The sequence below is a fragment of the Benincasa hispida genome, chromosome 11, assembly GCF_009727055.1.
Source record: "Benincasa hispida cultivar B227 chromosome 11, ASM972705v1, whole genome shotgun sequence".
NCBI lineage: Eukaryota > Viridiplantae > Streptophyta > Magnoliopsida > Cucurbitales > Cucurbitaceae > Benincasa > Benincasa hispida.
In genome coordinates this window covers 73866100-73938188 of record NC_052359.1, presented here as the reverse complement: position 1 = coordinate 73938188, position 72089 = coordinate 73866100, and the positions used below count along the sequence as shown (strand labels likewise).

The 72089-nt window shown below is 34.7% G+C and overlaps 3 protein-coding genes across 7 annotated transcripts in view; 1 reads left to right on the top strand and 2 right to left on the bottom strand.

Moving 5' to 3' along the window:
* Nucleotides 1-906, top strand: part of LOC120090943 (protein SEMI-ROLLED LEAF 2) — a 12811-nt gene extending 11905 nt beyond the window's left edge. For all 5 annotated transcript variants that reach the window (XM_039048643.1, XM_039048647.1, XM_039048646.1 and 2 more), the window contains one exon: nucleotides 282-906. In XM_039048643.1, the coding sequence (XP_038904571.1) occupies nucleotides 282-443 (162 nt within the window). In that variant the 3' untranslated portion in view covers nucleotides 444-906. The remainder of the gene's footprint in view (nucleotides 1-281) is intronic.
* Nucleotides 907-48114: 47208 nt separating this feature from the next.
* Nucleotides 48115-51897, bottom strand: LOC120091026 (probable glycosyltransferase STELLO2). Its single transcript, XM_039048813.1, has 3 exons — nucleotides 49842-51897; nucleotides 49120-49246; nucleotides 48115-48858 (listed from the first exon to the last, which is right to left on the bottom strand). Exons 1-3 carry the CDS (start codon nucleotides 51527-51529, stop codon nucleotides 48391-48393), a joined length of 2283 nt encoding a protein of 760 aa, XP_038904741.1. The 5' UTR covers nucleotides 51530-51897; the 3' UTR covers nucleotides 48115-48390.
* Nucleotides 51898-58745: 6848 nt separating this feature from the next.
* LOC120092183 (40S ribosomal protein S2-4-like) lies at nucleotides 58746-61153 on the bottom strand. The gene is made up of 2 exons (XM_039050416.1): nucleotides 60377-61153; nucleotides 58746-59132 (listed from the first exon to the last, which is right to left on the bottom strand). The coding sequence occupies exons 1-2, from the start codon at nucleotides 61022-61024 to the stop codon at nucleotides 58971-58973; spliced, it is 810 nt and encodes a 269-aa protein (XP_038906344.1). The 5' UTR covers nucleotides 61025-61153; the 3' UTR covers nucleotides 58746-58970.
* Nucleotides 61154-72089: the final 10936 nt, after the last annotated feature.

Below are 72089 nucleotides of genomic sequence, written 5' to 3'. Positions count from 1 at the left end.
TGAGGATATGGAAGCAAATACCAAATTGTAATATATCAAAACCATCTGTATGACAAAATGGAAATTTGTATGAAAGTCAAACTTAGTTATCCAGAATTTCTATAACTTGTTTATGTTGTTAGATCGTTGATATGATATTAAATTTACCGGCACACATCAGCTTAAGATTCTGGGTCAAAAACGGTAGATTTAACATTTTTAGTGGCAAATATACATAGTTTTCTTACTTTATATTTTCAGGATGCAACTTACAAACTTCTAGCATATTCCTGAAATTGCAGGTTGGCAATCCAATCATTGAACACTTCACAGCTAACCCATATCGACCTCCCTTTGGACCGATTGTGACGCCGTGCATGGCTGAATATCAGTGTCATACAAACTCATTCAGATTACCAGCTTCTAGTCCATATGACAACTTTCTCAAAGCTGCAGGTTGTTGATTCCATTCCCGTGTAAAGTATCCCATGTTCTTTCCAGATGAAACAGAAGTATTAGGTACTCGAGCCATCAATTTCGACAAGCGAGATGACTCGGCAACTGGAGTACATTTTGTAAGTAGTTACTACAGGAGGAAAAAAAAAGGATAAGCTTCACTACTTGTTTTCAGTTAAGTTTGAAGGTCTAAAATCTTCAATTCGTTCATTCATTTTTTCCCCTTCAAGTTTTCTATTCATATTTCTGTACTCCTGCTAAGACATGTTATTTTTGCTCCCTTCTCTAGATGATTAAATGTCTTTTGTTTTTTTGGAGGGCTTCCTTAATTTAATTGATTGTATATTTTGTTTTTCTATTGTTGTATTCAAACTCTAAACTAGTGTTAAAGTTATGCAATGGAACGGCATATCCTTGCATTACAGAAAAATGCTAGGTAATTAAAATTCAGTGAAGCCAGTTTTTCACCAAGACAGTTTCATATGATTTTTCATGACATTAATTTCTTTTTTCAATCTCAATAATGTATTTTTTAGACATGGACTTGTGGAAACTGTTATGATAGAGTGTATGGTTACCTGAAGTATCATTTAAGATATTTGAAGTAATGATATTGATCAAGATTAGAGTATTTGGGGGTGATGAGTTGAGTTAGTATGGGAAGTTAACTAGTCTGTGAAGTTAAATAATTTGTATTTGGGGTGTAGAGTTTAAACTGTGTTTGGGATGTAGAGTTTGTTTAACACGAAGTTCTTAAGCTTGTCTTTTTTTTTTTTGGTTAATTTTTTATGTTCTATATTTTAACCAAAATTTTCAACCCTAACCAAATTTATTTAAATTTTGTCTGCATTATTTGTTGTACCTTTTTATTTTAAACTTCAATCAAATTTGATTTGGAATGGAATATGAATAATAAATTTATTAACTTGAGATCAACTCAAGTCATTTAGATTTTAATTTTTTGAAAATTTTTGGGATAAAATTTAGAATGTCTTACTTTAATTCCAGGTAAATGATAGGACAATTGTTTTAAATGAAAAAATGGTTGGAAATATTATTAGTGATAGATAGTAATAGATATCTACCATTGTCAGTGATAAATACTGACAGATGTCTATCAATGTCTATTATTAATAGATAATGACATTTTGTTTGGTTCATTTTTCTATATTTGAAATCAGTCTTAAATGTTATATATATATATATATATATATATGTTAGCATATGTATGTATGATTTGGAATACTTGGCAAGATCTGTTTTGTACATTTTATTCTAGCTGAAAACCCTGGATTTAGATAAATATATTTTACATATGTTATATAAAAGTATGTTTTCCACCAGAATGTATATAAATTGTTTTAATATGTTTTTTTTGTGGAAAAGGAAATGTTTAAATATCTGGTTTTGAGAAAATCATACTTTACTGTGATTTGAGGGATTGGATTTCAAATCACTAAGAGTTGATTGTTGTACTCTGAGGAACTACATGAGATGATAAAAAAGATCTGTGGATCTAGATTCTAAGCCTATAGTGGAGTATCGCACTAGATAGTCAGAAGACCGCGAGATCTAATGTTTGAGACATTGGAAGGAATCCTCATATAGGACGGTCAGATGGGACTATAGGCCCAATTCTGAGCCTATAACAAGATTCAAGGCTGACATCTTCACATGGTTAGGTGATAATGAGATCAGGGTTTGATTTTCAAAACTTGGTTGTGATTTATTTGGATCTGGTTTNGTGTAGTTATCGAAACATATCGGGAGGAAGAATGAAGATGAAGTTTGTCAATAAATACACAGACTTAAATAGTAAACACCGTTAAAGTTGAAAGAGTTGAATTATTTCTCATATATTGTAAAGTATGTGGATCAAATAAGAAGTTGATAGCAATACATGATACCTTAATAAAGGTCTTATATTTTAATTATGTTGACCTTTTCTATTATTTACGCAAATGTCTAAGTGGGTTGGTTAATTATACCAAAATTATGATCCAATTACCTTTTAGTCCCCAAGCTACAATTAGTGGTTGGAGAGAGAAATTGCATTTATGATATAGTTTTTCATATTTACGAATCATCTTCAATGTTAGAGAGAGAAAATGCATTTATTATGTTCTATTAATTATTTGAGATTTCTTCTCATTTTCAATTAGAGAGAAAATGTATTTAATATAATTTTATTTTTCATTTAACACATTTAGACGTATCAATTTCTAGTTATTTTAAATATATTTTAAAAAAATATTGTTTTAGATGTTTGTAAAATGTTTTAACCAATATATGAAATATATCATAGTATGTAAATCAGAAATTGCCTCAATGTTCAACATAAATCTGAGTATATATCATAAATTTCTTTTATTATATTCTGGGATTTTGTTGAACATTGAGTCAATATCTGATTTATATATTGTGGTATATTTCATATATTGGTTAGAACATTTGCAAACATCTAAAACAATATTCTAAGATATATTTAAAATAACAATGAATTCATCAGAAAAATTAGTTGCTCGATACGTCTAATGTGATAAATAAAAAATAGAATAATATTAAATACATTTTCTCTCCAATTGAAAATGGGGAGATCTCAAATAATTAATAAAATATAATAAATGCATTTTCTTTCTCCAATATTAAAAATGCTTCGAAATATGAAAAAATATATAATAAATGCACTTTCTTTCTCCAATTTTGTCTCTCCAACTGCACACCACAAGGGATATTTTTATCCAAAAATAGTATTAAGTCCCTTATATAAAAATATCCAAATATTTAGACATTTATGAAAATAAGTTTTCAAAAGGGATTAAATCAATAATAATCCCATCATTTTAATCAACTTCATCCAACTCAATCGATGGGCCAAACACTCCTTGGATGTCTATGCACCTTCATGTCTAATAGATCCTTGAAGTTAGAATTTTTATATGAAAAGTCTTCAGGCTATATATTTCACTGAATGTCCTTTCATTTGTATTTTCATTAGACTTTCAGTTATAATTTTGGACCATTTTAACCTTTTTAACAATTAATTTAATTTTTTGAAATTATATTTTGTTTCTTTATTGAGTGAAATTGAAATTTGTTATAAATATTATAAAAAATAGATACCCATTAGATGTTCATGCTTAGTATTCATTGACCATGTGTCATGCCCCCATTTTTCAAAGTATTATCCATGTGTCTTGTAAATACCCATTCTCAATGTACATGTAATCCATCTCCTATTTGCCAAATTGCCTATAAATAGTAACCTCTCGTAGGTTTTGAAAGACAGGCAAATTCCATACAAATTGAGGAAAGTGGAGAAATTTGAGAATTTTATCATTTCTCATTTTTTAATTTATTTTATTTTATTTATTATTATATTTATTTATTTATTATTATATCATATTTTATTACCATCCGTGTTCCCGTTGTACTCCTTAAATTCACAACACGTTATCAGCACGAGCTCATGCCATTTTTCCCGCTAAAGATAGGTCCTAAAAGTATGTCGGGTTTTCCATCTTCGTTATAATTAATAAATTTAATGTTATTTTGCATATTCAATATCTGTTAGTTTTCTAACAATAAGTACAATATTTTATGATAGTGTTGCCATGGAAAATCTCACAAAACTAGAATTTTCCGTTCTTGATATTAACGACAATAATTATTTGTCATGGGTACTTGATACTAAAATCCACCTGGATGCTATGAATCTTGAGGAGACTATTAAAGAAGGAAATACAACATTTAGTCAAGACAAAACAAAAACTATAATTTTCCTTCATCATCATCTCTATGAGGGATTGTAAATGAAGTATCTTACAATAAAATATCCCTGTATCTTGTGGAAAAATTTGAAAGAGAGGTATGATAATCAAAAAACAGTTATTCTTCCTAAAATTCGTTATGAGTGGATATACTTGAGGCTACAAGATTTCAAATCAGTAAGTGATTACAACTCCGCATTATTTAAAATAAGTTAGAAATTGTTGTTATGCGGAGAGAAAATTACTGATGTTGATATGTTAGAGGAGATATTCTCTACATTTCATGTCTTGAATATTCTTCTGCAGCAACAATATTGAGAGAAAGGTTTTAAACAGTATTCTGAGTTAATTTCATGTCTTCTTGTGGTCGAACAAAATAACGAGTTATTGATGAAAAATCATGAATCTCGACCAACCGAAACAACACCATTCCCTGAAGTGAATACTGTGAATGTTAATTATCGTAGTCGAGGTCGTGGTTGAGGTGATGATCGTGGTAGAGGAAGAAATAATTATTATTTTTGTGTTGGTCGTTCTAATCATTCAAATTTCAAAAGAACCATGCAAAATGATGTTCACTAAGGAAAAGTTCCACAAAATAAGATTTCAAAGAGTGTTGATAATAAATGCTTCCAAGGCGGAATGATTGGGCATTGATCATGTGCCTATGGTACATCAAAACACTCAGTTGGCCTCTATAATGTTGGAAAGGTACCAACACGCAGCAGAAGTGACGAAGATCGATAAGCACTCTAATTGATTAATTTTGGCAAAAACGAAAGCATGCTCAAATAGAATTTAATGGGTTTCAAGATATACCTTTGAAGAACCGTTGAAATCTTGATTTCCTGCTGCTAATTCCTCCAAGTTTTTGTGCAGACCACCACAAGATCTTCCCTACTATTCTCTTGGTGCTTTATATTGAGTTGTGGGACTCAAAATAAGCTAGAATCAAAGGGAATTTGGAGAATGCTTACTACAACAACCTAAAGAAGAACACCTTCTTCTACTCGAATTTTCAGAAAAATTCAATCGGTTGCAATCACTTCAACTTCACTCCAACCTCTTCAATATATTGTAGATTATCATGCAAAGAGATTTGCTGTATGGGATGCAGCTCATGCTTGGAGTTATTGAAGGTTGAAGATAATGGGTTCTTTGTGAGCAACTTTGAAGATGAAGTTGAAAAAAATCAAATTTTCATTTTTGTGTTTTTTATTTCCAAAATCTAATTTTGATTTAAAATCACTTTTGATTTCTAAAATCCAAATTTATTAATTTTACAAATTAATTTTCTAAAAAAAATAATAAATAATTATTTAAACAATTTAAATAAGTCTAATTAATTTAATATCCAATATTAAATTAATTTTACACAAATCCATCTTTATATATTTAAATCATATTTAAATATATATTCTCCAATTCCGTTTGATTCTAATTTGAATGTTTCAAATTAACTTATCACGCTACTCTAGAGTTTATCCATTTTCGAGCTAGTAGGGAGATCTCGTGGACCTACAGATCATGGACTCCAGCGATCCGAGATTAATCAACTAAATTCATTAGACCGATTTAACCCCCATTTGTTAACTAATGGGTAACTCCACTAAAGCCCATAGTTGAACTCCCCTCATTGTAGACATATTATGTCCACTCGATATAATCATGATTAGTAAGCTAACCCTTCACAGGTTGTTCGTAATAACGGCTGGGTTGAATCTTTGTTTTACCCCCAAAATTACCTCTTGTTCCTTTATTCCCCACTGATCCCCTAATAAACAATTATTTTGTGATCCAATCAACAAAACCGAGTCCCTCTCAGGCCAGTGAGAGGGCGGGGCCCCTTATTCAAGATCCAGAATCAGCATTTAAGGGAACAACCTCTCTACTATCTCTAAAAGTGGGTAGGAGTGAATTTCGTCTTGCACCCTATGTCCCCAGCTATTTATCCAGTCTTACCCCTAAAATGAGAGGTTTATTGAGCCGGTGCTATTGAGCCAACCCTCACCTATGCAAATCAAAGGATAATTCCAAATAAACAGGAGTTCATAGTTAGCTCAGGATTAAGGTCAAGTTACCTAGGTCATCGCTTTGAAATAGTCAGTCTTAAACAATAAACAACGTTATAAAGTAAGAGTGACTAATTTCGTGATTTGATCTTGTACAAATCCTTTTGCACAAGGACATCCTCACTCCTCATGTCCCAACATGAACGAATTAGGATAACTTCGTTTGTAGTACTTTACAACTCCTTGTAACAACTACAGAGCAAGCCGCATCCAATAGTGTTACCAGAATAAGGTACCCAACTTTATTCATATACTATAGATCATTTTGATTATTTACTTGAACCTGATCTACCTTTATGTCTCTACATAAAGTTCAAATACTCATTCAATAATCAAAGGACTTTTAGTTTATTGGATTTCTTATAAGCAATACATCTATTCAATAACACCTTATTGAACTTTCATAATAAGTTCCATTGTTTACATACCACGAGTTTTAGAACATAAAACCCAACTTATCAAGCCTCCTTAAAGGAAAAAGGAAAAATTGTGGAAACAAATTTTGCATACTAGGATAATAATATATTTGACGCATCTCATACGACAAACTTGGATGTGGAAGACTTCTTTGAATCTTCTGAAGAGAAGATTGGCGTAGTTGATGGAACATCAAGTATTTCTTTTGATTTTGAGAATAATGTTCTTGTTTATTTATTTATTTTTTAAATTTTAAATCTACCTTCATGTTTTTTAGTAACTTTTGTATATTATAAGTGTTGTTTTTTTTTTTTTAAAAAAAAATTGTAATTATATTCTTTTAATGAAGATACCTGGATCATTTTCATATGTTGAGTGACTAAAAAAAAAAATGAGTAAAGAAGATCTATGTCTGGCAGACAGTGTAACTATTGGGAATATCCTAAAACTCGCAATTCGTAAATATTGGAAACATATTTTATTTATCAATAAAAGTATTATTGAGTTGTTCATTCAATAAAATGTTATTGATATTGCATTCTATTGTAAAATCCAATAAACGAATCCATGACTATAGTATGAATACTTTAACTTTATGTAGAGACATAAATGTGGATCAAGTTTTAGTTTATAGACAAAATGGTCTACAAGTATATGGATGAGATTGGGTAGCTCATCCTGGGGACACTATTGGATGCAACATACTTTGTATAATTGATACAAATGATGTGATCTCGAAATCGTTCGTGTAGAGATATGTGAGTGAGGGCACCCTATGCAAAGGATATTTGTATAAGACCGGACCATGAAATAGTCACTTTTCTTTATAACGATCATTTACGGTTAAAGCTGACTATTTCAAATTCGATGACCTAGGGTAACTCGATTTTAATCCTGAGCTAACTATGAACTCCTATTTATTCGAGATTATCCTTTGATCTGCATAGGTGAGAGTAGTTCAACAACACTGCTCAATAAGCCTCACATTTTGGGGATAAGACCGGATAGATAGTTGGGGACATAATCTTGCCAGATGGAATTCCCTCCTACTTGATTTAGAGTTAGCAGATAGGTTGTTCCCTTAAGTACTATTTTCTGGTTTTGAACAATGGGGTCCCACCCTTTCATGGTCGAGAGGGATATGGTTTATTAGTTGGACCATAAACCAATTATTCAAATAGAGGATCAGTGGGAGCTTAAGGAGCAAGATATATTTATAGGGGTAAAACGATAATTTTTACCTAGCTGTAAATACGAACAACCTGTGAAGGATCAACTTACTGATTATGGTTAAAGTAGATAGAAATATATCTATAGTGAGGAGAGTGCAACTATCGAGCTATAATGGTGTGTGTCGGTAGTTAACGAATATTGATTAATTCGATCTAAAGAGTTTAGCCAATTAATCTCAAATCATTGGAGCTCACGATCTGTAGGTCCATAAGATCCCTCCATTAGCTCGTAAAATTATGTCTTGGATTAGTGAATTGAGCGGTTTTAAAATGTTCAAAATCGAAATTAGGGTTTTGAATTTGAAGTGTTCAAATTTAATCTAGGGTTTGATTAATTGTATTTGATACAATTAAAATGTTTAATTCTGTTGAAATTGAACATAATTGGAGAGATTAAAATATTCAAATATTGGTTTCAATATTGTTTTACATGAATAAGATTCATATATAAATTAGGTGTTTGATTAATTTAATATGTGATATTAAAGTATTAAATAAATAAATAATTAAAATTATTTAATTAATTATTTAAATAAATAAATCATTTTTTTTTCAATTTCAATTTAAAATTCAGATTTTGAATGNTTTTTTTCAATTTCAATTTAAAATTCAGATTTTGAATGTTGAACTAATACTAATTTTAGTGAAAATTAGATTAAATTGAAAATGAAATTGGAAAACTATTAGTTTGTTGGATTAACCCATTGATCAACACCAATCCTGCTAACTTGGTGCTAATTAAAGTGTTAATCAACATTACCAAGTAGTGGTTGCATGCTTATTATTCATAAATATGTTGAATTTCAGCACTGAAGAATGGATGGATTGAGATTTTCTGAAATTCTCCACTCTTTCTCAAACCCTCTTCTCCCTTTCATCCAATTGATTTCAATCTAGTGTTTCCACCACACAATACAAGTTAAAAAATAGTAGAGAAGATCATTGTAGTGTTCTATTAATGTTTTGGAGACCCAATTCGTGGAGACGAGATGAAATTGAAGAGTTTCATCAAAGGTATTATTCATCTTGAAACCCTTTTATGAAAACAATTTTATACATGTATTTAAACTCAAATTAAGTGTAATTAGAGTGCTTATTGATTCTAATTTCTTCAGTTGCATGCTTATTTATTCCATCAACAACTACACATACAATACTTACAAGTAAAAAATATTTTTCCAAATTGACAATACTGGAAGAAAAAGTCAATACGATACTAGGTTCTGCAGACCTGATCGAAGGTTTTGGAAAGCAAATATTATTTTACCTAGAGGAACAAAATTTACAATTGACAATACATTGTTCTTTAGTCAATCGAAGAGAAATCTTCTAAGTTCTAAAGATCTACATTGCATTGATTATCATATTGAGATTGATAATAAGAATAATGTGGAATATCTATATATCATATCCACTGTCTCAACTGAAAAACATATATTCGAAACGTTGTATGCTTTATCTTCTAGATTATATTATACTCATATACGAGTAATTGAAACATATGCAACAATGAACCTAAAGTTCATGAATCCATACATATTTACAATTTAGCATGACCGATTGGGTCATCCATGATCTATAATGATGAGAAGAATTATTGAGAATTAAAATGGACATCCATTGAAGAGCCAGAAGATTCTTCAATCTAATGAATTATCATGTGATGCTTGCTCTCAAAGAAAATTGATAATTAGACCATCACTAGCTAAAGTGGGGACTGAATCACCTGCATTTTTAGAACGAATTCATGGTGATATATGTGGACCTATTAACCCACAAAGTGGATCATTTAGATATTTTATAATATTAATAGATGCATCCAGTATATGGTCACACGTGTGCTTATTATCAAGTCGAAATCTTGCATTTGCAAGATAACTTGCTCAAATAATTAAGTTAAGAGCACAATTTTCTGATTATACAATTAAGACCATTTGTCATGATAATGTTAGTGAATTTATATCCTAAGCTTTTGATAATTATTGTATGTCAATTGAGATAAATGTTGAACATCTTGTAGCTCATGTTTATACACAAAATGGTTTAGTTCCATATAAAATTGATATCTCAACACAATAAGTTGTCACTAATGAGTCTGGAACATGCCAGAAGAGTGGTAGACCAGTGGGTTCTAAAGATAAAAATCCTCGAAAATGAAAAATAATTAATAATGAAAAAAACTTGGTTGAGAATGTAAATACCCATGAAGAAATCCTCGACATGACTAGTGAGGAAGGTGAAATATCTAAAAATAGTAATGAGATTTCAATTGTTGGGAATGTCCTAAAACTCGCAGTTCGTAATCATGGGAACATATTCTATTTATCAATAAAAGTATTGTTGAAGCATTTATTCAATAAAAGTATTACTGAAATTGTATTATGTAATAAACATCCAATAAATGAATCAATAGCTATAGTATGAATAATGTAACTTAGACATAAAAGTATTGGGGTTGATGCCCTAAATCTCGTAGGGTCATATAGTTTGTAAACCTTGTATGAACAAACATTTCTGTGATTATTAATATTTGATATTTTATTCACCCTATCTATAAAATATATGATATTTTAGTTGCATTAACCGCAAACTAATAAACATGTATGTGGATACATACAAATGTATCATGTTTAAGTGATAACCTAAATGATTGATTTCGGGTCTTGAACAATGTGATGCCACACTCTCTCTTGGCCAGAGAAAGGTTTAGTCATAGTGGGACTATGATCTATTATTCATTAGAGGGATCAGTGGTACTTAAGGAGTCAGATGTAACTACAGGGACAAAATGGTAATTTGGCCCAGCTGTACTTACGAGCAATTTTTGAAGGGCCATCGTACTATTGATTGGTTATATCCAATGAATACAGAAATACATATGTAGTACGAAGAGTGCAGCTATCGGTCTTTAGTGAAGTGCTCGATAGTGAACGGATGGTGGATAATGTGATTAAAGAGTTTAATCAATTGTACCGTTGGAGCTTCAAGCTACAGGTCCATAAGGTCCCCTTGGTAGCTCAATGGATTTAAGTTGAGAATCAGTTTTTGGGTTAATTTGAAATGTTCAAATTAANAGTTTTTGGGTTAATTTGAAATGTTCAAATTAACAAGAGGGAATTTAATTATATATGATATAATTAAATTAATTAAATTATATATGATATAATTGACATAATGTAGATGATACATTATAGTTTGTTTGGAGGAATAAATATTTGAATATGATTTAAATATATTTTCTATGAATAAGATTCATAGTTGTTAAATTTAATATAAATATGAGTTATATTAAATGCCATAAAATAGAGAAAAAGAACTATGATTTATATATTTCATATGATGCAATATTAAAACTATATGTTATAAATATAATATGATAAGTTGGTTATCATATTTATTTATAATTATTAATTATTTGATAATTAAACCCTTTTTTCTCTCTAACCACCCTTAGTGGGAAGTTATTAGTTTTTGTAGCAAAATGGTATATATGAAATATGATTTGATTATTCCAGAGGATCTAAGTTACTTGATAGACATCTTCTAGACGATTGACTTTAAGAGACTATACGATAGCCTCATCGCCTAAACGATTGTGACCGTCTTGCTATGCGATAGCTTTGTTCATTCCTCGATCGTCTTCCTTATCCAATTCCAAACTCCCCTCTAACCAAAATTGGCCAAAGTCTATCACTCCTAGATTCTCACACCAAGAATACCAAGGTCACTAAGTGGTAGTATCCTCTTTTGGTTTGAGTTTGCTTTGTTGATTTCCGTTGTTCGTTTGGAGTGTTCGTGACTTATTCGACGCGTTCATGAACAAGTTAGTTCGAGGGATAAACTTGAAGAAAAGTTCTTCAAAGTTATAATCTCTAAACTTTTGTTTATTTATTCAAAAGCATGCTGTAATTTATATCTTATGCATAATTTGTCTTTTTACTGTAAATGTATGCGTTCAATCGAAATGAGATTTGGACAATCCGCTTCTGCTCAAAGGTTCTTGGTCAAAAGAGTTCATTCAATTCGTATTAGAGCCAAGTTGTGTTTTGATTTCCAAATTCCATTTTTGTATTGAATTCGTTTACAGTTTGGTGGGTTTTACTTCTGCATTGTGTTTAACTGTTAAATATATATGGATGTTGTTGATGGATTTTTCGGGATAATTGTCTCTGTTTATGCTTTCAGTTTACATTTACAAAAGTTTATTGTAAGGGCCCCTGCATTTTTGGGCATAGTTTCTTACAATCTAGTATGTATTAATTTAAGTTTTTGAGTCATTCATGAAGAAGCTTTAGATGCAAGAGTTGCAATTCATTTTGATGGAGAAGACGAAACGGTGGTCACATCATGTAGCTTAAGCTAGACAATCATTTAGATTTTGCTATGCGTTCTTGTAGAATTGTTCTGCGTGATTGTGTAACATCTGCTAAACGATCGCATGGCTAATGCTACGCGATCATGTAAAGTGTTTACTCGATCCTGTTGCGTTAGCTACATGATTGCGTAGGCGATCAAAGAGTTAGCGATCGAGGGGTAAACGATTGCACAGTATTTGATACTCGACGCAAGGTATGCATACTAACTGATTGTGTAGGCTATCATGCTCATCGCATAATCATTAGCTACACGATCGTATAGTATACAATACTCGACACTTGCTACTTGATCATGTAGACTATCATGCTCATTGCATGGTTGTTAACTACACGATCGCATGGCATGTGTTACTCGAAGCGCGCTGCATAATCACATGGACTTTCATGCTCATCGCATAGTCCCAAGCTACGTGATTGTTGCTACATGATCGTTTACGCTCGATGCTCGTTGCTCGATGATCAAAAGGTTACTACATGATCAAGTGACGAGGCTTGAAGGCGGGCGGTTCAAGACCCGGTTCACCTATTCGAACCCGTTGACTCAAACTTTTGTAATAGATTACCTTTTCTTTTCCAATTTTTGAGATATATTATCCCGGTCCATCAACTTTTATTTAATATGCATGTGATGTATGTTTATCTTATATGTCATAATGTATGTCATATAGTTTTAAAACCCATCATAGGTTATGCATTTTTTCGTGCATCATTTTATATTATAAGAGTTATAATATATTAGCATGCATGATTAAATTACTTAAAGCATACTCATACATTATATAATATATGAGTTATAATATATGCATGCATTATCACATATCCATGCATCATTTATATTATAAATATTATAATATAAGGTTGAATGTTAGCATGGAATGTATGTTTAGTTCATTACTTTATTATATAAAAGCTATATATTAGTAATGAATGAACATTGCATGAAGCATGACACTTAGGTTTGTTTATAAATGTTATAAATAACTTATGTAAGTCTAGCTAGCAATGTAGAATGATTTTAATTGTTTCATTTTTTTTTTATAAATGTTATAATTAATGAAATTAGAATTAAAATCAATAATAAAGAGTTGCATGCATACCTTAGGCTTTAATCATGTTTCAAAAGTGTTTTAAAATTTGGTTGAGATAGACCTAAGATCACATTTCTAATGAGATTAGAAATCTAAGTTTAATCTTTTAATTCGGTCTAATAGGATTAAATTGACTAATAAAAGATTAAATATGTAACAAATGTATCTATAAGGGACCTTTTGGCTAAGGCTGGTTCTGACTAGGCTGGGGTACTTAAGTCGATGGAAACGTCGCACTCCTATTTGAGAACCTACCTAGAAAGGTGAATTAGATAGATTTGTTACATGCATGCAAATTTGATGCAATGTTGTTTTTTAGCAAGTGTTGTTTTTTAGCAATTTAAGCAAACAACACTTGAATAAAACTTGTTTAATCATCAAAAGCAAGTGTTGTTTTTTAGAAAATTAAGCAAACCACTTAGTTAAAATTAGTAGTCAGATTTTTTAAGTTAATGAACCCTAGGTAGAACATTCAGCGGGAGGTAAATGGGTATATGATACTTCACTTTACTTTTACACGTTTCTCCCTAAAAGTTCACACCGTGAGATTTATCCTCGGCCTCGAGGCACCTCTGGAGTATCCCCCTACGGGTGATATTTAGGTAGGTCAATATCAAGGTGAATGGAGAGAATGTTCATAGTAAGTAGGAGCGGGACGTGTGACAACATATCCCTCGGCCTCTCTCATTAGGTTGGATAAAGTTTTGTGCATCGCCTCGTGGCACTCTGGAAGTGTCCCCTAAAGGATGGCAGTTTTGCACAACTCTTTATTTGATCTCCAAAAATGGATAGGATTGCTTTAGTCTCTTGTCCTAATGGGTTTTTCCGTAAGGTTGGCTCATTAGGGTGGGACTTTAAGGCCTAAAATTAGGGGTTATACTTACACATGATTGTTAAAGTTGTTAACAAATTCTAGACCAAACAATGGTGACTATTAGATGCAGTTACAAGGAGTTGTTTTTGTTTAATGGTTGAGATTGTCTCATTCTAGTGAAGGGGCACTTGATCACCCTACAGTGACTTTTGTCCTGTCTCACTGGAGCATCATTGCAAAATAGATGTCATTTAGGGTACACTAGAACTATTTTACTAAAACTTAATTGATTTCTAAAAGTGTTTTAATGCAAGTAGACTTATTAACTTTGTTCTTTTTTCAGCATTTTTAAATATGGCTACCGCTACACTTTCATTACTTGCCGCTAATAGACTGACTGGCAAAAATTATGCTAGTTGGAAAAATATTATTAACATGATATTGATCATCGATGATCTTAGGTTCGTCCTTACAGAGGAGTGTCTAACTATTCCATCTTCTACTGTTGCTCGAAACATTCGAGACACGTATGAGAGTTGGACACGGACGAATGAAAAGGAACGAGCGTATATCTTGGCCAGCTTTAATGATGTTTTGGCCAAGAAGCATGAGCCTATGATCACTGCACGCGAGATCGTGGAGTCCTTAAAGGGAATGTTCGAACAACCATCCGCACAACTCAGGCATGAATGACGCTTTGAAGTACATCTTCAATTTGTGTATGAAGGGGGGAACATGTTCTCAACATGATAGTCCACATCAACGTGGCATAGATGAAGGGGTCGAGCATCGATGAGGCCAGCCAGGTTAGCATTATTCTGGATTCGTTACCAGAAAGCTTCCCTCACTTTGTAAGCAACGTTGTTCTGAACAGGTATGATTACAACCTTACAACTCTACTCAATGAGTTGCAGACATTCCAATCTTTACTGAAAAGCAAGGAGAAGAAGGTTGGTGAGGCAAATGTTGCCTCATCTTCCAAAAAGTTCCACAAAGGTTCGATCTGGAACTAAATCTACACCTTCTTCTTCCGTCACCAGAAAGTGGAAGAAGAAGAAGGGTGGTAAGGGGAAGGTGCCTGCTAACCCACAATCACTGCTCAAAGGGGTAGGCAACCATTGAGGGTTGATAAAGGAAAGTGTTTCCATTACAACCAGGACGAGCACTGGAAGTGGAACTACCCAAGATATTTGGCTGAGAAGAAGAAGGGCAAACAAAGTAAAGGAGATTTACTAGTTTTGGAAACTTGTTTAGTATAGAATGATGATTCTGCCTAGATTATTGACTCTGGAGCCAGTAACCATGTTTGTTCTTCATTTTAGGGAATTAGTTCTTGGCGGCAGCTTGGTATTGATCAGATGATGATGCGAGTTGGAACCAGGCACATCGTCTCAGCTGTGGCAGTGGGAGGTACCTGGTTGACTTTACATAATAGATTTATCATTCTGAATGATGTATATGTAGTTCCCGAGTTAAAGAGGAACTTAACTTCTGTAAAGTTTTTGCTTGAATGTAATTATCAAATACATTTTTCTGTTAATAAAGTGTTTATTTCAAAAAATGGTGTTGATATATGTTCAGCTCAACTGGAAAATAATTTGTATGTGCTAAGGCCGTTAGCAACAAATGCCCTCCATAACATAGAGATGTTTAAAACTATCGTAACTCCAAATAAGCGACTTAAAATTTCTCTTAAAGAAAATGCCCAACTTTGGCATCTATGATTAGGGCATATTAATCTCAATAAGATTGTGAGGTTGGTGAAAAATGGACTTCAAAGTGAGTTTGAAGAAAATTCTTTACCTGTGTGCGAGTCATGCCTTGAAGGCAAAATGACTAAAAGGCCTTTTACTGGAAAAGGTTATAGGGCCAAAGAGCTTTTAGAGCTAGTGCATTCAGACATTTGTGGTTCGATGAATGTTGAGCCAGAGGAGGTTATGAATACTACATCACTTTTACTGATGATTATTCAAGGTATGGGTACGTTTATTTAATGCAACATAAGTCTGAGTCCTTTGAAAAGTTCAAGGAGTTCAAGGCCAAAGTTGAAAACGAATTAAATAAAATGATTAAAACACTTCGATCTGATCGAGGTGCAGAGTTTTTGGATTATGATTTCCAGAACTATATGATAGAACATGGAATAGTTTCCCAACTCTCAGCACCTGGTACACCTCAGCAGAATGGTGTATCAGAAAGGAGAAATCAAACACTGTTGGACATGGTTTGGTCGATGATGAGTTACAGTTCCTTATTTGACTCGTTCTGGGGTTTTGCAGTAGAGACTGCAGCTTATATCCTAAACTATGTTCCCTCCAAGAGTGTTGTCAGAACACCTTTGAAGTTATGGAATGGTCGTAAAGCTAGTTTATGTCATTTCCGTATCTGGGGTTGCCCAGCACATGTGTTTGAGGATAATCCTAAGAAATTAGAACCATGTTCAAGGTTATGTCTATTTGTAAGCTACCCCAAGGGAACGAGAGAAGGTTATTTTTATGATCCTAAAGAAAACAAAGTGTTTGTATCGACAAATGCTACTTTTCTTGAGGAGGATCATTTAAGGGAGCATAGACCTAGAAGCAAAATCATGTTGAATGAGCTTTCCAAAGAAACTACTAAATCTTCAACAAGATTTGTTGACGTAGGTTCCTCTTGTAGGTAAAATCCACCTCAAGTGTTGAGGGAACCTTGACGTAGTGGGAGGGTTGCAAAACCACCTATTCGCTATATAGGTTTAACTGAAATCCTAGCTATGGTAGCTGATGGCGAGGTTGAGGATCCATTGTCTTACAAGAAAGCAATGAAGGATGTTGACAGAGATGAATGGATTAAAGCCATAGATATCGAAATGGAGTCTATATACTTCAATTCAGTTTGGGATCTTGTAGATCAACCTGATGGGGTTAAACCTATAGGTTGTAAATGGATCTACAAGAGGAAATGAGGTGCTAATGGGAAGGTGCAAACCTTCAAGGCTAGAGTAGTGGCAAAGGGTTATACCCAGGTAGAGGGAGTTGACCATGAGGAGGTTTTCTCGCCTGTTGCCATGATGAAGTCTATCCGGATCCTCCTATCCATTACCTCATATTATGACTATGAGATATGACAAATGGATGTCAAGACTGCTTTCTTGAATGAAAATCTTGAGGAGACCATTTATATGGTGCAACATAAGGCCTTCATAATCCAAGGTCAAGAGCAAAAGGTTTGCAAGCTGAATCGGTCCATTTAAGACTGAAACATGCATCTCGATCTTAGAATATAAGGTTTGATACTGCGATCAAATCTTATGGCTTTGATCAGAACGTTGATGAGCCTTGTGTTTATAAGAAGATCATCAACAGTTTAGTAGTTTTTCTAGTGTTGTATGTAGACTATATCCTACTAATTGGGAATGATGTAGGCTTACTGACTACAGTTAAGAACTGGCTAGCTACCCAATTCCAAATGATAGATTTGAAAAAGGCTTAGTTTGTTCTTGATATCCAGATCTTTCAGGATCGCAAGAAAAAAATGATAGCACTATCTCAAGCATCGTATATTGATAAGATGTTGATCAAATATTTGATGCAGAACTCCAAGAGGGGCCTATTGCCTTTCAGGCATGGAGTTACATTGTCTAAAGAACAGTGTTCTAAGACACCTCAAGAGGTTGAGAAAATGAGACGGGTCCCCTATTCATCTATCGTAGGCAATTTAATGTATGTGATCTTATGTACTAGACCTGACATCTGCTATGCAGTAGAGATAGTCAGTCGATATCAGTCTAATCCAGGATATGATCACTGGAAAACCGTCGAGAACATCCTCAAGTATCTTCAGAGAACGAGTGACTACATGCTTGTGTATGGTTTCAAGGATTTGATCCTTACAGGATACACTGACTCTGATTTTTAGACTGATAGGGATTCTCGAAAATTCACTTCAGGATCGGTGTTCACTCTTAACGGAGAAGCTGTAGTATGGCGAAGCACCAAACAAGGGTGCATCACAGACTCCACCATGGAGGCCGAGTATGTAGTGGCTTGTAAAGCTGCCAAGGAGGCCGACTGGCTCAGGAAATTCCTGACTGATCTGAAAGTTGTTCTAAACATGTCAAAGCCTATCACATTTTATTGTGATAATAGTGGTGCTGTGGCGAATTCCCGTGAGCCTAGAAATCATAAGCGCGACAAGCACATTGAGCGGAAATACCATCTCATCCGAGAGATTGTGCATCGAGGGGACGTGATTGTCACGAAGATAGCTTCGGAGCACAACATTGCTGATCCGTTTAGAAGGCTCTCATGGCTACAGTGTTTGAGGGTCACCTACAGAGTATGGGTCTATGGGACAGACCACGGCTGGAATAGGGCAAGTGGGAGATCTTGTACTGGGTGTATTGTTCCCTAGTTTATTGTTTTGTATACTTGTAATTTGTTATCTTGTACACCCCACTAGCTTTAGGACAAATGAAAGATTGTTAGGGTTAATACCCTAAATCTCGTAGGGTTCTATAGTTTGTAAACCTTGTATGAACAAATATTTATGTGATTATTCATATTTGATATTTTATTCACTCTGTTTATGAAATATACGATATTTTAGTTGCATTAACCATAAACCAATAAACTAACATTCAAGGTTATCGTTGTAACTTAAACATGTATGTGGATACATATAGGTGGATCATTTTAAGTGATAACCTAAATGGTCTGTAGTATATGGATAAGGCTGGATACCTTATCCTAGTGACACTACGATGGCCCCTTTGTAGGTGTTACAAATGTTGTAAAGTGCTACAAATGATCTGATCCTGATCATTCATATATTAGACATGCGAGCGAGGATATTCTATACAAAGGAGTTTGTATAAGATCGGACCAAAAAATGTTTAGTCTCGTTATATAAGCCGTTCATAATAGAGACTTTCATTGCACTAGGATGACCATAGGTAACATGACCTTAATCCTGAGTGAGTTGTGAACACTTGCATATGAGGGCGGTCTTTTGATTTGCATGGGTGAGAATGGCAAGATCACTTACTCAACAAGCCTACCATTTTGTAGATTCGTCTATTGGGGAGCTGGGAACTCAGCTACACAAGATGGAATTCACTCCTTCCTTGAAGTTGAAGGAACTCTTATACAAGAGTACCTAGGAGCGGAAGCGGATCTTTCCAATTCATTGTGATAGGATTTCCACACATACATATATGCATTTACAATGCTAAATTACTGGCATACTTAAAGGATAAATAAACAAGTGACCAAGAGAACATATCAGTTGAAGACTTTCTTCACAGCAAATCTCACTTTCGTTGGAGCGACAAGCTATCGTTTAGCAATACCCAATCATCTACCACGAACAGTCTCCATACGAACAGATGAAGAAAAGGGACAACACCACCACTTAGAACCCTCAGTATTCTCGGAGTAAGAATCCAATGAGTGGGCTCTATTCGGATTTGGTAGAGGAGAGGAGGAAAATAGATCGTATACAACGATCAAGCAAGTGGGAGAAAGACAGACTCGTCTATCGTATAGATAAAATGCTTGATCGTTTAGGTGAAGTGTACGATCGTGTAGGAAAAGCTAAGCTATCGTTTAGTAAAGCTCGGACACTCCACTAAAGATCGACAGCTGAACTCTTCTCATTACAGATATATTATGTGTCCATCTTAACCAATCAACAGTGTGACAACCCTTCACAGATCACTCGTAAGTACAGCTAGACCAATAACCGTTATGCCCCTGTAGTTACATCTAATTTCTTAAGTACCACTGATCCTTCTAATGAACATAAATCATAGTCCTACTATGACTGAGTCTTCTCTTCCAAAGAGAAGCTGTGGCCACTATGTTCAAGCCCCAGAATCAGCCCTTAAGGGAGCAATTTCTCTACTTATCCCTGCTTCGGGAAATGAGTGAATTCCATATTGTGGATTGAGTTCCTAGCTCCTAGATTAGACATGTCCCCAAAAAAATAAGCATGTTGAGTTGGCAATCTGGCCATTCTCACCCATACTAATCAAAGGATCGCCCTTAAAGGCAGGAGTTCCAAAACACTCAGGATTGAGGTTGTGTCACCTATGGTCGTTTAGGTGAGATGTAAGTCTCTATTATCAACGGCATTATATACAGAGTCTACTAATCTCGTGGTCTAAGTCTTATACAAACTCTTTGTATAGGACACCCCCGCTCGCAGTTTCTACATGAATGATTAGGATCTACCATCTATAGTACTTTACAACATTTGCAAACCTCTACAAAGCTAGTCGTATCCGTAGTGTAACAAGGATCAGGTATCCCACCTTAATCCTTATACTACAGACTTATTTAGGTTATCACTTAAGGCATAATCCACTTGTATATCACATATACATGCTTAAGTTCACATAAGATTGTTGGATCTACACCAGCAGGTAGCGGAAGAAATCAGGATCCATAAGCATTCTAATTCAATAATTTTGGTTGAAAAGAAACATGCTAAAAACAAAGTATAATGGGTTTCATGAACATACCTTGGCCGAACCAACGTCTCCATTTTCAGCTGCAAAATCCTCAAAATCCTTGTGTAGACCACCACTAGATCTTCCCAACTATCCTCTTGGTAATCTAGATTGAGTTGTGGGACTCAAAATAAGTTGGAATCAAAGGGAATATAGAGAAAGCTCACTGAATCAACCCACTGAAGAACACCTTCTTCATCCGAATTTTTCAGCAAAAATTAAGTTGGTTCATCATTCTTTCTTCACTTCAATCTCTTCAATATGTTGTAGATTATCATGCAAAGAGATGTGCTGCATGAGATGCAACTCATGCTTGGAGTAAACCAAAGGAGAAGGTGGTAGGTTCCTTGTGAACTAGTTGAAGATGAAAAACCCATTTTCAATTTTGTGTAATTTTTCAATTTTCAAAAACTATTTTGATTTTAAAATCATATTTTATTTCTAAAATCAAAATTCATTAATTTTACAAATTAATTTTCTAATAAAATTAATAAATAATTATTCAAATAATTTAAATAATTCCAATTAATTTCATATTCAATATTAAATTATTTTTTTACACAAATTCATCTTCATATATTTAAATCATATTTAAATATATTTTCTCCAATTCCGTTTGATTCTAATTTGAACGTTTTAAATTAACTTATCACGCTGCTCTAGAGCTAATCCATTTTCGAGCTAGTAGGGGAACCTCATGGACCTACAGATCATGGATTCCAACGATTCGAGATTAATCGGCTAAACTCATTAGACCGATCTAACCCCCATTCTTTAAATAATGGGTCACTCCATTAAAGTCCATAGTTGAACTCCCCTCACTGTAGATATATTATGTCCACTCGATATAACCAATTAGTAAGTTAACCCTTCACATGTTGTTCGTAATAACGGTTGGGTCAAATCTCTGTTTTACCTCCAAAATTACCTCTTGTTCCTTAAGTCTCCGCTGATCCCCTAATAAACAATTTTTTTGTGATCCAATCACAAAACCGAGTCATTCTCATGCCAAATGAGAAAGCGGGATCCCTTGTTCAAGCCCCAAAATCAACACTTAAGGGAACAACCTCTCTACTATCCCTAAAGCGGGTAGGAGTGAATTCCCTCTTGCACTCTATGTCCCCAGCTATCTATCCAGTCTTGCCTCTGAAATGGCAGTCATATTGAGCTGACACTGTTGAGTCAACCCTCACCTATGTAAATCTAAGGGCAATCTCAGATAAACAAGAGTTCATAGTTAGCTCAGGATTAAGGTCAATTTACCTTGGTCATCGCTTTGAAATAGTCAGCCTTAAACAGTAAACAACGTTATCAAGTAAGAGTGACTCATTTCGTGGTCCGATCTTGTACAAACTCTTTTGCACAAGGAAACCTCCGTTCCTCATGTCCAACATGAATGAATTAGGGTAACTTCATTTGTAGCACTTTACAACTCCTTGTAACAACTACAGAGCAGACCACATCCAATAGTGTTACCAGAATAAGGTACCCAACGTTATCCATGTACTATAGATCATTTTGACTATTTACTCGAACCTGATCCACCTTTATGTCTCCACATAAAGTTCAAGTACTCATCCACTAGTCAAGGGACTTTTAGGTTTATTGGATTTCTATTCGAGCAATAGATCTATTCAATAACACCTTTATTGAATTTTCAAAATAAGCTCCATTGTTTACATATCACGAGTTTTAGGACATAAAACCCAAAAAAGATAACCAAAAAGCTTTGTTTATTGGATATAAGTAAATGCCAGAATTAAATAACACTTATTTTATTCATCAAACAATGTGTATCTTTACAAAACAACGAGACTCTGGGAGAATTAGGATACCAATCCCAACAGGGGTAGCCTACAAAAAGACACAACCTCGATCATGGTTCTAACTTCTTAGGATTTGCCTCAAGCAGATGTGTCGGACAACCTCATATGCAAAAATGATGTAAACTAGCTTTACGCCTGTTCCACAACTTCATAGGTGTTCTCGCAACACTCTTGGATGAAACACAGTTGAGTTTGTATACCGCAATCTCCACTGCGAAACCCCAAAATGAGTCCGATAAGAAAGCGTAACTCATCATCGAGCGAACCATGTCCAACAAGCTTCTGTTTCTCCTCTCCGCTACACCATTCTACTGAGGTGTACATGGTGCTGAGAGTTAGGAAACAATTCCATGTACTAATAAATAGTCTTGGAATCATGAATCCAAAAACTCTTCACCTCGATGTGTTCGAAGTGTTTTAATTCGTCTATCCAAAGCATTCTAAACTTTAGCCTTGAATACTTTGAACTTTTCAAAAGATTCAGACTTTTGTTGCATTAGATAAGCATACCCATATCTAGAGTAATCATCAGTAAAATTGATAAGGTACTCATAGCCTCCTCAAGCTCGCACATTCATAGAACCGCAAAGGTCAGAATGTACTAATTTTAGAGGCTCTTTGGATCGATAACCTTTTCCAGTAAAAGATCTTTTAGTCATCTTACCCTCAAGGCAAGATTCACATACTAGTAAAGAATTTTCTTTTAACTCGTTTAAAAGGCCATTTTTCACCAATCTCTCAATCCTATTGAGATTGATGTGCCCTAATCAAAGGTGCCAAAGTTGGGCATTTTCTTTTGGAGAAAGTTATTGACGTTTAGATTGAGTTACGTCAGATTTAAACATCTCTATGTTATGGAGGGAACTTAAAGCTAACGGTCTTAGCACATACAAGCTATTTTCTAGTTTAGCTGTACAAATTTCAACATCATCCTCATGAATAAACACTTTATTCATATTAAAAGAAAGAGTGTATTGGCATTTCAATAGACACTTTACAGAAATAAGGTTCCTTTTTAGATCAGGAACTACAAAAACATCTTTTAATACAAGAAACCTATTCTATAAAGTTAATTGGATGTCTTCCACTGCCACAGTTGAGACGACGTGCCTGGTGCCTACTCGCAATGTGATCTCACCAGCCTCCAGCTGTCGCCAGGATTTAATCCCCTAAAAAGAAGAATAAACATGATTAGTGGCACCCGAATCAATTAACCAGGCTGAATCATCATTCTCACTAAACAAGTTTCTAACACAAGTAAATCATATTTACCTTTGTCTGCCTTGACCTTAGCCTTGGCTGCCTTCCTTTCCTTCAGATAGCAAGGACAATTCCTCTTTCAGCGTCTGTCCTGATTGCAGTGGAAACATGTTCCTTTTTCAACCGATAGTGGATGCTTTTTCTGGGCGACAGTGGCGGGTTAGCAGGCGCTTTCCTTTTCCCTTTACCACCTTTCTTCTTCTTCCCCTTTCCAGAGTTAGAAGTTGAAGGTGCAAACTTTGTCTTTATGGTCGAACCTCAATAGAACTTTTTAGAAGACGAGACAACATTTGCCTCACCTCTTCTCTTCTCCTTACTTTTCAGCAAGGATTGGTAAGTTTGCAACTCGTTGAGGAGAGTAGTAAGGGTATATTCCACTTTGTTAAGAATCGTATTGCTAACAAAGTGGAGGAAGCTCTCCGACAATGAATGCAGGATAATGCTAACCTGACTGCCCTCATCAATTTTAGACCCATTCATCTCTGCCACGTTAAAGTGGACCATCATATTAAGCACATGTTCACGAACAGATATGCCTTCCTCCATTTTGGAGCTGAAGATGTGTTTTAGAGCCTCGTGCTTGAGCTATCTAAATGGTTGTCCGAACATTCCCCGTAGAGACTCAATGATCTCATGTGTCGAGACCATGAACTCATGTTTCTTGGCCAACACGTTACTAAGACTGGCCAAGATATAGGCTCGGGCTTTCTCGTTTGTCCGTGTCCACCGCTCGTACGCTCCTCGAACATTTCGAGTAACATCCTGAGGTGGAATAAAAGGACAGTCCTCCGTAAGGACAAACTTCAGATCCTCGATGATGTGTATCATCATGATCATCTGTTTCCAACCCGAATAGTTGTGGCCATTCAGTTTTTTGGCGCTAAGTAAACTAATAGTGGCTATAGCCATTTTTAAAACCGTTGCTGAAAAATGAATAAACTTTTATAAGACTTTGCTAAACCACATTTTAACCAATCAGTTTTAGCAAAACAGTTTCCAAGTACCCTAAGTGTTTAAAATTTCTATTTTGCAATGAGGCCTCAGCGAGGTAGGACAAATGTCACCGGTCGGGTGATCAATGCCTCTTCATTGGGATGAGACATTCTCAACCATTAGGCAAAACCAACTCTTGGAACTGAACCTAACAACCACCATTTATTTGGTCCATAATGGCTAACCCTTAACAATTCTGCGTAAGTGTGACCCCTCGTTTTCGGCGCCAGAGTCCCCGCCCTAATGAGCCCACCGTAGGGAAGAAGCAGATTAGAACAAAAGACTAAGTAACCTTATCCTCTTTCAAGAGATCAAATAAAGAAACGTGCAAAACTGCCATCCTTTAGAGTGACTCACAGGGTGCCTCGAAGCGATGCGTATAAACTTTATTCAGTCCAACGAGGGAGACCATGGGATTCGCACTTTCCACTCCCACTTACTATGAACATTCTCTCCATCCACCTTGATTTGACCTACCCAAACACCATCCTTTAGGGGGACACTCCCAGGGTGCCACGAGGCCGAGGGTAGATCTCACGTTGTGGATATTAGGGAGAAACATGAAAGGTTTAAATGAAGCATCATATGCCCCAAGTACCTCCCACTGAATGTTCTACCTAGAGGTTCATTAACCTAGACAATCCAGCTACGAATTATAGTCTAAGTCATTTATTAAATCTATTCAAAAACAACTTTTGTCTTTGAAATAAAACAAGTTCAAGTAGTCACAGTTAAACTCTTTAATGGACTGTCCTTAACTTGCAAGCATGCATAAAACTATCTAATTCACCTTTTCAGGTAGGTTCCCAGGTAGGAGTATTCCATTCCCGTCACCTTAAATACCCCAGCCTAGACAGAACCCGCCTTAGATAAAAGGTCCCTTATAGATAGATTTGCTACACTTTAACCTTTTATTATTGATTTTAGTTCTAATTTCATTTTATAACCTTTATAAGAGAAACAACTAAAACATAAAATGCCACACAACGAGGTATTTATAACGTTTATAAATATAACGCTTAATAAATAATGCATGCATAAATATAACTCTTATATTAAATGATGCATAAGCATGCACTTACGTAATTTAAATCATGTTTCTCTAAATCATAACACTTATAATAAAGAGATGACGCATGACTAATGCATAACCTAAGATGAGATTTTTCTATATATGCATAGACGACAATGAGGCCACGAAGCCTGATCGTCTAGATGATCGCTTAACACGCGAAAGGTAAATGATTTACCACGCATGTACTCCACAGTCGTATAGTCAGTAACTAAGCTATGAGGCTTGCTAAGCTATACGATCGTTTAGTGTACGCGCACGTTAAACAACACTCGAGCATCCGATACTCGACGATCGTCTACCCCATTGTCTAAACGACCTAACCAACGCTTGATTGTTTTCTTCCTCGAAGAAACACAACCCTTGCTCTGAACTTCTTCACGAATGACTCAAGACACAAACTAACTTTGAAATTATAGACTCGATAGTAATTAATTGTGCCAAAAAATGTAGGGGCCTTTACAATTAACTGGAAATGTAAAAGAATTTAACAAATCGAGGTTTCATCCCAGAAAACTCCATTAATCCATACCTCCACACACGATTTAACAATTAAAACAGAGAGTAGACATGTTGCACCTGCCGAGAATGTAAATGCAATTCTTTTTAGCAATGAAATTGGAAGCGGATCTTTCCAATTCATTGTGAATTGAAGGAACTCTTATACAAGAGTACCTATGAGCGGAAGCGGATCTTTTCAATTCATTGTGATAGAATTTTCACACATACATTCACACATACAAATATGCATTAACAATGTTAAATTACTGGCATGCTTAAAGGATAAATAAACAAGAGACCGAGAGATCGTACCAGAAGACTTTCTTCACAGAAAATCTCGCTTTTGCTGGAACGACAAGCTATCGTTCAGCAACACCCAATCATCTACCACAAACAGTCTCCACACGAACAGATGAAGAAAAGGGACGACACCACCACTTAGAACACTCAGTATTCTCGGAATGAGAATCTAAAGAGTGGGTTTTGTTCAGATTTGGTAGAGGGGAGGAGGAAAAAAGATCGTATATAACGATCATGCAAGTGGGAGAAAGACAGACTCGTCTATCGTATAGACAAAATGCTTGATCGTTTAGGTGAAGTATACGATCGTGTAGGAAAAGTTAAGCAATCGTCTATATGATCGTTTAGTAAAGCTTGGGCACTAAACAATCGTTTAGTAAGTAAAGTGCGCAGGTGTAAACGATCGTTTAGTAAACAACGCTATCGTATAGGCTCTGATTTACTAAGCAATGACCATCTAGAATCGCAACATGTCGTGAACTATTTAAGCATCTCAAAACGATTCTTCATCTTACTCATCAGTAACGAAAATAGAAGGTACCGCCAATTATCCCATAACTATTCAATTAATAAATAATAAATATAATCACATTATATTCATAACCTATAGTTTAATATCATATATGAACTATAGTATTTTTCCTCCACTAGATATAAATCATATTTATATCCAATTTCCTCCAAATTAATGTATCTCATACATAAAGTCAATTATATCATATATAATTAAATAGTTCAATTATATCATATATAATCGAACTCCCTCTTGTCGATTTGAACATTTCAAAATGACCCAAAAACTAATTCTCAACTTGTATCCAAGCTACCAAGGAGACCTTATGGACCTATGGCTCAAAGCTCCAACGATACGTGAATAACTGACTAAGCTCTTTAACCACAATATCCACCATCCGTTAACTGCCAGACATTCCACTAAAGACCGACAGCTGAACTCTTCTTACCACAGATATATTTCTGAGTCCATCGAATATAATCAATCATCAGTACGATGACCCTTCACAAATGCTTGTAAGTACAGCTGGGCCAATTTACCGTTTTGCCTCTGTAGTTACATCTTACTCATTAAGTACCACTGATCCCTCTAATAAACAATACAACATAGTCCTACTATGTGTGAACACCTCTCGGGCCATGGCTTGAACGATGTGACGCCACACACCTATCGGGCCATGAGAAGGTGTGTGGCGTTACATCGTTCAAGCCACCGGGATCAACCCTTAAGGGAGCAATCTTTCTACTTACCCCTACTTCGGGGAAGGAGTGAACTCCATTTTGTGTAGCTAAGCTCCCAGCTCCCAAATCAGACGATTCCCCAAAGTGGTAGGTTTGAGTCAGCGCTCTGGCCACTCGCACCCAAACAAATCAAAGGACTACCCTCAATGGCAGGAGTTTCCAAATCACTCAGGATTAAGGTCATGTTACCTATGGTCATCCTAGTGAAGTGAAATCTCTGCATGAACGAGGTTATATGACAAAACGTCAACACTTCGTGGTCAGGTTTTATACAAACTCTTTGTATAGGACGCCCCTGCTCGCATGTCCATCACACGAATGATCAGGATCATACTATTTGTGATAGGTCACAACACTTGTAACCATTCCACAAAGCGGGCCACATTCGTAGTGTTACCAAGATAAGGTTTCCCTCCTATATCCATATAATACAGACCATTTTGGTTATCACTTAAGACATGATCCACTTGTATGTCACCACAGACATACTTAAAGACAACTAAGGATTTTAAGTTTATTGGTTTGTGGTAAAGCAAATAAAACATGCACATGTGCAAAGTCAAGAAGTGAAGTAAATATCATATATTATACATCACAAGCGTTCATACAAACTATTTACAAACTATAGAACACGAGCCTTTAGGGCATCAACCCCAACAGAAGTAGAGGTAAGTAGATAAATTGCTCTCTTAAGGGCTGATTCCGGGTCTTGAACAATGTGGCACCACACCCTCTCTTGGCCAAAGAGGGGTTTAATCATAGTGGGACTATGATCTATTGTTCATTAAAGGGATCAGTGGTACTTAAGAAGTCAGATATAACTACAGGGGCAAAATGGTAATTTGGCCCAGCTGTACTTACGAAATTTTTTTGAAGGGTCATCGTAATGTTGATTGGTTATATCTAATGGACATAGAAATACATCTGTAGTGAAAAAAGTGTAGTTGTGGGTCTTTAGTGGACTGCCCGACAGTTAATGGATGGTGGATAATGTGATTAAAGAGTTTAATCAATTGTTCACGTACCGTTAGAGCTTCAAGCTACAGGTCTATAAGGTCCCTTTGGTAGCTCAATGGATTTAAGTTGAGAATCAGTTTTTGGGTTAATTTGAAATGTTCAAATTAACAAAAGAGCATTTGATCATATATGATATAATTCAATTAATTCAATTGTATATGATATAATTGACATAATGTATATGATACATTATAGTTTGTTTGAAGGAATAAATGTTTGAATATGATTCAAATATATTTTTTATGAATAAGATTCATAGTTGTTAAATTTAATATAAATATGATTTATATTAAATGCCATAAAATAGAGAAAAAGAACTCTGGTTTATATATTGTATATGATGCAATATTAAAACTATAGGTTATAAATATAATATGATAAGTTGGTTATCATATTTATTTATAATTATTAATTATTTGATACTTAAACTCTTTTTCTCTCTAACCACCCTTAGTAGGAAGTTGATTAGTTTTTGTGGCAAGATGGGATATATGAAATATGATTTGATTATTCCAAAGGATCTAATTTACTCGATAAACATCTTCTAGACGATCGACTTTGAGAGACTATACGATAGCCTCATCGCCTAAACGATTGTGACTGTCTTACTATGCAATAGCTTTGTTCATTCCTCAATCGTCTTCCTCCTCTAATTCCAAACTCCCCTCTAACCAAAATTAGCCAGAGCTCACAACTTCTGGATTCTCACACCAAGAATACAAGATCACTAAGTGGTAGTGTCCCCTTTTGGTTTGAGTTTGCATTGTTGTTTGCCATTGTTCGTTTGGAGTGTTCGTGACTTATTCGACGCGTTCATGAACGAGTTAGTTCGAGGGATTAACTTGAAGAACAGTTCTTCAAAGGTATAATCTCTAAACTCTTGTTTATTTATTAAAAAAGCATGCTGTAATTTATATCTTATGCATAATTTGTCTTGTTATTGTAAATGTATGCATCCAATCGAAATGAGATTTGGACGATCTGCACCGCTCAAAGGTTCTTTATCGAAAGAGTTCCTTAAAAAAGATGATCAAGATATAGTATATACCCAAAAATATCTATAAGTATATGGATGAGGTTGGATACCTCGTCTTGGAGACACTATGGATGCGGCCTACTTTGTATAATGATACAAACGACGTGATCCCAAAATTGTTCATGTAGAGATATTCGAGTAGGGACATTCTATGCAAAAGATTTTTGCATAAAACTGGACCACATTTTTCTTTATAACAACTATTTACTATTAAAACTGACTATTTCAATTCGATGACTTAGGGTAACACGATCTTAATCCTGAGTTAACTATGAACTCTTGTTTATTCGGGATTATCCTTTGATCTGCATAGGTGAAATTAGTTCAACAACACTGCTCAATGAGCCTCCCATTTTAGGGATAAAACCAGGTAAATAGCTCGAGACATAGTTCTGCAAGATGGAATGCGCTCCTACCCATTTTAGGGTTAGCAGATAGGTTGTTTCCTTAAGTACTGATTCTTAACCTTGAACAAAGGGGTCCCGCCCTCTCATGGTCGAGAGGGACATGGTTTGTAAGTTAGACTATAAACCAACTATTCAATAGAGGATCAGTGGGAGCTTAAGGAACACGATGTATTTACATGTGTAAACTAGTAATTTTGACTCAACTGTAAATACGAATGACATGTGAAGGATCGACTTACCGATTATGGTTAAATCAAGTGGACAGAAATATATCGACAGTGATGAGAGCGCAACCATCGAGCTATAGTGGTATGTCTCAGTGGTTAACGAATATTGATTAACTCAGATTAAAGAGTTTAAAAACTGATTAATCTAAAATCGTTGGAGCCCATGATCTATAGGTCCATAAGGTCCCTCTACTAGCTCGTAATATATTACACCTTGGATGAGAAAATTGAGCAAATTTGAAGTGTTCAAATTCGAATTTAGGGTTTTGAATTGAAATGTTCAAATTCAATTTTAGGGTTTGAATAATTGTATTCGATAAAATTAATATTTAAATTTATTGAAATGAAACGTAACTTGGAAAGTTTAAAATATTTAAATATTTATTTAAATAGAATTTACTTGAATAGAGATTCATATTTAAATTAGGTATTTTATTAATTTAATATTTGATACTAAATTATTATTTAATTAATTAAATTAAAATTAATTTCTTTTTAAAAAATTCAATTCTAAAAATTGAATTTTAAATTATATTTAATTTAATTTTAAATTATATTTAATTTAATTTTAAATTAAATTAAATAAAATTGAAGAAATTGGTTTTGAGTGGAAAAATCCCACATTAAGGGTTTTAGTGGAGTTTTCCACATTTTGAAACCTTGCCCATTCACTTAGTGCTAATTGAAGTGTCAATTAGTTGGTTAAGTGAGTGCTTGCATGTATTAGCTTAAGAAAAGGCCTCAAACTTCTGTGAATTATAGAGGCATGCTAAAATTTGAGAAATTTCTACAGAAAACTCAAAAACTCTCAAACTCTCTCTAATCCCTTGTCCAATCTATTTCAATCTTGAGTTTCCACCACTCAATCCAAGGCTAAGGATAGTAGAGAAGACTCTCTTGGTTGTCTATTAGAGTTTTGGAGATCCAATTTGTGGAATTCAGCAAGGATTTGAAGTGATTCTACAAAGGAATAATTTCATGAAACCCTCTTTTTGTAAAACTTAACATGCTTTTGTGACTCAAATTAAGTGTAATTAGAGTGCTTAATGATTTTGTTTGCTTCCGCTTTATGCTCGTTTTTTCCTATCATCAATAAACTATGTCGTGACAGGAAAAAGATGGAGCCGAACTAATATAATTATTGACAAAATTTTTGCGTATAATGTTGCTCTTGATATTATATCTGAAAATGAGAATTCTGAACCAAAATCTTTTGAAGAATGTCGATAAAGAAAAGATGTTAAACTTGTAGTCCGAACACGTTTTTAAACCAGTAGTTCAAACACCAGAAGGTGTTAAACCTGTGGAATACAAATGGATATTTGTGAGGAAAAAAATGAAAATAATGAGGTCACAAGATATAAAGCAAGACTAGTTGCACAAGGTTTTTCACAAAGACCTGGTATTGATTTTGAAGAGACGTATTCTTTGATGGTGGATGCAATTACATTAAGATATTTAATTGGTTTAACTGCATATGAAAATCTGGATATGCATCTTATGGATGTAGTTACAACATATTTATATGGATCTCTTAATAATGATATTTATATGAGAATCCCAAAAGGATTTAAGGTATCTGAAACATATATATCAAATTCCCGAGAATGGTATTCAATAAAGTCACAGAGATCACTATATGGATTGAAACACTCATGACGGATGTGGTAATCGCCTGAGTGGATATTTATTGAAAGAAGGATATCAAAATAATTCAATATGTTTGTGTATTTTTATAAAGAAATCACAATCAGGATTTGCTATTATAACTGTATATGTTGATGACTTGAATATAATTGGAACTCCTAAAGAGCTTTCAGAGGAAATAGAATATCTTAAAGAATTTTAGATGAAAGATCTCGAAAAAACAAAATTTTGCCTTGGTTTGCAAATTGAGTATTTAGCATACAGAATATTTATTCATCAATCAACTTATACAGGAAAAATTTTGAAAAGATTTTATATAGACAAAGCACATCCATTAAATATTTCAATGGAAGTCCATTTATTGGATATAAAGAAAGATATATTTTGACCTCGAGAAGATAATGAAGAACTTCTTGGTCTTAAAGTGCCATATCTTAGTGCAGCTGGTGCACTTATATATCTTGCTAATAACACAAGACCAGATATTGCATTTTCAATAAATTTATTTACAAAATATAGTTTTTCTCCAACAAAAAGACATTGGAATGGAATTAAGCGTATACTTCGTTATCTCTGAGGAGCGATTGATATGGGTTTGTTTTATTCAAATAAATAAAATTTTGATTTAGTTGGTTATACAGATTCTGGATATTCATCTGATCCACACAAAGCTAGATCTCAAACAGGTTATCTATTCACATATGGAGGAACTGCTATATCATGACGATCGGTGAAACAAATCATAACGGCCACTTCCTCAAATCATGTTGAAATTCTTACAATTCACGAGGCTAGTCGAGAATGTGTATGGCTAAGGTCAATGACTTAGCACATTCGTGAAACGTGTGGCTTGTCTTCTAATAAAAATCTCCTGGCAATACAATACGAAGACAACACAACTTGTATAGAAAAGACAACTAACGGATTCTTTCCAATATTGATCTACATTAGATTTTAGTAATTACTCTTTTAAACAAATCTAATCAGGTTTAGCAAAATCTAAATGAACCCCATATCACATCTAGTTTTACAATGATGCTTCAGTGGTTTAGGACAAAAGCCTCCAAAGGGTAGTTAATTTATCCCTCCTCTGAATTGAGACACTCTCAACCAATCATTATACCAGAACAACTCTTGTTCCTATAACGACTAGCCATCATTGATTTGGTCAAGAAATCATTAACTTGCTTAACAATTTTCCATAAGTGTGATCCTTCATTTTAGATCCTAGAGTTCCGTCCTAAGCAGCCAATTCGAAAGGAAAAAACCGATTGGAGCAAAAATTAAAGCGACCCTATCCATTTCTGGAGTTCACCTTGATATTGACTAATTGCAGAAACCATTCGTAGGGAGATGCTCCCAGGGTGCCATGAGGTCGTGCAAGAAGGTTTCACGGTGCAAACCAATGAAGGAGACTGTAGGACATGTTGACACACATCCTTCTCCCACTTACTATAAATACTCTCTTTGTTCACCTTGATATTGACCCTGCAAAACCATCCGAAGGGGGACGCTCCCAGGGCGCCATGAGGCCAAGCATGAATCTAACAGCGTGAACATTAAGGGAGAAATGTGAGTGAAATTGACATATCATATATATCTTTTCCTCTCACTGAGTATTTTAACAACCTAGGGTTTAGTTTACTTAGAAAAAACACGGCTAATTATTTTTACTAAGTGACTATTTAGGTTTGCCTAAAAGTAACACTTACTTTGATAAGTTAAACAACTTTTGATCACTATTCATTAAACACTTTAACGAACTTTAATGAACTGTTGCATGCTTGTAGCAAATCTATCTAATTCACCTTTTCAGGTAGGTTCCCCGTTAGGGGTGTTCTGTTTTTGTCAGCTTAAATACCCAAGCCTAGCTAGAACCCGCCTTAGACAAAAGGTCCCTTATAGATAGACTTATTACAAATTTAATCTTTATTCAAATCAATTTAATCCTATTAAATCGATTTAAAAGATTGAACTTAGGTATTTAATCTCATTAGAACTGTGAACTTAGGTCTATCTCAATCAAATTTTAAAACATGATCTTACCTAAGTTTGGATGCAACTCTTTCTTATTGATTTTAATTCTAATTTCATTAATTATAACTCTTATAAAAAAACTGAAACAATCAAAATCAACAACAATGCGAAGCTAGACATCCACGAGGCATTTATAACTCTTATAAATAAACCTAAGTGTCATGCTTCATGCAATGTTCATTCATTACTACTTTATATAACTCTTACATAACTTGTAATGAACCAAGCATACATGCTTTCATACACCCTTATACTATAACACTTATAATATAAAGATAATGCATGGATATGCTAAAGGCATGCATATATTATAACTCTTATGTTATATGATGCATAATCATGCTTTAATGTAATTTAATCATGCAATCTACTATATTATAACACTTATAATATAAAGATGATGCATGAATCAAATGCATAGCCTATGATGGGTTTTAAAACTATGTGTCATACGTTATGGCATATAAACAAACATACATCTTATGTATATTAAATAAAATTGATGGACCGGGATAATTAGCCTCAAAACCTGAAAATAAAAGCTATCTATTACAAAGAGTATCGAATCCACTAGTTCAAACACGCGAATCGGATCTTGAACTGATCGGGTGAAGCCTCGTCTCTTTGATCATGTAACAGCTCCTTGTGATCATCGAGTAACGCTGATAGAGTATAAACGATTGTGTAGCATGGATCGAGTGCCTTTTAACTATGCGATGAAGCATGAAGGCCACACGATCGTGCAGTGCACATCGAGTAATGCATGCCTAAACGATCGAGTAGACGACGACTATGCGATGAAGCATGATCATCTAAACAATCGAGGAGTAAGCGTCAAGTATCTCATACTGAGTGATAGAGCAGCCAGTGACTATGCGATGAGCATGCTAGACTACACGATTTTTTAGTGCGCGTACATGCTATGCGCTGAGTATCACATACTCTATGCAATCGTTTACCCTAAGCGTCTACGCGATCGAGTAGCCAACGCAACACGATCAAGTAAACTCTTTACTCGAATATTTAGCATCAACCATGCGATCGTTTAGTAAATACTACACGATGCAACCAACCTTTGGTCTTCTTCCTCGATGAGAACAACATCTCAATGCGTCTTTGAATCTTCATCACAAATGACTCAAACAAAAGAAAAACTTGAATATAAACTCGATTGTTTGTTAATTATGCCCAAAAACGCAGGGGCCCTTACAAATTAACACTGATATGTAAAGAAAGCTTTAAATAAAGGCAATCATCCCGAAACATCCATCAAACAATCCACAAACACACTTAACACTTAAATGCATTGTAGAAAACACTTAAAACCCACCAAGACTGTAAAAGAAGTTCAATACAACAATGGAATTTGGAATATCAGAACAACCTGGCTCTGATACCAATTGAAGGAACTCTAAATTAGAGAACCATTGAGTGGAAGCGGATCGTTCCAAACCCCATTGAGAAAGAACACATACATTTACAGTCTAACATAAAAGATTATGTATAAAGACTAAATTACAACATGCTTCTTAAAGAACAAACAAGGGATCGAGTATGCAATACCTTTGAAGAACCCTTTCTTCAAGTATTCCCCTTGATCGTTCAGCAACGCATCCAACAGCACGAACTCGAACGCAACGATCAGAACTTGATCTCAACGAGCAACTGGATGAACCTCAATCCTTGAATAGAAGAAGACACCACCACAAAGGCTACCTTGGTATTCTCGATGTGAGGATCTAGGAGTTGTGGACTTTGTATGACTTTGGTAGAGGAATGGAGGAAGCTAAACGATTGAGTAGATGATCGAGTATGCAACAGAAGAAGGAAAAGCCTATCGTATAGACTTGGTACTCAATCATGTAGTAAGAAGAAGTTTATCGTATAGACTTACTACTCGATCTGTAGCAACGAGTAACTATCGTATAGTAAACTCGATACTTGATCGTTTAGGCTATGTAATACTATCATTTAGTAAAACTCTTTTACTCAATAGTTTTTCTTTTTGTGAAACGATACGAATGAATCATCATCTTTTAATTTGGAAAACTATTTTTCTTTTTATCTCACAGTTACCATAAACCGCCAATAACCTCCTACTTAAGTCGATTATTGAGAAAAAGAATAATTTATTATCACATAATTAATATATTATAAATAAATATAATAACCAACATATCATATTATATTTATAACGTATAGTTTTAATATTTCATCACATGAAACACATAAACCATAGTTCTTTTTCTATTTTATGGTATTTAATATAAATCATATTTATATTAATTCCTCCAATGATAATGTATCAGATACATCATATCAATTATATTACATATAGTTGAACAATTTAATTATATCATATATAATTAAATTTCCTCTTGTTAATTTGAACACTTTAAACTAACCCAAAATCTTATTCTCAACTTGAACCCATTGAACTACCAAGGAGACCTTATGGACCTGTAGCTTGAAGCTCCAATGGTACGTGAATTACTGACTAAACTCTTTAATCACGATATCCACCATCCATTAACTGTCGGTCACTTCACTAAAGACCAACAGCTGCACTCTTCGCACTACAGATATATTTCTGTGTCCATATAACCAATCAAGAGTGCAATGACCCTTCACAAATTGCTCGTAAGTACAGTTGGGCCAATTTACCATTTTTCCCCTGTAGTTACATCTAACTTCTTAAGTACCACTAATCCTCTAATGAACAATAAGTCATAGTCCCACTATGACTGTCTCTTCCCAAGAGGGGGTGTGGCCACTATGTTCAAGACCCGGAATCAGCCCTTAAGGGAGCAATTTATCTACTTACCCCTGCTTCGGGGAAGGTGTGAATTCCGTCTTGTGTAGCTAAGTTCCCAGCTCCCTAATCAGACGAATCCCCAAAATGGTAGGCTTGTTGAGTTGGCAATCTAGCCACTCTCACCCATACAAATCAAAGGATCGCTCTCATGAGCAGGAGTTCCCAACTCACTCAGAATTCAGGTCATGTCACCTATAGTCATCCTAGTGAAATGTAAGTCTCAATTATCAATGGTGTTATATAAAGAGACGAATCATTTCGTGGTCCGGTCTTATACAAACTCTTTGTATAGGATACCTTCGCTCGCATGTTTCTACATGAATGATCAGGATCATACCATTTGTAGCACTTTACAATACTTGTAACATCTATAAAGCGGGTCGCATTCGTAGTGTCACCAGGATAAGGTATCCCTCCTTATCCATATACTACAGACCATTTAGGTTATCACTTAAGGCATGATCCACTTGCATGTCTCCACATACATGCTTAAGTTACATAAAATAACCTTGGATCTTAGTTTATTGGATTGAGTAAATGCTTATAAAATAACACTTATTTTATTAATAACAATATGTTTACAAAATTTACAAACTACGCGACTACCAGGAGATTTAGGACATCATTCCCAACATTTCATATATAATGAGCATCTAAGGGGGAGTATCATAAATATTATAGAAAATAGATGTTCATGTTTAGTGTCCATTGACCATGTGTCATGCCCGCATTTTCTAAAGTATTATTCATGTGTCATGTAAATGCTCATTCTTAGTGTCCATGTAATCGACCTCCTACTTGCCAAGTTGCCTATAAATAGTGGTCTTCGGTAGGTTTTGAAAGACACATTGAGCAAATTCCATACAAATTGGAAAAAGTAGAGAATTTTGAGAATTTTCTTATTTCTTATTTGTTAATTTAATTTAATTTAATTATTTATATATTATGTTTTATTTATTTTAATATTTACTTATTTTATTATTATATTATATTTTATTATCATCTATGTTCCCGTCGTGATCCTCAAATTCACAACAAATTGACTTTCTTTTTTTCAAATATCTATTTTTGCTTTACTGCATTTAATATGGAATTAACCATATTTATTTTTCCTTAATTATAAGAGTTTTGATTATTTTTCAACATATTTAATTTAATGATTTTTATTTTATTTAAAATTTAAAATAGTCCCAAAATTAAGGAAGAAGGTTATGTTCTCCCTATGTTGCATTTTTTTTCCTTGTGGTCGGCTGTGGCATTCAATCATAAATCTTCATTTTTATCATCATTTATGTTGTATTCATTCAATTTCTTCAAATTTGGATCTTTTTGTATTATTTTATGGGTAAAATGTTCGATTTATATTTAAGATTCGTCATTCAACTTTGTCTATTTCAAATATAGACGAGATTATTTCAAATGCATTTAGAAGAAGTTAAGATTTAGGGTTGTTATATAATATATATTCCATGTTTTAATTTTAGTCTTGTTTCTATTAAGATATATATTCCACATACTTTGTCATATATACACATGTATATTTAGTTGTTTCGCAAATACAAACATTTTCTTTTTTTTTTTATAAATTTTGAATTTTAAAATATAGAATTCCCAATTTTGTGGACTACATTTAATATACAATTATTGTTATAAATATTTGTTTTCATTTATGTTTTGTTTTTTCTGTGTGTATGTATGTGTACTTATGTGTATATATATATATAAAAGGTTTATTTCAAATGTACTTATAATAAGTACAGATTTAAGGTTATTTATATAATATATACCCCATATTTTAGTTTTGGTCTCATTTCTATTAAAATATATATTTCACATACTTTGTCATATATATACACTTGTATATTTAATTATTTTGTAAATTTATATCCAATATAATATCAATTTTCATCTTTATTACTTATATTAATAATGTTAACAAGTGATAAATTAGAGCATGACTATGAAAATAGATACAATTCATTAGTATTCTCATATTACTTGAAAAAATAAACTACCATCTATTTGAAATTGAAAACAAAATATTGAAATAAACCTTATACATATATTATGGCAATAATGTCTTACAATCTACATAAATATGTCCTATACATATTGTATACTACTACTAAATCGCAGATTTGTCAGCAACAAGAACGACGGTGTCGATGGTGGTGCAGGTTGGTCAAGTAGATCTGAATATGTACTCCCATACATAGAAGCGTGGTGCATGCAGGAGTAGCAAAATGTGTGATAATAAGGGCAGATTTTGAATCATTGTCACTATCTTATAAATCAAAAGCGTCGATATGAGTGAAGTCTACATTTATCTAAATTTCAAAGTTGACAGTGGTGATAGAGGGAATTTGGAGGCCGCAGAGTAGGTTTTCTGAATGGGTCATTCAATTGTTTCATTCTTGTGAAAGTTCTCTAACTAAAGGGTTATTTGGGGCGCTAAGTAGAGATAAAATGTCTGGAATTCATATATCTGTGGTGGAGTTCATATGTCTGTGTTTGGGGTGTAGAGTTGAATTTATATGTCTGAAGTACGGATGACTCATTTGTTGGGTCCAAAATGTCAAATGATCATTTTTAAAAAAATAATGTCAATTGAACCTCTACCGATACCATCGCCATACCAAATTACGTAAATTACCCTTACCTCTTTGTCTTCTTACCCTTTTACTGAAAACCAACCAAAACTAAAAACTCTTCAAATTTCGCAAGCGTCGTATCACTCATAAACTAAAAACTCTTTAGAATCAATCATTTGGGCTTGTAAATGATTCCACTGCCATCGACAAATCAAATCTAATAGGTAAATCTTTCAATTTATGCCTGAAAATGTCTTAAACTGATCGGTAATGGAGCTTTATGGGTCGTTCTGGGTTTAGAAATACTGTGAACCTATGGTTTTTTTGTTTATTTTTTTGGTTATCGATGTGTTATGTGGTTGAAGACGAGTAAAAAAAAGTTTGTGAGCAAGATAAGTGAGAGTGAAATCAGCGAGAGCGATACTATAGAGAGCAACACCAGAAAGGGTGGGTCGTTCTAAGGTTTAGAAATACTGTGAACCTATGGTTTTTTTGTTTGTTTTTTGATTTTCGATGTGTTCTGTGGTTGAAGATGAGTAAAAAGAGAGAATGTGAACGAGATAAGTGAGAGTTATTAGAGAGAGCGACACCAAAGAAAGTGACACTAGAGAGAGCGACACCAGCAAGAGCGACACCAAAGAAAGCGAATTAGAAAGAGCGATACCAGCGAGAACAAAACCAGCGATAACGATACCAACGAGACTTAAATAGAATGTTTTTTACATTTTTTTTCTGAAGGATTTTACTAATTGAATCTTTATTTCATGCAGAAGTGATTTAAGATGTCAACACGTTTTAGAATACCTGTAGTTGACCGATTTTCCGGTCAAGTAATGAGCTTGGCCTACATTGCTTATACGAACAAGACTATGAAGGAGAAGCTTACCTTAAGGCAGTTAGAGATGTTCAAGAGAACAGTGGGTGATTTGTAGACGTTGACATGGTGTTTAACAGCTCAATTATCCATAATATGTTGTTGAGAGAAGTGAAGAGGATGGGATCTGACTCAACCTCATTCTCTATTGGTGAAAAGGTCGTCACTTTTTCGAAGAATTATTTTTTGTTGATGACTAGTTTGTGGCGATCCCCAACGCGAGTTGATTAGCATGAGTAGTCCTCGTATGAACTTGCAATCAAGTATTTTGGTAATTGAGTGACAAAGAACACCTTACATGTCCGTCTACTAGAAGAAAAATACAAGGAGTTGGAGTTTGAAAATGACGAGGATTCTGTGAAGATCACATTAATCTACTATACGGAGGTTGCAATGATGGGAAAGAACAAACAGAAAAATGCAGTGGACCTTAAACGTTTTAAGGACGTTCAAAACATAGACAACAGTCTAGACTGGGGTACCATTATTTGGGAGAGGACATTCAATGCCCTAAAGATTGCATTGAATGATAAGAGTAGTCTATACAAGATAAAGGTGAAAGGAAATAAAAATTACGTCGTGAAGTACTCTTTGCGTGGATTTCCACAAGCGTTCCAAGTAAATTTGCTTAACATAATAATCGTGTTGTTTGATTTAACATTACTATTATTCTTAATATATGTTAACTTTTATTTAAGTATGGATGTACAAAATCCTAGCAGCATCGATAGTTGGGAACATTGTGGAGCGAAGGAGCAAGGTGGCTTTGCCTCGCATATTATGATGGTCACGCTTCCACTCAGTGTCCTTCAAAGTACTCGAGAGAGACATATTCGAGTTTAACAATGTACGTTTACTCTATGCATAATATGTTTATTTGGTTGTTAAATTGACACTAACCAATTTACTGGGTTGTTAATGCAGATAAAGGTTAAAGAGGGTATTGTCATGACAGACGCTGAGAAGAAGTTTCGGGATACCACAGTAGATAGACGACCTATATTTGATCTAGGTGCCAATGATGATAGTGCTGAAAGTGGCAATAGGTCGAGTGGTGGGGGTAGTTCTAAAAGTGACGATGATGATCATCGTGGAGGTAACAATGATGAATGTGGAAGGGTGGAGGAAGGGGATGAACACAAGCATTTTGAGCACGAGGATGCTAAATGTGGAAGGGTGGAAGGAGAGAACCAATAATACAGCTAGTGATTGATATGTTCCGATGATGTGGTGGGAACCGTACTGATGAGGACGAGTTTGAACCCACCTGAATGTCCTCTTGCGGACTCTTTCAAGAGCGCGATCTATGGATGAAAGTTTCTTTGTACTACCCGCAGGGAGAGAGCCATCCCAAATGTTCTCATTTTATTCGTACTGCGGACCATGACAACTCATTATCGAGGTTGGATGGCCATATATCGAGTTTAGATAGTTCTGTATCTCCAATATGGAGGAAAATATGATAGACATGAAAGGACAAATTGTCGGCCATTCTGTCACTGTTGCAGTCTATGTGCAAGGTTTATATTTACTATACATTTTATGTCTTTACGTGTTCGTGAACTCATCATTTTACTTTACTAATTGAAGGGTTCCATGATGAATGAGGAGATGAAAAGGTCACCCATCCCACATACAGGTTGACGATGCCACAATGTTGCTCATCCCATCTCGGGATCCCTCGATACCACTGATGTGACACCTCTGATACTCCCATCCCCTTTGTAGAGCCTCAAAATACCACTTCACCTACTCCCATCCCCCCTCTAGAGCCCGATACCACAACATCACCTACCGACGTCAAACCTATAGAGGTCGACGTCCCATAAACAGATGCCGACATGTCTGACTTACTCACCATGCCACATACAGAGGTTGACATGTCTGACATCCCAGAGGCTGAAACTTCTGGTATTGTTACGACCACAAAAGGAGTTACATTAGTGAGTAATTTATTGATCAGTAATCTTTGTTTATATTTTTATATTTCTTGATGCGTAATTTTTTGTTATCTGTTTATGTAGGAATCTCGAAGAACTACTCGTAAGAGGAAAGTTGTTGATAATTATACACCTTCAGCTCAAGTAAAGAAGAAAAGTGTGGTTAAGTATCATCTCCCGGGTGTGCCTAAGTCACTATCCAGAGCGATTGTCACGTACAACGTAGCACATGATGTTCCACTTAATATCTTTACAGAAATGATGAGTTGGATCTCATATGAGAATACCGATAACGAGATTCGAGAGAATCCCTTTAAACCACTTTCCAAGCAATTTTTCAAGGAATTGATTGAACCAAGTTCGTGGGTCGAGTGCGATGTGAGTTTCTTAGTCTTGACTTCTTTACAATCGGATATCTTGTACTTTTACTGACATAGTAATTTTTGTGCAGAACATAAATACTTTATTTCATTTTATGAAAGAAAAATTTTATACTCGACCTGACATGTGCATGCACAAGTTCACCATCTTGCCAATTGACGTAATGATAAATTTTGATATATTTTGTTGTGCAGAGTCATTTTACTATGGTATATTTCATTACTTAACTTCTCATTTTATTTGGCTGAGTCACCTTAATACTCGTGGCGGGGTATTTAAACGAATAAAGAATAAGACAAGATTGGAGGTTGCCCTAGTATGGGAGGATGAAGACACGTACAAGGACTACGTCATCGGTAAATTCGATGTCAAATGGGCAGATGTAGATTTTATGTATACGACAATGAATATCAGTGAGCACTGGATGGTCCTTGCAATGGACATTAATAGAGGCCATGTATTCGTGTTCGATTCAATTTCGTCATACACACCAGTGACAAAGTTGGGGACTTGGCTGAAGCCATTGACTGTCATAGTACCATCCCTATTTCACTACTGTGATGTGGATCGTTCAAAGCCGAACCTATCCACATCCCGTTGGAAAATCTCGTGACCTATGAATGCCGACATACAACATGGGTCGTTTGATTGTGGCATCTTTGCAATAAAATTATTAGAACATTTGATGACTAGTGTTGATCTGTCGTAATCATTCAGGAGAAAATGAGTGAATATAGGATGCAGTTAGCGTATCAATTGCGGTGAACACTCCGTATTTTTTATGTATATAAAACATGTATTTTTTATTGTATTTTTTTTTGTATGTAAAAATATGTATTTTTTTTGTATGTAAAACATGTATAAAACAATTTTATCAAAGTTCAAAGTTCAATATTATACATTTTGTCAAAACATGTATAATTGAACTACTGTTTTTTTCATTATATCAATGGTATATAAGACATAATATCAAAGTTCAAACATTGAGAGAGCAAGATTTTGAGAGAAAGCGAGATTGAGAGAGCGGGACTTTGAGAGAGAGCGGGATTTCGATATAATTTGATAACAAGATTGTGTTTTTGTGATTTGCAAAAAGATTCACTTTCTTTTACAAAAAAAATACTCATATTCCAGCTTGTTATTGTTTTTTATTTACAGAAAAATGAAGATTGCTTACAACTTGTTTTTGTTTACAGAAAAAATAGAAAGTATGAAAAACTCTTCTTTGGGGTCTGATCAATGGTATTTATGACACATACCAATAGACCGTTACAAGATAAAGTTTGTTATAAACTAAACTAGATGAGAGGTATTTATGCCACAGTTTCTGGAATTTTCAGTACGTCACACGGTTGTGAGCGGTTCGCTACAATTTTGGCAGTTATGCCCATAATTCTCACACCGACCACATTTCATTTGTCTACGAAATTCTCTTCTGGATGGTATTCTTCTCACTCTCCGTCACCCAGCTTGTGCCACAAACTTTGGAGGAAGGATAATCTTTTCTACATATCCAGGAGCTCTCTTCCATTTAGATATATGTCCAAGTGGATTTATAGGCTCCGCATACGCAGTCATTAGAGAGTCCACTATATAAAATCGACTGCAAAAACTCTGAATGGGTATATTTCATTCCTTGGCAGCAACAATTGCATGTGAACACGGGATACCAAGTAAGTCAAATTCCTTACATGTGCATTCCTTCGTGTGAAGATTCACAATATTGTCCAATCGATTATCTTGCATGTGGACCTGATAAAAATCAATAGGCTCAACCCGATATTGTCTACCCTTATCGGCCTAACTTGCCATTCGAGTTTCACAGTAGTCAGAGTGCAATGTCATTCAAGATGCCTAGTAATTCCTCCGTTCGTAGAACCATGATTGGAGCATTCCTCTAACATGTTCAATCAAGCATACTATAGGCAATAGTCGATACTCTTTAGTTAACGAATTGAAATACTTTGCACTGTTGGACGTCATGTTGTTATATCTTCGTTCTATTTGGTAAACTCGTGCCCACCTTTGAAGATTGATGTCTTTCAAATATTTTGTGATAGCACTGTCTTAAAAACTATGGAGTTCATCCCATTTTGTCTAGAACTCAGTCATGCGAAATTCCCTTGTTGCATCTCTAAATATCCCAACAATCGTACTATCCTTAAAGTTTGTAATAAGATTCTGTTTTATGTGCCACGTACACAATCTATGAAATGCCGTGGGAAAAAATGCACGAATCACATTGCTAATAGATACCATCAAATCAGGCACAAACACCAGATTATCGGGTTCTCCGATATTGCATTTCAAGTTCGACATAAACTATTTCCATGATCAATCAGTTTCATTGTCCACTATTGCATATGCTAGTGGATATAATTGATTGTTCCCGTCCATAGAAACCGCAACCAACATGGTGCCTTTGTATTTTCCTTTCAAATGCGACCCATCAACAATTATTACAGGCCAACAACTTACGAAACCTCTAATACAAGGCCCTAATGCCATAAACATATACTTGAAATGCACCTCATCTTCAAGTTTGATCTCAAACACTGTACCCGGATTCTCTAGTTTTAACGCTTCCTTATAAGCATATAGTATGGAGTATGAGTATTCTGGAGTACCTCTAGTGAGATCATATACGGCTTCCCTTACACGCCACGCTTTATCATAACTTATGTTCATGCACTAATCTTTCCTCATATCCTCCACGATATGACAAGGTTTATAAATATGTCTTATTCCTATGAACTTATCTTTAATCAACTGACCAACAACTGTAGTAGTTGCTTGTCTATGGTCGTGATTCAGAATTTCGATGGAACATGTGTGCGAACTGCAGTATTTTGTGATCTTGAATGTATCAGACTCTTCCATTTTAACTGCACGAATGCTCCACTTACAAGTCTCCCCAATATATTTGACAGTGAACAAATATTTAGTTGGCTTCCTGACCCTAAATTCAAAATTTTTGTTGACGGACAAAATAAATAATCGTATTTTCAAGTCCTTTTTACTTAAAAATAGTTGACCAACTTCAACATCCTTTGTCCCAGATGAAGAGGTACCAGGCATAATCAACTCTTTCCTATAACTTGAAGACACAGATGGTGGAACCACTAAAGCTGCTGTAGAATAACGCACATCTCTATGATCACGATCCATTTCATTCAATCCTGTTGGTTGCTCATTAACATCCACTGAAGGACCACAACGTTGCTCTGGATGACCACAATCTATATAATCAAGTCTAGATGATCTCTCATTACCAACAACTGAAGTATCACCCAATTCTGAATTCAATCTTGCTAAATTAGTGCGGTCGTTGTCTAGTGATAATGTTGATGGTACAGTGTTGGTAGACAATGGAATATCATCCTCTTTCTGACAAAACTGATATGATTCCTCGTATTGTCTGTCCACAGTCATATCATCCTAACTCACATTTCCAAACCCCATTCTAATATTTTCGTCCTGATTCGATTTTAGCGTTACAAATAACTGAAGTTTACTAAGCTTTTCTCAGAAAAGAATGAAGCGAACATCATCATCATTCCTTATGTATTGTGAAGGGGCTTCATATTCAAGCTTATATTTAACTCTCATTGTAAGATCAAACTCTGAAGAACTGACATTTGTAACCTTGTAAATGTGAGATTTAAGTTCTTCATACTTCAATGTAACAAACATAATGATTCCTATCAACTCTCCCCCAATATACGAACTTTCATTCTCATCCCAATCACCTCCATATTGAATAAGTAGACATTTTTCTGTCATCTTACAAAGCGAGATAACATTTGTCATTAAGTTATACAAGCAATTGAAGTGTACTCTCGCTCTCTCTTAATCTCGCTCTCTTTCTTACTCTCGCTCTCTCTCTTACTCTCGCTCTCTCTCTTAATCTCACTCTCTCTCTTACTCTCGCTCTCTCTCACTCTCGTTCTATCTCTCACTCTCTCTCTCCCAATACAAAATTTCATAATGCTACATTTCTAGAAATGAAAAAGACTCAAAATAATGAAACACCATTCTGAAAAACCTGTTCCGTTCTGAAAAGGCCTTTTCTTGGAAATCGCCATTCAAAAAATCTTCGTTCAACAAAACACCATCGAAAATCAAAGAAGTAATCACCGTTGAAATGAAGTTTAGAGTTTAAAGAAATCGTCATTGTATTGTATTTAGGTATTATTGATTTGAGGCTTCGGTCATAAAAATTGTCAAATCATTCGTACACTAACGAGCAATCACATCAAACCAAGGGATTTCAAGCGAGAGCGAGAGTGATTAACCAGACGAGAGTGAGACTTATAACGTGAGGCATTTGTGAGGGCAATTTACGTAATTTTGTATGGCGATAATGTCAGTAGAAGGTCAATTGACATTATTTTTTTAAAATGGGTCATTTGACATTTTTTACTCAAAAAATGGGTCACCCGTACAAATTTCTCCTGAAGTATTTAGTGCAGCTTTTTAGACTTTAAGGTCATGTTTTGTAACTATTTGGTTTTTTGTTTTTTGTTTTTGAAAATTAAGCTTATAGACACCGCTTTCACCTCAAAATTTCTTCATTTGTTATCTACCTTTTATCAATTGTTTAAAAAATCAAGGCAAATTTTGAAAACTAAAAAAAATAGCTTTTAAAAACTTTTTTTTAATTTTTGGAATTTAACTAAGAATTCAATCTTTGTAATTAAGAAATATACAAATCATTGGTAGAAATTGGGAAAAATAAACTTATTTTCAAACACCAAAAATTAAAAATTAAAAATTAAAAAAAAAATTACCAAATAGGGCCTACATAATCTGCTTTTATGATTATTATTTTTGTTTTGAAACTTTTTATTCAATAATTCTCACCCATCTTTATTTGAATAAAAGGTGGATTACAATTTTTTTTTAAAATTTTGAAAAGCTTTTCTTTCTTTCTTTTTTTGATAAATGAACAACAATTAAACCACTATATTTTTTGCAAAAATATGGTTAAATAAAATGACTTTTGAGTCACCAACATCCACTATTAGAAGGAATTTCTTCACTTACCGCCGGCTCTTATTCCTCTTATTCAAAAAAAAAATAAAAAATAAAAAATAAAAAATTATAATGACCTCAAAATATTTTTTTCAAAAGAGGAAGAAATTAAAAAAAAAAAAAGTATATATTTTCTTCATTTTTCTTTAAAAATGAAAAACAATAACCTAAAAATGAGAACATTACAGAGCAGACTGAGAGACCTATCTGCATCAATGTGCAACCAATACAATTTCCTGTTCATATACTTATGGAACAAAAGAACTAGTTGAATACAATTTCTTTCTTACAACAAATGGTGAGAACACACAAACTCTACAAAAAAGTGTTGGGGAGGGGGGATGGATCAATGAAATGAATTTTTCTTCACTCTGAAGCAAAAAGAGAAGAAAAATAGCAGTTTGGTATAACAGTTTGCTTAGTATACATGTTTCCCCCTAACTCCCAAGGTATCAAAGTCTCTTTTCTTTTTTCTTTTATCCTCTCAAACTAACTCTGCTAGAAGTGGATCACCTTCTGCCATTATTCTGACCAACTTGATGAAATCTTGTTCACTTGACACATTCCATGGGTGAACAGCAGGAACATGAACAGAGTACATAGTTGACGAATTTGTAGCAGGTGGTTTTTCTCTGTAATTCATTGTACTCAATACTGGATCAAAGTTTTGAACCGAATCCATTGCCGTAAAGAACAAGGGGATTGCAACCTTGTGATGGACTTCTAGATCACCCACTAAACCATGAAGGTCAAGAAAGTCTGCTACAAAGCGTCGAGGAATGTAAAAGACCTCAGAACTGCATATCGTGAGACTATTCTCACTTGCTACAGATTGTTTATGACTCACTTGGAAATGAACTGGCATCATGCTAACTATCTTCTTTACCATGTTTGATTGTTTCGTAAACCAATCTGAGCTTTCAACTGACACAGTAGTCCAAGATTTGGGTACCTGATTTCATAGGATATAATGAGAGACTAGAGAGAGAGCTAAATATTTTTTCACTAGGATCAACAAGCATTCAAGCAGTTAATTTTTGTTTAGTGTGTTAAAAGACATTTCCCCGTGTTTTTTTCTTTCCTATTTTCTACTAATTTACCACCCAAAATTTCAACCTCGCGAAAAAGAGTAAGTTGGTGACGTCTTAAAGACAAAAATTGCAAATAAAGGACACTGCTAAACAATAGTTCAGCTGAATATAGCTCAAGTTACCTTATCAGTTATCCAGAGTTTTGATTTGTCCGCTTGTAGCAGATTCCAATAGTTAAGAATTGTATCGTCTTGCAGGAATAAAAACCCTTCTGCGCCACTATATGTATCAAAAACTTTCGGCAGGTACCTATGAACATATGTAACAAAATATTTAGAAGAAAATATAATTTCGAAAGCTTAATTAACTGGAGTGAGTAGCTAGCAGAAGACTATTTGAGAATGCAGGATGAAACAGAACGCATTCTCATTCTATGACAGCCAACCATTCCAAGTTTGCAACAATAAAAATTGAAAGTTGTGCAGCAATGATTCTCAATTGAAATGTTGTGATTGATAATAAACTCGTCTCAACGTATACAGTTTCAATCCTAATGCCGAATGACAATCATCAAGGAAGAAAATAAAGCTATCAACAACTTTTTCAATGAGTTCAATTTTTTTAACGCAAACTAAAAGCTTAGTTCTGAACTCGGAAACCTTACAATGTTATCATATTCGTGGAACACTTATAATTTACCTTTATATTCTAGGCAGCATGAGAAGAAATATTCTTTTATATACCAAAAGAAAAAGTAATAATTAATGGCAAAACTGAATGGATTTCTATTCTACAAACCAACACACAGGAGAACTCACAATATAGTCTGTCAACCAAATTAGAATTTACGTAGGCATTAAACTCAAACAAACTTGTCAATCATGTTTTTGAGAAAGTGACTTACTTGTATGCATGGTCCAATCTGCCTTCTTCCACTACAAGATCTGAATTTTTGGTCTCTGAAAGAATTATCACCGTCTTGAATATCCTCCCATATAGCAACCTCCACTCCAGGGCAGTTCGTTCAACAGGGCCGTTACAAAACATGATGAGCACAACATTTCCAAAAAACTTTCTCCATCTGATCAAGTTCCCTATCTCATAACTCACCGTCCCAGTTTCCTCAACCCCAAGGTGTATGGACGGTAATTTCTGTGGAACAAACTCCTTCCGATCCCCATGACCAATAGTTGCTCGTGGACGATCCAATTCCAGAGACATTAGCCTTGGCTGCTGGTACCCAACAGCAATTAAATCTTGCAGCCAAGCTGCTGTAAATTTCACATCCATCTCAGTCCAAAACCCTTCCTCTGCCATTACAAAACTCAACTCCAAAATCTTCTCAAACAGCCTATGTTTACTTGATCTCCATGAATTCAAAAACTTAACTAAACGACCCACATTCACATGTAGATCTCTTTCTTCTGAAAATGGGTATGCTTCAATCTTATCGTATCGGTGAACGGTTGGAGGATAAACTACAACATAACCACCAATTTCCCACAGGAGCCTCTGGCCCCAGTATCCTCTCAAGATATCAGAAGCCATTGTGCTAATGGAAACAGGAAGCATTAAAGCCCAGAAGGCTGAGGTATGATAAAGTGTATTGAAGGAGTTAATAGGAACCATCATACCCTGTGGCAATGCCACTTTTGGAGCACGTTCATCAAATCTAATATCAAAAGCTTCCAATCCAGATTTTCGAGTGAAGTAAAATACCGAATCAACATCAGGAAGACCATTGGAAATTCCCTGTTGAATGAACTGCTTTCCCCCAAAAATTTCAGTATAAAATTCTTCATGAGCAATTTCACCCACATTTTCCAGTGGCAAGCCCCTAGGCCAAACTGATCTTTGCCCAAAATGAATGTAAGGATTAACAACAGTTCTATTGGGGTTTTCATGGCTATACTGTAATATGATCTCCTGCCTCGCTCCCTCTCCCACCAATTCTACATCGAAATGTTTGCCTAAATCTCCACCAATCACCTCCCCTCGATCATCCACATCGAAGATCTTCTTCGCGCCATGTTGAATGGCAAAGAGATACCCAACAGTTTTCCTCACGAAAGAATCATATGGAAGGAATTCAACCACACGAAACCCTAATTTAGACTGTTCTTCTAAGGAAAGATAAATCGCACCTTTAAGAGCCCAATCCGCCGGCGTCAATGAATTGCCTATCGCCAACACCTGCCAACCCTTCATTTTCACTAGCTTCCGCAGTGAATCACTGGGATAATTAGACACCGAGACGACGATCCATTGCTCGGAGCGAAATTCCGTATAAGAATTGGCTGGGATCGACGCGATCGAATTCCAATCAATTTTAGGGAATTGAATCTTCTCTAAAGCCGCTGTCTGCGATTGGAAGCAAAGAAGGGCGGCGCTATCCCCGACATTGCGGAGGAAAAATACGGCGGCGACGGTAACGATCAGGAGCAAAATCGTCACTACTCTGTAGACGTTGTCGGATAACCAAGTTGAGAAATCAAGGCTTTTAGACTCGGAAAAGCGATGCGAATGGAGAGTAGGCAGAGTTCTGATCTGGGTTTTGGGGGATTTAGGCGTTGAACGTTCTTGGACCAACATTGGATCCGCAAAATTGAGAACCCCGGCCACACAGTACTCTGTTCTTCCTGGATTATCAGAGAGCTCTTCAATGGCTTCCGTGGATTGAAAAGTGAGTTGCAGGTGGAAATTGAAGATCTAGAAATGAGATTTCTTCTTCTTCTTCGTCTTCTTCTTCTATGGAGAAGAAAGGAAAGTGATCGAAGGAGCGATTGTTGCTGAGCTGAGGACAATCTGTAATGGAAATTCGAATTGTCTATGTGTTGTATTTTGAAAGCAGTGGTTGCCGACAAGCATATAGCGGATTTCTTCAACTTCAATTCTAACAACTCTGCTTTCTTTCTAGTTTGGTGGGAAGGGACTCTCAAGTCTCTCACACTCCACTTGAGTCCTCATCTTTTATTTTCAGACAAATAAGGGACGAAATTGCAAATTTTGTTACTTTAACACCTTTCCAAAAATTTCTATTTGGTCCTTATAATACTAATTTTTTCAATTTGACCCTCTAAGTTAATCAAACCTCACAAATTGTTCCTGTCGTTACTATATTGACACGATTTCTATAGGAAATTCCAAGTTTACTAGGTTGGAAATAGGGGTGAGCTTGATAGACTAAAAAATTGAGTCGATCGATCAATCGAAGTGGTCGGTCAAAGTGATCGGTCGAAGAAAAAAGGTGTCAATTTGGAAATTTTCCAAATCGGAAAATTTCAAACAAATAATAATAATAAAACCAACCAAACCGACCGACTTTTACTCCTCGATGGTCAAGGTCGTTTTGAATTTTTACTAAATCTTAATCAACCATGGCCATTTCAGTGGCAGTTTGGTCGAAAAACTAACTCCAACCGACTAATGTTTACCCCTATTTAGAAATAGTAGAGTTCTCGGAAGATGAGACATAGGAGATAGTTGAGGAATAATTTTATTGATCTCTGAGATTTAAATAAGTGTAGAAACAAGTCAATCAAAATACTATTCAACTAGTTAAGGTGTTTAGTTTTGACAAAAAAGTTAGAGGATTGAATCTTCACTCACATTGAAATAAACAAATGGTAGAATCCAACAAATCTTAAAATTATTCAAGCCATATTTAAACTAAACCTAAATCAAAAGGTCTAAATTGAAGTTTATAAAATTTTAGAGATCTATTTGACATTATGTCAAAACTACATAGGCCAAATTTATAATTAAAAAAAATCACTTGTCTTTTCCGTGTGTGAAGTTATAAGCCGGTATCTATTTATTTTTTTCAAACTTAAAAGTTTCAATTGCAGATTTAGTTCCAACAACGGATGCATTGAATGTGATTAATCTCCTATCCAGAATAAAGTCCTTGATAGCAGAAATCATGGTCTTCATCGAGGATATTATTTTTGTTGGGAACCTTGTTAATAATTCTCTCTCTCTATTGTAACTTTTCTAGAGAGCAGATAAAAATGCTCATGTTATTGTTGCTTTGACATTCTCTCTTTGTTGTTCTTTGATCTGGAAAGAGGTTTTTCTCGATAATATCCTTCCTTTTAGATGTGAAAAGTAGTTGATGTGATTGCTTTATTCCTTGTTTGTCATAAAAAAAAAATGGTAGATTTAGTTATTGTTACCATTATTGTTTTTATTAGAGTTTGATTTTAATAAGTCATTCAATATGAATAGACATGTTAATTAGAGTCATTTATGATCATTTGGCATTATGTGACATTAGGAAATAGAAAAGGGGACAAAATTAGGGCAAGGAAGCCAAAAAAATTAAAGTACCCATATGAGTATAGTTGATTGACATTTATTCATTTATTAAAGTTGGGAATTTAAATTTTCATGCTTCACATTTGTTATTAAAAACTAAATTTAAAAAAAAAAAAAATCTTTTGATCTCTATATTTTGAGTCTAGTTTTCACTTAATCTCTAATTTTCAGATGTTAAGAAACGTTTGGGTAAGAAGTTGAGTTGTGAAGTCGGAAAAGTTGTGAACTTTTGAAGCTCACGATGTAAAGACTTAATAAGATATAAAATTAATATTTTTTAGTCGTGGAGACTATAAACTTGTTGAACAAAATAAGAAGTAGAGTTGTTCACTCCTCTCCAACTCCGTGAAACAAAAGCCCCTAAAAGAATTAATTATTTTATATCAAATAATTAGAATAAAAGATAACACCAAAAAGACTAATGACCCATTTGGATTGACTTAAGAGAAAAATGGTTTTCAAAAAACTCATATTTATTTAAACACTTTTGATAAAAACTGATTAAAATACACTTGAAGAGTTATTTCGAATGGTTGTCAAACATTCCAATTTATTCCAAAATTGCTTATTTTTTAAATTAAACACTTAAACATGTATTCCAAGCAAACCATAAAAGTGAGCTTTAGTGAAATATTAGATGTAAAAATACAAATGATTGAAACTTGGAGGAAACAAGTAACATTTTATATACTTGGGACCAAATGAAAAGGAAATGAAAATTAAAAATTAAAAATACAATATTTTGAAACCCAATAACTATATAAAAACTACGACTTAAAACTCAAGACCAAATAGTACCTTGTTCGGGAAAAAAGAGACCAACTAGGCCCCTTTGGTAAATATTTCCTTTTTCTTTTTGAAAATTATGTCTTTTTTCTCTAATTTTTTTTTATAATAGTTTATATATTTATTAAGTATAATAGTTGAATTCTTATCTAAATTTTAAATATAAATACGAATTTTTTAAAATTATTATTTCTTAGTTTTTATAATTTGACTTGATTAAAATAAATAGAAAAATTACATATAGATTTAATTAAAAAACCAACAATAACTTTGGCTTATTAACTTTGTGTTGTCATTTCGTGTCAAATCAACTTGTCACTTCAACATCTAAATAATTGGTGTTAATATAAAGAACTTGCTATGATCAGAACCAAAAGTTAAGAGAGACATAATTCAAAATTTCAAAGTTAAGGACACTGACTAAATTTATAATTTAATAACGATTATCGTGATTATTAATTTAATTAATTTCTTTTTCTCGTTTAAACTTTTAAATATTCTATTCAACCTCTTTTATTATATTTATAAAAATATTTTAAATTGACCAAGAACTTAGTTCGATTGACATTCATACGTATTGACTATTAAAAAGTTTGTGGTTCAAATACTTTAGATCTATTTATATTATATTTTATACATATATATTTTAAAATAAAAGGTTGGGACAAAATATTTTAAAGTTAAAAAAAAGGAAATAAATATTAAGCCTAAATATTATTATCTTATGGTTGAATTAGTTGGTTAGCATATTTATATATACACCTGATTTGGTTATTCTCAATGCATGTGGTACTTCCCTCAAACAGCAACTTTTTTATATTTTAGATTTGTTTTTAGTTCTCTAACTTTTCTTCACCAACTAATTATTTCAATTTTCAACTAACATCTAACTCTTTATTTATTACATAGTAAAAGGTCATATTTTAAGTCTAATTATCTTTTTATCTTGTTTATTTTAGTTTAATCATTTTAATTTTTCACTAATTATTTATGAAACATTAGAATAGATATTCAAACATTTGAATTTATCAAAAGTTCGGACGGTTTCAAATCTTAATAATAAATCTATTTCATATGATTTTAAATTAATGTCCACTAAGAAATTCTTATAAATAGAAAAATCACAAGAATATTTACATTTTATAATAAAAGAAATATTATCTAATTATATAAATTTATTTACACAAAAACCATCTTATTCTAAAATTTCTATTAAATAATGTAAAGTAATGACAAGAATCATGGCTGAATGTTAATATTTAAAATGATTAAAATGATTAAAATACAACAAGAGCTCATTAAAATTGAAATGTAAACAAAAATTTCAAAACATAATTTTGGTTTAAAAATATAGGTTGAAATAGTAGTTTCTATACTCTAATTTTTGGAAAATATCCATTTATATCCCTAAATTTTTATAATTGTATCAATTTGTACTTTCTCTAAATTTTATTCGACCAATATCCTATGAAACTTAATAATTTGAGTCAATTGAACGTCTAAATTTTTATAAGTCAATCAATTTGAATCATTCAATGTAATTATCTTTGAAAATTATCTATAGTAAATTAATACACTTATAAAAATTCAGGGTTCAAATTAATACAATTATTAGTTCAAAGTTTTAATTGTTACAATCTTAAAGTAAGGAATAAATTGATATTTATCCTAATATTTTTTATATGACTCCTATTATATGGTCAAATTTCTCAATACACGATTGAATAATATATCTAATATTGATAGTTTTCTTTTGCGACACATTTCTTTAGTGCTAACTTATCTACTCTCGGCCAAAAATGATTCAAATCTCTCAATTCCTATTGTACTAAAAAAAACTTATCTCTACTCTCTACTAGATCTTAAAAAATGTGGCATATATTCAAATGAAAACATATCTAGTAAGACGATTGGAAACTTTAAGAGGGTATATGGAGTATTGAGTTGGTTATTATAGTTTGTAGTTATTATAATAGTCTGTAGGTTATAATAGTTTGTATTTTGGATGTAAACTATTGTAATCTAGTTAGGAAATAATAAACACTGTAACAAATAACGATGAGCAACAATAAATAAACATTATAATAAAAAAAAATTAAAATAATTACACTGTAGCTGATTGTAGGTTATAATAGTTGAAAATGTCAACTAAGTGCAAACTATACTCTTCCGAATCGAATCGGTACGGGTTTTCGAGTTATGGGGCAGTCAATGGAACATTGGTAGGCATTGGTTGGAGACATCCTTTGGAAGTAGAGAGGTATTGAGTTTGTGTCTGTCGGATGAGAAAGATTTGGAGGGCCAAAGAGGCAAAGGGAGGAGTTGTTGGGAAGTCATTGTCATGTGAAAGTGAAACTCAAACGTAATCAACAAGTTTACTTCTATGACTTGTGAGGGATAATTTATAACAAACTTGCCTTCTCTTTTAAGATAACATTTGTTGATATTTTTCTTCTTTTCTAGTTAAAACATTTTAAAGTTAGACCACGTTTAGACGGTAATCCATTAATAGTAATGTAAAAAGTGGACTCCAGTTATTCTTGTTGTTGTTTATCTGTTTTCCATAATCATAATGAGATGTGGGACTTGTCTTGAAATTCGAATCAAATCGAGTAATCTAATTGAGGAATGAAGCGTGCTGAATTGGATTACGGTTGAAAATTACGTGGGAGCCACATTTATTGTTACCGTTATTGTCACTATTATAGTTACTATTATTGTTAGGGTCAAGTAGTAACGATAACAGTAACAATAACAATAAAATGTGACAAATTCATAATTTAAGATAAATGCGATCAAAAGCAATCAAATTACATTTGTGATTCAGGTCTATTACAATTCATCCAACAATGAAATCTTGTTCTGATTACACCAATTTTCACTACGGTTTTGTAAACTTGACCCTATCTATTTGTTGGTTTTTATAATACTTTCGAATTTGGAGCAAGTTTCAATTATGTCCCTAAACTTTAGAAATTTTCATTTTTATCTTTGAAATGTGAACTTTGTTTCAACAATATATTTGAAAAGTTTCTTTTCCATTGAAATCGGATGGAAATTGAGACAAATTTGAAAGTATGTGATATCATTTATAACATTATTCATGTAAATTGACGAGATAATTGATGTACAAAAATTGATTATATAAATGAGTTTCACGATATCTTTTGGGATGAAATAAATGTTAATCACGACTCAATTTTCTATATAATTGAATGTTAACAACACTTTGCATCTACTAATTTTTACATAAAAGCTATCACGTCCATTTTTACCCTTTAGTTTAACAAATTTTTTTAATAATTTCAAAGAAAAGAATAAAAAATGAAATTTTACAAAGTAGAGCCATAGTTGAAATATATTTTAACGGTTAAAAGATATTTTGACCAATCTACGTAAAAATTAATAAACATCGGTTTTACTTGATTTTTCTTTTTTTTTCTTTTACTTCAAATGAGGTATTCAAAATCAAATGTATTAGCCATTAATTTTTTTTTATATTAATATGCATTTCGTAGTGAAAACAATAATAACTAAAATTTCTATTAAAATATTTGATTGTTCTGGTGTAGTTGAAAAGTTAGGGTGGTTAAATTCAATATATAAATAAATACAATTACATATATTAAAATAAACCAAGCTGAAAAGTACAGATTTTAACCATTCAATAGGTTTCGATTATGTAATACTATCGATTTAAAAAAATATAAGAATTCTCTTTCCTTATTTTGCCAAACATATATTTCTCAAATTTTAAAAAATAAACTTAAATATAAATTTACCCCATGAAAATAATTTGTATCTATTTAAATATTACATAAAAAATTATTATAATTTTCGAAACAAAAAAATTTCGATATATTACATAAAAAATTATTTAATAAGTCCCTGGATTTTTAAATTTATAACTATCTAGTCTATATCTTTAAAACACATCTTTTAGATTTTAAAGTTTCAATTTTATGCCTAATAAATCGTTGAAATTATAATTATGTCTAACAAAATATTTTATTAAAAAAAAATCAGAAAAACTAAATTGAGACCAAGACCCTTGTAATAAAAAAAATGCAAATTGATTGACAAGCAAAATGTAAATATTGTTACTATTACCATTTTAAAAATTATAAATTTGTCACATTTATAAGTTTAAGTAAACATGATTAGAAACGATTCAATTATGTTTGCAATCAAGGTTCATTACGACTGATCTATCAATCAATCCCATTTTGATTATACCAATTTTCATTACAAATCGATAAACTTTGACAGAAAAAATGTTCAAAAAAGTTCGATCAAACATCAAAGCGGCACAAATATCAAGTATTCCTGCTTCACCACAAGCTCAGGGAGATGAAACCACATCAGAAAGAAAGAAAGCGTATAAAAATTCAATTGAAATCAAATCCCAAAAGGCGAACTAGGGCACAACATTCAAGCACAAATGTATCAGACAAATCTTCCTAAACTCACCACTAATAATAAAGTTCAAATCACCATTGCACAGACTAAAACATGAGAAAACGACTCATTTGTTCAAAAACTATTGTCAATGAAAGATATATTTCAACAGTAAAAATTGCACAATTGGGATAAAACTTGATAATCTCCCTTCCTAATTTAACTACATCATTTATGTAATCTTAACTGCAACCAAAAACCCACAAAAGCATATGCGCAACAAAAAGAAATTTATGAGGGGACCATAAGAAAAAACAAAATAGTAAAAAAATTCTAAACAGCATCAAAAGGTGGTGACTAAATTACAGTCAAAATTCAAAATTTGTGAAAAGGCAAAAGGCAAAAGGCAAAAGTACCCTTCGAAGTAACATAGCTCAACACGGGAAGAAAATAATATGGAACCTTTCTCATATAAGAAAGGTTAACATATCCCCATAATTGAAAGAAGAAAAGAAAGATGTATAAACTAAGTTCAAGCAGTAACCCTGTCAGGATCTTCCAACAACAATGCCTTGACAGTGGGTTTGGCCAATAAATCTGTGTGCTCTTGGAATGGGGATTTAGTGAAGCGTGTCTCCCTCCAAAATTCAGGTGTTAAGAAGCCGTACGTTTTCAGTAGGCAGTCAAATGTTGCCTGAAATGGCAAAAAAGGGGAAGAAATAAGACCCACAAAATACGACTCATAAGCAATACAGATCCTATTACCAACAAGAAAATAGCTACAAATCAATATGAATTGAGACCAAAAACCAAGGAGCACTTTCTAAATGGAAATAGGATTTCACTGTCATGAGCAACCAACAATGATACAACATTGTGTGATAGTAGATAAATGAACAGCAACTACATACAGCCAAACAAGATTACTGTATAAAAAGTCCAAAACGACCGATCCTGAAATTCAAGTCAAACATCCCATCTAAAATGAAATTTATCATCAAATTCTTAAGGATAAAATAGTCCCCCTAAACTTCTTAAAATTAAGGTTAAATTACAAATTCGGTCCTTGAGGCTGGAAAAAAAAAAGTAGAATTTAGTCCATATGATTTGATAAAATATGGATTAGGACTATTTAGAAATATTTCATCAAACCATAAGGATTACTTATAAGGTTCTATCAAACCAAAAGGACTAAATTCACAAACTTTTAAAAACATACGGACTAAATTCTAACTGTCTCCAAAACATAAGGACCAAATTTGCAATTCAGCCAAAAATAATATAGCCCCTAACTATTTTCTTCTTCTAAATTTTGTTTTGATCTCTCAACTTTCAAAAATTCACTTAGTCCTTGTTAAACTAGTACTTAAATTTATGATAATATCACACAAAATCATGCCACTATAATATGTATGTATGTGTGTGTATATATATATGTATGTGTGTGTGTATATATATATATATAGCAGAGAGTGAATTTCACAGTTCATCTTCATGAAGGACAAAAAAATGTAAGTTCTTAGACAATGTAACAATGAATGCAACATAACATAATAATGCAAGTCAATAGAAACATTTCAGTACTGGTGGACAACTTTGAAGGTAGAAAACAGCACACGCTACATCAAAACTTAGCCAACTCCTCTAATTAGCATGCTTTGAAGTTGGTGAAAAATACTCAAGGATGTAACAGGATTAAATTTGATTATCTGAACTGAAAACAAATCCAATACTTTAAACTACATTTCCTAAGGCTCATTTCCATCCTGATCAAGCTTTCCAAACGAACGGGCTAGGACAGATACAGCAATTGAACAACTAATTGTTACTATTCATAATGGTAAAGCACACCAAAAATCAAAATCAATATATTACCCGTAGAACAAAGCCAAAATCTTAACTAAATGGAATAGAGTAACCATTCAAGTTAGGTCAAACCTTAACGAAGTTTCCAAGAGTTTTAGTTGATCCCCTAGAAGATGTAAACACGTCCTCAATCCCAGCAAACTGCAAGACCTTTTTGGGCACTCTAGCCGCCACAATACCAGCTCCTCGCGGCGCCGGAACCATCCGGACGGTAACGGATCCACATTTTCCAGTAACTTTACACGGCACTGTATGTGGCTTACCAATCTTGTTACCCCAATACCCTCTTCTCACAGGGATCACAGACAACTTAGCCAAAATAATCGAACCACGAATCGCTGTAGCAACTTCTTTGCTACACTTAACTCCCAAACCCACATGGCCATTACCATCGCCGACGACGACGAACGCCTTGAAACGGGTCCTTTGTCCGGCACGGGTCTGCTTCTGGACTGGCATAATCTTCATAACCTCGTCCTTGAGGCTAGGGCCAATAAGGGTATCAACGATCTGATGCTCCTTAATGGGGAGAGAATGGAGATAGATCTGCTCCAAGGACTGGATCTTTCCCTCTTTCACGAGACGGCCTAGCTTAGTGACTGGAACCCATTTCTCTTCTTCGTCGCGTCGACCGGCACGGCGGCGACCTCCACGTCCGCGGTCACCTCCGCCACGGCCTCTGCCGCCGAAGCCTCGTCCAAATCCGCCGCGCTCCGCCATGTTCAGGTAAAGGGGATAAAAGAGGAAGAGATGCAACAGGAAATATGAGGCGTTGGACAAGAATCTGAGATGATTGACGGAGAGAGGAACTTATATGAGAAGATTGTGAGGGAAGGGGAGCTAGGGCTTCTGAGATAGCTAGAGTTTTGGATTGGGCGGTTTTTGGTGGGCCGGAGTTATAATTTGGTAACCCGACCGATTTTGATTACAAAATACTTGTGTAAATTAATGTTTATAAGTAACTATTTTTTCTTTTTAATCTATTTCTTGGATTAATTTTCATTGGTAAAAAATAAAATAATTTCATAAATAATGAACATGAACATCATTCATTTTTAAAAAATTGTTCAAAATAATCCCAAAAATAGCATGCTTTCTGAATACTCATTAGAATGGTTTTTCTCGAGCCTTCTCGGATGAGATCGAGCCTCAGATTGGATTTGAAACGTTATGAATTCAAATTATCCAGTTGTTTGAAAGAATGAAAATACCCTTACTTTAAAAACCTTCCATATACACTGAAATCATTTCAACTTCTCACCTCGTCCGAGTTATCCCTGATTTTGCTTTGAAATTTTCCTCTCCATGGTTATTGCATCCTGAAGCTTCCTTATTGTAGAGATATTCAATATTTCCTTCGTTTAGTCTATTATTTCATCTTAAACTAGAGTTTGACTAGGGTTTTAGAGTCTATATGAAATATATGAGAAATCTAGGTTGGATATTATCTTTCTTTCAATATATAGTCTCTTTTTGTGTATATTGTCTGTTATTGATGATTTCCTGAATACTTCATCCTATTTCGATTGAAATCTGTTTGAATCTCGACCGATATTCGATGAAGTGAGACTGAGATCGTTTGAATGTGTCTTGAGATTGGGTGGATGACCATTGAGTTACACGATCTTGGGGTAAATGTGGCCCGAGAACTTATACAGAGCATGACCAAGCCCTAATCTCGTGGCACACTAGTGTAATTGGCCCGGGTTTTTCATAATTAGCACACTATCTCAAACAAGTTTTGTTGGATTGTATCAACAACAACGGAAGCACAAGGATCATCTAAATACTCAAATTCACTAATGTTGGCAAAATATAAAGCATGCTTTTGTAGAAACAAGTGAGTTTCAAGACATACCTCTTGTAGAACTTCTTCAAAGCTCCTTCACCAGCTGCTATCTTCTCCAAATCTTATTGTAGACCACCTCAAGATCTACTCCACTATTCTCTTGGTGCTCTAGATTGAGCTGTGAGACTCAAAACAAGCTTGAATCAAGGGTAGAAGGAGAAATGCTCACTGCAAAAAACTAATTGAAGAACTCTTTCTTCAAACCAAATTTTCTCTCAAAATCTCTATAGATTGCATGTCTGATCTTCACTCCAATCTCTTCATTATATTGCAGACCAGCATACAAAGAAAAAAGTTGCATGAGTTGCAGCTCATGCTTGGAGAATACAAGGCCAAGATAATGCCATTTGAGTGAGCTACTTAGGTGATGGATAATGGAAAAACTTCCTTTTCCATTTTGTGTGTTTTGTTTTCTAATTTTTCAATTTTATCTAAAAATCAAAATTTGATTTTATAAAATTTATTTTGATTTTAAAAATGAAAATTTAATTAATTTCATAAATTAATTATTAAATAAAACTTAATTAATTTAATATCAAATATTAAATTAATTTTAACACATATCCATCTTTATATATTTAAATCATATTTAAATATATAAATTCTCCTATTCCTTTTAATTCTCAAATTAAAAATGTAATTATATCTCATATAATTACTAATTCCCTTAATTCTAATTTGAACGATTCAAATTAACTTATCACGCTATATTAGAGCTAGTCCGTTACGAGCTAGTAGGGGGACCTCGCGGACCTACAGATCATGGGCTCCAATGATCCGAGATTAATTGGCTAAACTCATTAGACCAAATTAATCCTCATTCGTTAACTAATGGGTCACTCCATTAAAGCTTATAGTTGTACTCCCCTCACTGTAGATATATTATGTCTACATGATTTAACCATAATCAGCAAGTTGACCCTTCATAGGTTGTTTGTAATAACGGCTCTATACTATTTTACCCCCGAGATTATGTCTTATTCCTCAAGTCCCTACTGATCCTCTAATGAACAACTAGTTTGTGATCTAATCACTAAACTAAACTCTCTCAGCCTAGTGAGAGGGTGAAGCCCCTTGTTCAAGACCTGGATTCAGTACTTAAGAGAACAACCTTTCTCCTATCCCTAAATCGAGTAGGCGTGAACTCCGTCTTGCACCCTATGTCCCCAGCTATCTATCTAGTCTTACCCCTGAAATGGGAGTCTTATTGAGCCGACGTTGTTGAACCAACCCTCAACTATGCAAATCTAAAGGCAATCCCGAATAAACATGAGTTCATAGTTAGCTCAGGATTAAGATCAAGTTACTTAGGTCATCTAGGTGAAATAGTCAGTCTTAAATAGTAAACAACGTTATAAAGTAAGAGACTTATTTCTTGGTCCTGATCTTATGCAAACTCATTGCATAGGACACCGCCACTCCTCATGTCATAACATGTACGAATTAGGATCACATCGTATGTAACTCTTTACAACTCTTTTCTAATAACTACAGAGTAGGCCGCAACCAATGGTTTACCAGAATAAGGTACCCAACCTCATTCATGTACCATAGATCATTTTGACTATTTACTTGAACTTGATCCACTCTTATGTTTCCACATAAAGTTCAAGTACTCATACAACAGTCATGGGTCTTAATTATTGGAATTAGACTTTCATACAATTTATGAGATCAATAACAAGTATATTGATAATAGAAAATATTTATTATTTTACAAACTGCGAGTTTTTAGGACATAAAATCCAACAATACTCCCACTTGGACTAAAACTCCAGTGGATCAATATATACAAATATATACAATGTTGAGTTTACATGGAGAGGATAAAAAGTACAAATACAATAAACTATGGCATCACAATACCCATCAATTCTCCCACTTGCTCTAATGATACAAAACTCATAGACCTAGTCCTACTAGGTGACTCTTGAACACTTTAGCCGAGAGGGCCTTCGTAAATGGATCGGCTAAGTTGTCTTGGGAAGCAATTTGAGTGACAATGACGTATTCTCTGTGTACAATCTCCTTGATGAGATGGTACTTCCGTTCGATATGCTTTCCCATTTTATGGCTTCGTGGTTCTTTTGAATTTACAACTGCTCTACTATTGTCACAATAGAGAGTGACAGGCAGGTACATAGGAACTACATCCAGATCTGTCAAGAACTTTCTGAGCCATACTGATTCTTTTGTTGCTTCGCTTGCAGCTACATACTCAGCTTCCATTGTGGAGTCTATAATACAACTCTGCTTGATTCTTCTCCACACAACTGCTCCTCCGTTAAGAATGAATATTGATCCCGAAGTTGATTTCCTCGAATCAATATTGGTCTGAAAGTCAAAATCAGTGTATCCAGTAAGGATCAGATCCTTAGAACCATACACGAGCATATAATCTCTCATTCTTCAAAGATACTTGAGAATGTTTTTAATAGCAGTTCAATGATCATGACCAGGATTAGACTGAAATCTGCTGACAATTCCTACAACATAGCATATATCGGACGAGTACACAACATTGCATACATCAAACTCCCACCTGCTGATACATATGGAATTTGATTCATTTTCTCACCTTCTTGAGGTGTCTTAGGACTCTGTTCCTTAGACAAGTGAATTCCATGCCTGAAAGGTAAAGATCCTTTCTTGAAATTTTGCATTTTATACCTAGACAACATCTTGTCTATATAAGATGCTTGAGATAATGTCAATGTTCTGTTCTTGCGATTCCGAACTATATGGATTCCAAGAACATATTGTGCTTCTCCCAAATCTTTCATTTGGAATTGTAAAGCCAACCATCTCTTAACGTTAGCTAGATATTCTACTTCATTCTCAATGAATATAATATCATCAACATACAACACCAGAAAAGCGACAGTTTTGTTGACGATTTTCTTATAGACACAGGGTTCGTCAATATTTTGTTCAAAGCCATAAGATTTGATCGCAACGTCAAATCTCATATTCTAGGATCTAGAAGCTTGTTTTAATCCATAAATGGATCGATTAAGCTTACAAACCTTTTGCTCTTGACCCTATTGCATAAACCCTTTTGGTTGAGACATATAGATACTCTCTTCAAGATAGCCATTCAGAAAAACTGTCTTGACATCCATTTGCCATATTTCATAATCATAAAATGTGGCTATGGACAAGAGTATTCTAATAGAATTTATCATGGCAACTAGAGAGAAGGTTTCTTCAAAATCTAACCTCTCTCTTAGGCAAGAGTTCACAACTTACTCAAGATTCAGGTCATGTTACCTATAGTTATCTTGGTGAAATGTAAGCCTCTATTATGAACGGCGTTATATAATAAGACTAAACATTTCGTGGTTCGATCTTATACAAACTTCTTTATATAGAATATCCCCGCTCGCATGTCTATATATGAATGATCAGGATCAGATCATTTGTGGTACTTTACAATAATTGTAATACCTACAAAGCGGGCCATATTCGTAGTGTTACTAGGATAAGGTACCCACCTTTATCCATCTACTACAGACCATTTAAGTTATCACTTAAACACGATCCACCCGTATGTCTCTACATACATGTTTAAGTTATAAAGATAACCTTGGATGTTAGTTTATCGATTTGTGGTTAATGCAACTAAAATATCATATATTTTATAGACAATGAATAAAATATCATATATTTTATTAAATACATAATGAGTTTGTTCAATAATGTTTACAAACTATAGGACCCTACGAGATTTAGGGCATCAACTCCAACACTGTACACCTCGGCAGAAAGGAGAAATTGAACCTTGTTGGACATGGTTTAGTCTATGATGAGTTATGCTTCCTTACCTGACTTATTTTGGGGTTATGCAGTACAGACTACAACATATGTTTTGAACTGTGTTCCTTCTGAGAATGTTATTAGAATATCTTTGGAATTATGGAATGGTCGTAAAGGTAGTTTATGCCATTTCAGGTTCTAGGGTTGCCCAGCATATGTGCTTGAGGCAAATCCTAAGAAATTGGAACCTCGTTCAAAATTGTACCTATTTGTAGGTTACCCTAAAGGAATAAGAGGTGGTTCCCTCTATGATCCTAAGGATAATAAGGTGTTTGTGTCGACAAACGCTACCTTTTTAGAAGAGAACCACATAAGGGAGCATAAGCCCCACAATAAGATCGTGTTGAATGAGTTTTCCAGTAAAACTATTAAACCTTCAACAAGAGTTGTTGAAGAGCCCAACACCTCAGCAAGAGTTGTTGAAGTTGGTCTATCTAGTAGGTCACATCAATCTCAAGCATTGGAAGAGCATCGACGTAGTTAAAGGGTTGCGAACTTGCCTAGTTGTTATATGGGTTTAATAGAAACCCTAGCTATCGTAGCTGACAACGATGTTGAGGATCTATTGTTTTATAAGAAGAAAATAAAGGATGTTCACAAAGATTGGATCAGAGCTATGGATCTTGCAATTGAGTCTATGTACTTTAATTCGGTTTGGGATCTTGTAGATCAACCTGATGGGGTTAAACCTATAGGTTATAAATGGATCTACAAGAGAATACAGGGTGGTGATGGGAATGTGAAAACCTTCAAGGCTAGACTTGTAGCAAAAGGTTATACCCAAGTTGAGGAAGTCGACTATGAGGAGACTTTCTCATTTGTTGTCATGTTAAAGTCTATCTGGATACTCTTGTCCATTATCTCATATTATGGCTATGAGATTTGGAAAATGACGTCAAGGCTGCTTTTCTGAATGGCAATCTTGAGAAGACCATTTATACGGATCTACTCTGGACAGTCACTTCAGACTAGCCTCTCTCCCAGAATCAATATATGTACGTCTCTATGTATTCATGTATGTACCAGTATCTGTATCTGTATATGTATAAGCGAATTTGAAAAAGCTACTTATAGGCGAAGCCTTGGCTTTTTAAATTTGTGGTCCCCACTATATAGTTATGGTAGTTTCTGAAATGACGAAATGGAAAATTCCTTCTTTTATGCAATTAAACTGTCAGAAATGCACAATTGAAAGTTGTACACTTATCAGACTCTTCCGCGAATGCGTTGCTCTTTATATCTTCGATCGATCGTCGCATGCGGTGTTGTTTTTTTATTATCGCATGCGATTGAAATTGCGTTGATCGCTAGAGCTTTTGATCGATTGTCACATGCACCGTCATTGCGTTGATCATCTCTTCGTTCTCGATTGATGGGCGCAATGCGACATAGATGCGTTGTTCATTTTGCTTTTGAGCCATGAACGCATGCGGTGACTGATTTCCTGCAAAACAGAAATTGAAACATTCTATTCTACCATCGCAATGGTGTTAGTAGGTGTATTGACGAATTTCATAATTTTCGCATTTCTTAGTCAATTTATATACTATCGATGCAACTTTTCTTTCTTTTAGCCGCAATATCTAAATAAAATAGTATAAATAACGTGTATTTCTATAAGCTATCACACCCCCAAATTTAGATATATGCTTGTCCTCAAGCATATCTTCGACTAAAGCAATATAGTTTAATTCTTATCCTAAATTTTGCGTCGACTGGTTGCTCCGAATGCTCCACCTAGGCAACATTACTTAACAATGCAATTTCCTTCTATCCTTTAATAATTCATAACATGCTCTACTTTATTCTTTTATACAACAAATCTCTACTAAAAAATTCCTTTCTTGTTTTGAAAAGAATGTTTACCTCTTCATGCAAAAACAACTTGGTACGACTTTATGCGGTGGTCTAGTTTGCATCATTTATTAGAGACTGTTGATCATGGTTACACCCTTCATTTTGGCTTGCTCCCACGGGTGTCATGCGAACATCCAACTACGATTGTGTGCCAATCTTAACTTCAACTCTTGATTTTCAGCTAAGTTTAACTTTTGCTGGTAAGAGGAGTTGTCTTTTATATTCTTATTTTTTTCTCTCTCATTTTTTTTTCTCTTTTCATATTGCGTCGTTCTTAGAAACGCACCTTCGTTTTGGCTTGCTCCCACGGGTGTCATGCGAACATCCAACTACGAGCATGTTCTTTTCATGACTTAACTTTTATCAGGTTTGGGTTTTCCCTTGTGCTGACATTGGAGTTTATATGAATTTTTTTTTATTTGACAATGAATGCATTTTCTACTGATAAACGCATCCACTTGATTGCATCTGCTCAGACCTTCCCCACCCCCAAAATTTAGAGATGTGTGAGGTCCTCATTGCATTGTTTTGGATAGAATAGACAAAACACCTAGTTAAAATTTTGAAAAGAAGGTTTTAGTGGAGTCTTGAAGGATAAAAGGTAAAGCAGTGCTATTGCTACGAATTATCTAAGTGTTAGTCAGAAAATACAAAGTGTGGGACATGTTGCTAAGAGTATGCATATTACTCATCATGGCAGCGCAATGAATAACGCAAAATATAAGGTAAAGAACATCGCAATAATTGACAAGGATGATAAATAAGAGGCTAACGCATATGGAAAGAATAGTTACTCAGTTGTATTAAAAATTAACCAAGTATACAAAGAATTACAATTATCGCAATACAAAATTTTGAGCATGTATAAAGAATCAAGGAATAGCTTCTATACATAGAAATAATAAATGAATTAAAAATGAAAGAATGACCGCAACAAAAAAATTTGTAAAATTATTGAGGAGGAGGTTTAGGAGGCTCAAGAGGAGGATTTTGTGGAGGAACACGAGGAGCTTCTTCAAAGTACAGATGTTGTTATAAATGCAGAGGCACCATGGGACCATGTAGATAGGCTGTCAAAAAGTTGAAGTACTCATGGTTGCGCTCTGCCACTTGTCTTTGGTTCAGGTGGATCGTGTAGATATTGCATTAAATGTTGATCAGCACTTGCCTTGTCATCGCAACACTGCGTTGCAACTCTACTTGTCACTCGTGTAACTCCATTATTTGCTGGCAGAAAAAGTCATGTTGATGAGAGAGAAGAGAACGTATATTAGCAAGGTCAGCAGCTAGAATGGCAATGGTGGGTTGCGCCTGTGATGTTTCACCATCAATGTTTTGGTGTTAGGCAGAAGTGCCTTTACCCAAATCATGTTGGTCATTAACATGCGGTGGTGGATGAGAAAATTGCGGTAAAGATGAAGAGAAGGATAGTGCTGCTGAATATGCGTTGGGTGAATTGAGGGCAATAAGGAGATTAGTAAAATGTTCAGGGAGTGGGGAAAGGGGTTCTGTAGGAAGGCTTGGAGGGCGAATGATCAAAGGGTCCAAGGGTTCTTGATCTTGTGGTGATGGCTCTTGGACTTTTTCCTTGCCTTTTTCAACCTTGCGCTGTTTCTTGGGCTTTGGCTGTTGCGGTGCATTTAAGTCGATAATGGGCCTTTTCAGTGGAAGCTCAGGGCAATGAGGGGAATCTTTGAGAAGCATTCTCAAAATCTTGACGTTGATGAGGCCATGGTCTTCTGGCATTGGTTCTTCCTCAATACCTACACCCAATGAAAGGCATAAGCTTGAAACTGTCCAAGGGAAGAAATACCGACCTCTTATACGCCCCACAAAACCTCGAATCTGCCTTGCGATCAATTGGCCCACATCTATTGGAATGTCGTGTGCTATGTAATATGTGGCCATGACTCTATCCCTTGAAACTGTTTTGTCATGAGAAGTCGGGATGAGTCGTCATTTCACCAAATACACCCAAAGCCGCGCCTCCGGAAGCAGTTTATTAGACGCAAGGGTTCTAATGCCTTTCATAGGTACCGACCATTGCGTGCCCGATTGCATTAATATCTTCAGTGTATCTTCCATTTGTTCTTCTGTGGGATCATCAATGATTTTATTACCCGGTGCCTCTGGGATGTCCTTCATCTGATATAACTCATTGATGTCCTTTGTGTTGAAAGGCACTACCTCCCCTTTCATGATCACCGCATCTTTGGTGCCATGAAGTCGTCCATTATAGAAAACTCGCACTACCGTTGGGATTATGATGGATGGGCACTGGAAGAATGTTTCCCATCCATGCTCTAGCACAACACTTGTAATTAAGTCCGGTAGTGGCATTGGCACCGGAAAGAACCCCATTTCCATCATCATGTCGTCATTTTCTTTCTTCTTTGATGGGTGTCCCTTGGCCAACGTAGGCTCACTACTTTCCGCTTTTGCTTTGCCCTTCTCTTTTGTCAACGCAAGGCGGGATCTTCGTTTTTGTCTCTTTTCCCGTTCCTTACGTTGTTCTTCCTTCTCCCACTCTGCAATTTCTTACTTTTCTTCTCTCGAATGCGCTGAAAATTTTCTCTGCGCCTTTTCTTCTTCTCTTCCTTCTTCTTCTTTTCTTCTTCTTCTTCTTCTCTCATTTCTCTTTTAAATTGCTCTGAGGCCAACAATATGCGTTGTTCTTCCTCGACCTTATTCTCTCTTCTTCTGCCGAGATTGCATTGTTGTGACACACTTCTACATGTGTAATTTTATTTTTAAATTGCTTTCTGCAATGATTTGTTGTGCTCGCAACATCTTCTCTTGTTTTTCTTCTTTCTCTCTTCTTCTCCTTTCCTTCTCTTCTACTGCACTTTGCAAAATTGGTGGGTCGATTGTTGACCCTTGCGACGACGCATAAGAGGGGTGATGTATGGATCTTCTCCATCGTGAGTCGCAACCGTTCTTATTTGCATTGATTCCTCTTCAGGTTATGCTGATTCTCTTTGTTGCGTTGACACCCTCTCTTCCTTCTTCTTCAGGCGCTTCCCTTATCGCTTGCGTTCCCTCTTCTCACTCGATTTTCTTTCTTTCTTCTTCTTCCTTGGTTGGGATTCTTCATCTCCTTCTGCTCTCTCCTCCCCATTCTTCTTCTTCTTTTTCTCCTCAGCCATTTCAGGCAGCTTCTTCGCTTCCACCTCCTCCAAAGCCACCCTGATGGGTCCCTCATAGGATTCTGTTTGAACAGTTTCCTTAGGATCTGAAACGGCCAGGGCGCTTCTCCGTGAAACTTCTTCCATCTCTTCTTCTGAAGGTAAGGGTTGATTAACGACTCCCACTTCAGGTAGCCCTCCCTCCTTCTCCATATTACTCAGAATACTCCCGGACACTTCTCTATCGTCTCTTCTCTTCTTGTCGCTTTCAGATAACAGTGTTAGGAGTAGGGCACTCTCCGTGCTCTGCCCCTTTCTGATTTGGAGTGGTCTGGCTACTAAAGGCTTTTGCCGAGGTTTTCCGGCGATTCGTGTGATGGGTTTTGGCTGGGCGGCGAGGCGACGACTTGTTGAGAGGAATATCGCCTTTCTTGTAGTGATTTGGGCTGGTGAGAGTGATGAGGGTAAAGAGGATGAATGGAAAGATTGATTGGCCATAGTTGTACTGAGTGAACGAGTTGGGAAAGTTCTTAGGGTTTAGGACAAAAAAAAACTTGAAGGTCTGGTTATGCAAAGCTGCTCTTAGGGTTTCCGTTTGCAAAAGATTCAAATAGATGACCTAAGATAGAGGAGGACGGAATTTATAGGTTAGGCCTTGATGGGCCCAACGCAAATTCTGTGGTGGCAGGCTTCGAGGTACTCAAAAAGCCTGCTGCCGCGCTTCTCACATTTATGAATTAGCAGAGAAGTACGTCCTTTCATCTGCTAAATCATCATTTCCTTGGAGGCCTAAATGATTGGACTACTCTGTTTGCAAAAAGAATTTGTCTTTTGTGTTTTATTTGGATGTGCGCAAGTTTAAGATTAACGTAATTCCTCCATCAACGCAAATGCATATTTGCAAAGGACGGGGAACAACGCATGTATCAGCGCAACACACTCCTCGGCTTAACGCATTTCTGGAGGATAGGTGCACAATATTTCTACTGGCACAACACTACCTTGACATAGTATGTTTTCACTAAGGACGGGCGAAAAATACATACGAGTGCAACACTCCCCTCAATGCAATGCATTTGTGAAAAATGAATGTAAAGTGTATCTTGTTAGCACAAGATGCACCCATCATCACAATGCA

What these genes read in the sequence shown, in the direction of transcription:
- LOC120091026 (XM_039048813.1), bottom strand. Translation starts at nt 51,529, where the DNA reads ATGTTGGTCCAAGAACGTTCAACGCCTAAATCCCCCAAAACCCAGATC. An exon ending in AGATTGGACCATGCATACAA is followed by an intron (nt 49,247 to 49,841) that starts GTAAGTCACTTT and finishes ATATGTTCATAG; the next exon opens with GTACCTGCCGAAAGTTTTTG. An exon ending in AACTCTGGATAACTGATAAG is followed by an intron (nt 48,859 to 49,119) that starts GTAACTTGAGCT and finishes CTATGAAATCAG; the next exon opens with GTACCCAAATCTTGGACTAC.
- LOC120092183 (XM_039050416.1), bottom strand. Translation starts at nt 61,024, where the DNA reads ATGGCGGAGCGCGGCGGATTTGGACGAGGCTTCGGCGGCAGAGGCCGT. An exon ending in CTCTTGGAAACTTCGTTAAG is followed by an intron (nt 59,133 to 60,376) that starts GTTTGACCTAAC and finishes TTGCCATTTCAG; the next exon opens with GCAACATTTGACTGCCTACT.